A 72,089-nucleotide genomic window follows, 5' to 3' on the forward strand; every position below is an offset into this window, starting at 1 on the left:
TTTAGAAATTTCACTTCAGTGTTCCTTTTCCTTTCCATTGTTCCTTTTTCTCCGTCACATTTGCTCTGTAATTTATGCATATCTGAGTACAAAATAATTTATCCTGGACCCAAAAGTGTAAATTCTATGAACACTGGCTTTTGTTTAAATTGTTACTCTGAAAACCAGGTTTTCTTGATCTCAGACCAGTTCTATCTTTAAACACCTTATGCCTCCTTAGCCTGCTTCAGAGTTTCTTTAGTGCTGTTTACATGGCTAAATCATACTCTAAATAATTACCTAGCAAAGCTAAATCTTATGTATTGCTTCATTCTTCAGTTTAGGCCAGATGTTGCTTTGCTCTCTTCTATTGCTCTTAGCTATTCTCATGAGAAGTCAGCCTCCGGTGTGCATGAGCATAAGAGCACTTGGGGACCAGTTAAAATAGGGGCTTCCTCAGATGGTTTCTTCAAAAATAAGAAGTTCACACTCCCTGGGGCGGGGACTCCCTTTTCATTTTTTGTATATAGTGCCTCGCACAATGGGGGCCTTGATGCTTGACAAGGGACCTGTCGGTGCTACAGAAATACAAATGAATGGCAGGTAGTTTAAAAATCCAAAGCTTTGGCAGATGTCTGGTTAGAATTGGATTGTCAGTTCTGTGTATTGTAGCATATTCTGAGAAATCCCAATAAGCCAGTCTTTCTTTGGGTATCAGCATATCCTTGTGAATCCAGTGCCTTCTAGCATGTACATATGGAGAGAAGGGGGGAAAAAAACCCAGTTTTCAGGTGAACTATTAGTTTGCTCAGACATTTGTTTTTTTTTTAAAAAACAACCCTTCATAAACACTGTTTATTTTGACTATTTTTTTTTTCAGTTATGTGAACTTGGCCTTACTTATACTACAGCTCCCCCACACTGCTTGGGCAGCATAAAGGGCCTTCAGCATATAATTAAATGTCATTCCCACCTACTGTATGGCCCTTGTATACTGGCAGAGCAATGTAAAGATGCTTAAAAGTAACCACATACCAGTGTGTGTAAAGGCTTGTCTCCATGTGACAGGGTGTAGACCCACACAGGCACCAGAATTGACTGCACCTAAGGAGGGTCTGGGCAGGGGAAGGGGATGGGTTTAAAAGAGGAGGGAGAGAGAAGATAGTGAGCTCCCCCTTGTGGGAAGGGGCCTGGTAGAAGGTTGGAAGAGCAGAGAAGTAGATAGCCTGCTGCTGTGAGGATATTATACTTTAGGTGAGGGTCTCCTATGAAGGAGAATGATGGCCAGCTGAGCCCAATTCGGGCTGAAGGTTTAGTTGTTTTTATATTTCTGCTGGCTGTGTTAAAGCCAGGGGTAATCAATTATTTTTTGTCAATGTCCAAATGTCTTGGTCAAGTCTAATCAAGGTCCAGACTCCTGAGAAAATAATTTTAAAAACCCAATAACAACAATAATAAGTAAATAAAAAGCATCTGGCGGTCCGGATTTGGCCTGCAGTCTGCCTATTGACTACCCCTGTGTTCAAGGATGCTGTGGCCCCAGAAGGGATCAAATACTTGAATGTGTCTTGACCGGAAATCAGGCCATTCCTGTGGCCTGAATAGGCCACAAAACACAAGCCGGGAAACTGGGACACAGCTACTATCATCCCACATCCACCTACTTGAGAGTGTGATGCAGCAGCAACTCTGCTGCATTCCCCTAGAAAATATTACTGGCATAAAGCCCCAAAACTCTCCCAAGTATGGACATAGTTATATCCGTATAAAAGTGCTTACAACCAGCATTGCTTATCCTATACCAATACAAGGAACTCTTATTCCAATACATCTGCATGGCTTAACAATATAACTAAATCAGAAAAAAAGCATTCCTCTAACTGACAGTTATATCAGTATAAATTTAGTGTAGACTAGGTCTAGTAGTCAAGGTTGGGGACAATGGAAAAAGGATACTGTACATTAGATTGCCTCATGCAGTTTTAAATGGTTTTAGACTTTTGCGACCTCACATGCAAATTAATTTGGCACTATTTCTTGCTGGAACCAGTCCCTGAAAACCTAACTACTAGATAAATTGTAATCCCCTTGAATACAGTTTACCCTCTCAGGGGTGCTGGAACAATTTGTATGGTAAGGGTGCTGAGAGCCATTGAACCAAACTGTAAACCCTGTGTATGATGGAAACCACTCCAAGTTAAGAGGTGCTGCAGCACCCGCCACACCCATAGTTCCAGCCCCTGTGTACCCTCTCTACATCCTGATTCTGCCCCCATCAAAGTCAATAGACATTTTGCCAGTGACTTCAGTGGGAGCAGGATTGGGCCCTTAGCATTCTATAGTATAGTATATCTAAAGACTGGCTTATGGGGGTATTTAAGCGCTTTACAACAGTGAAACAGTCTTGGAAATAAAACCTGTGGCAATGGAAAGACTCCAACTGACCTTAATAGTCTCTGGATCAGATCTTTAATGCTGGCTGCTTATTGCAACTAATATGATACTGACAGCCCAATAGGGGCTTCTAATGAATTCTGTAAAGTGTCTGCTTCTATGGACAATAACTTTTCTGCCAATTTTATACTGGGCTTTTGTCTCTTTCTAAATAGACTGCAAAGGACAAGCAGCTGTAAAGGCAACTACCACAAAGCAACATTAAATGTGTGGTTTCAGAGTAACAGCCATGTTAGTCTGTATTCACAAAAAGAAAAGGAGTACTTGTGGCACCTTAGAGACTAACCAATGGGTCTGATAAGTGAATTGCAAAAACCTAATTAAGCACCTTTGATGTATTGTAATTGGTTCTCTGCTATGAATAAGCTTTTCTTGATTATATTTCAACCACATTGTTTGCTGAACAGGGGTGTTTTACAGAGAATAGAAGAATGCTGAGGTGGGTTTCTTCTTATGAAGCATTAGTATAAATGCAAGAGCTAGTTATGTGATTTCTGAGAGCATTTTTCTGAATGTTAAATCTAGACATATTTGTCTGCAATACAGAAGAAAGAGCAGATGGAAGCATACCATGCAGTTATGAAGAAGCCTTTTGTAGATGAAAACAGTAGCCCATACTATTGAATATATTTAATAAGTGGACCCCTGAAGCTTTGCTCTTAAATTGAAAAATCATGGATAGATGAAAATGAATTTTGGAAATCCCTAATCTTCTTCCCAAATATTCCTTCCCTCTCCCTGCATGAAGATGAAGCCTGGGTTCATGTGTGACACAATTAGCAAATTAATAACACATCACATTTATCTTTCCTGGGTGAGCTCATTAAACAACCCCCTACATTTGGCTTTAATAAGGCTTGATATATCTAGATCTTTAGGATAGGCTCACTGCCTTTTCTCTGCAATCTCGCAAGGACTTCTTCCCAGGAAAGGACTGCAGCCCTGCAGACTCAACCTGGAATTTGAAACTCAAGCTATTTTCTTTCCGGTTAATGCGTGCCCAGATTCTGCCCCGAGTTAAATGAGTACAGTGCCATTGCTTTCAGCAGGGTTGCACTAAAAGGTATACATGAGGACACCATTTGGTCCCTGCAATTGGAACTGAATGAACAATTTTGTTGAGCCAGACCACAATCCAGCTTTTAGTTGAGCCAGAGCACAATCCAGCTTTTAGTCTTGTGTTGGCTGTGCCACCTCTAACAGGTAATACATATTTCTATCCCAAACAGCAGAAATGTTTCTGACTCCACCTAAGGAGTAGATCCAAATAAAAAGGTGCCATTTTTACACAGCCTCTTCTCACAATAGAAGCACATTTTAAGGTTATTCTTCAAATGATAGCAAACAAGACCAAGGTCAGCACTTTGAAAAACTAGGTTATGCCTGGTCCAGTAAATCCCAAATATGATAAAAGCTTCAGATAAAATAGGCTCAGTTTGAAGGATTTATTGTACATCATTAAAGGACATGGCTGGTGTAACACAGCATGTTTGTAGCTTGCTTTAAAGTTGTTTTACTGATACAGGGAGTGAGGGGAAATTGCTACCACCACTGGGATTCAGACGGGTGCGGCGAACTGTTCAAAGGCAGACAGGTCTCTGCAATGATGTTGTTGTTTTATCCTTTTGCTGGGCACATGTGGTGTCAACCCATTTTAATGCTCCCAGAGCAGAGATGGAATCCATCATCAGGAACTAGCTGCTTCCAAGAACCAGCATCAGACAATGTCCTATAGTGGTGATAGGAGCCACTGGCTGTGGAGCCAAAGAACCCTGATAGACACATTCTTCATGGGATTGGACAAAGCTGGTCAGCTAGTGTGTCAAAATGTCAATGTTTCTGTTTTTCAATTAACATTTTACACAATTTCCAGTTTTGGCAAGAAAAGGGGGGACAAAATTTGACAAAAAATAATTGAAATGTTTTTCTACTCTTTTACCATCTATAGAGCTGGTTTAAGTATCTGAAATGTTAAAATGTCAGTGAGAACTTCGATCAAAATTTCAGTGGAAAAAAGATGGGGAGAACATTGTGCTTTTTTTCTTCTGATTATTTTTTTCTTCTTCTTTAACCACTCTGCTCACAACCCTGACACTGAGACCGATCTGACCAGATTCCATCCTAAATCTTTGGTGCGGTGACTAGCAACATTGTCCAACTGGCAAGAGAAGTCCAGACCTACCAAAGCTGGAAGAATCTGTCATCCTTCAGCCAAAGGTAAAAATTCCATCCTTACTCATAGACTTCAAGGCCAGAGGGGATCATTGTGCTCCTCTAATCTGACCTGCACATTGCGAACATAAACCCTCACGCACCCACTTCAGCAAGTGCCCCATGATGCAGAAGGAGAAAAATCCCCAGGGTTCCTGCCAATCTGACCCGGGGAAAATTCCCTCCTGACCCTAAATATCCTTGAATAAGGAGCAGTGGTAAAGCCTGCCCCAACTGGACCAAGTACAGATGCTATTCAATGATCTTCCATTATTCCTGTTCCTGAGCTGTGCTTGCTGGAAGATGGTCAAAGAAAGACATGGTCTGAAAGCAGTGAGGGCTGTCCTTCCATGGGTTTAGCATTTGGCCCCGGGGGGGCAGGAACGCGCAGTGACTGCTAGTCAAGAGTCCGTAGTGAGAAGTTTCTCCCAGGTAGGGGAAAAACGTTTTTGTTGCAGTCTTGGCTACACGTTGTCGTGCTTGCTCCTCAGTTTCGTTGCTTGCTCACGCGCAGCTAACCCGGTGCATCTAGCAAACACCATGCTGGCTCGGTGATCCACCCTACAGATTTCAGAGTAACAGCCGTGTTAGTCTGTATTCGCAAAAAGAAAAGGAGTACTTGTGGCACCCTACAGAAAGAGCCGGAAGCTGCACGTTTGTCTTGCTTTGCTCTTTCAGGCACGCTTCGCTTCTGCAGCTTGACAAGCTGTCACAGCAACGGATGGTGGCTTGTTTCCCTGCTGACGCCGCTTTTGAAAATCACCTTGCGCCAAGCTCATCGCTTGGAGCTCAATCTGCGCCTGCGCCCCGGCGAAAGAAACAGGCTGAGATGGATGACTCCTGTCAGCGTCTAAAGCAGCCCGCGGTCGCAGAAGAAACTCACGCTGGGGAGCGGGTAATTGCTGGATCTACTTGGATCCTGCCATACTCTGACATGTGTTCTGCCCCCCTGCTACGAAGTTGTACCCTCAACATGGAGAATCTGCCCCTAAATCTGAGTACGAGTGATTAATTTGCGGTGGGAGGGTTCAAAAACCAACCAACAAACCGAAAAAGTTGTCGGAGCCCGCGGGCTCCAGGTGCTGTCTGTACGTTTTGGTGCAGCTACTCCATCGCTTTGCAACCGGCGTCTAGATTGCTGAGTGCACTCCTAGCTGCTAAATCTGGTTTCTCCGTTTAGACAGTGAAAATGTTGCAGGATCATGATGAAAACGTGTCTTCATCGAGCAGAGTCCACAGAGCAGACCAGCGCTTTCCCAATGAGATTCGCCACTACAGCAGGCTGCAGGACAGACTCCTCCCCCCCCACCCCCCCGGACGGCAGAGCAGCTTCACTTGTGTTTTTTAGAGTGTATACTTTGGAGCCAACAATTGCCAGGGAGGAGCCAGATCCAGCCAGGGGCCGGGTCTGGGTTTTTTCAGTGTTAATGTGCGGGGATGTGTCAGGGTCTAGAATTGGGGAGGGAGGGAGGAAGCGAGACTGTCTTTATTTAGATATTAGAAGGGGAGGGCTCGGCACCGAAACGCTGCAGCATCCCGCTACTGGCTCTGGTTTGCTTTCGCAGCCCTCCTGCTCCGGGACGCGTGGGGGCGAGGCTGGAGTTCCCTGGCGCCGCAGCAGCGGCCTGACTTGATCCTCTGGTTCTGACTGTACAGTTTCAGGGCTTGGCCCCCACAAACCGGCAGGCTCCGGGTCGATCCAGCCTGACTTTTCGCCAAAGCTCCCCGCCTACGCCAGGTCCCCCTGCCGCACTGAGAAACTGACCCCTTGGGGTAAGGGTACCACCCTGAGGTGGGACCCAAGGGAACTGGTTGGCACCGCCTCCATTGTTTATCCTGGCTGCCTAGTGGAGGAGGAGGGCCCTTGATTTCACCAGGGAACAGGAGGGGGGATAGTGCTGGGAGCCGCAGGGAATGAGGAGTAGAGGCGAACGGTGCAGCAGGGGGAGCGACCGGCGGGGCTCGGGTGCAGCAGGATCCGCCGCTGCCGGGGCGTGGGCGCCTGGGCTGGCGCTTCCCTGGGTCAGGGGGTGGGGAGCGCGGCCCGGGGGAGCCGCTCCTCTGCCCCAGCGCCGGGGTCCGCTGGCCAGGCGGGGAGCATGGAGGAGGCAGGCGGCCGCCTGGACGCGCAGTACGAGCGCCTGGCGCTGGACACGGCGCTGAGCACCCTGCTGGCCGTGCTGCTGTACGTGGCGGTGAAGGTGAGCGTGGACAGGCTCCGCCACTGGAGGGCGAGGGTCTCGGTGCTGATCGTGGGGGCTGGCCCCGCGGGGCTGACGGCCGCGCTGGTCGCTGTCCGCTCGGGCAAGGTGCTGAAGCTGACGCTGCTGGACGAGCGCTGCCGGGCAGCCCTGCTCTGCAGACCCCAGCAGATCGCCCTGCAGCCGCGCAGCGTCCGGTTCCTGCTGGCCCTGGGGGTGGATTTCGATAACATGGAGGGCTGCTGGGACAACGAGCACTTCTTCACCCGCATCGGCGTCTTCCAGGAGCACCTGCTGAGCATCCTGGAGCAGCAGAAGTACAGGCAGGAGATCCGGATCCTGCTGGGCACCAAGGCAAGTCCCCGGCTCCCTGCAGTCCGCGCTGCAGCGCCGAGTTACACTGGCTCTGCCTGGGGACTAACTTCGGCTTGCCCCTTACGCCCCCTCCCCTCTGACTCCTTAGGAGGGGAGGGGGGCTAGGGCCCGACCCACTAGACTCACTGGGACCTGTTTTTGCCAATGGGGTGCAGGACTGCGCCTCTGAGGGCTAGTGAGTAAACTTGTCCCCGCCAGCTTCCCCCCGCCGCCCCAACTTCCTTCAGAAAGGGCCCGATCCTTCGATTTGGTCCCACTGAACTGGGTGAGGAGGGGGCCAGCACCTTACCGGACTGGGCCCACGGCTTGGGGGAGGGACCGCCCCTGGAGTTCTGTGTCCCAGTCGTTAGGAAGGAACTGTGCAGCAGCGCCCCCCCCCCCCCCCGCAGGAGGGAAGGGAGGGAGCATCACCAGGATGCCTCCCTTATTGGAGCAAAACACACGGAAAGAGGAAAAGGTAGAGAGGAAAGGTGTTCTGGGTGTGGAGTGCTACCTTCCTGTCTCTGAAGTGTGGGATGCCTTCTCTGGAAGAGATCGTTGGGAAATGGTTCTGGCTCCTGTGCACACTTTTTTTTTTTTTGGGGGGGGGGGGACAATGTTTTTTCTCAGAAGTTCACTTTGCAATGTTTTGAGCTTTTCATCATTTTATTTTCAAAAAAAAATGTTGGTTTCCAAATATTTTTTGGGGGGGGCGGGTTGCTTGGGTTTTTGGAGGACAGGTTTTTGACAATCACTCCCCCCATATATTTTGTTAAAAATTGACTTTCAATGGGAATTTCTACTTAGTTGAAACCCTTTTTCCATTTAAACATGATTACTGGAGTAGGTCAAAAGTTTTTATTTGTTAAGCTTCGCGGGGTACGGGCACCGGGTCCCCAGGAGGAGAAGGGGAAAGTATATATTGTTGTCAGGACAGGATTACAACTAGCTTGTTGACAAAAATAAACAAGCTTAAAAATTAATTTTTCAGGATTAACCTTTTTTAAAGTAGGACTTCTTCGATTTTGAATTACTGTAGTGTAACTGAGATCAGGGCCACCTTGTGCTAGGTGCTGTATATAATTAGAGTTTCTGCCCCAGTGAGCTTACAACTGAAACAGACAAAGGAAAGATGATATCCCCATTTTACAGATGAGGAACTGAGCTACAGAAAGATTAGTGAGTCGATGAGTGTCACACATGGAGTTTGTGACAGAGCAGGGAATAGAAACCTACATCTTGTGGGTCCCAGCCCACAGCCTTAGCCATCAGACAATCCTCAGAGCTAGCCCTGTAATGTTTAGCTAGAACTGCAGTTAATGGACAGTAACTGGCAATCTGAAACTTGTTCTGTATCTTCCTTTGTATGGTGAAAAATAGGTCAACATAATTTATTTTATTACAAGCAATCTTTATTTTTGCTATTATGTTGTTTTTAGATTCCAGGCAGCATATGTTTTCTTGATTCCAGTGTAATGAGTCAGATGACATTATGTTAAGGGTTACATTGACACACTGCCATTTCATATTTACTTCAGCATGTATGAAATTAAGTTAGTGTACATTACAGGATTAATTTAGCCAATAATGAGTTGTTGTTGTTGAACAGATCTATAAATCTAACATACTGTTAAACTAATTACCATCTTATATATTTAGTAGCGTAATCTGTCTCCGCCAGCTAAAGTAAACAGAGTGGAAAAATATAAAGATTGAAGGCACTAAACAAACTGTAGCCAGCATCTAATTAAGCAGGGAACAGATATACTGAAGGGTGACCTCAGAAGGTTCAGTTTGGATGCGAGCATAATTTAGAAAGACTGTCCAGGTTTAACAATGGAACTAGCTTTGGTTAAATGCATCCTACCCAATTGAGGATTAAGATATTCAGCTCCAGGGACCTCAGTTCAAACAAGCTTGATCTCCTCTCTTATCCCCTGTGGACAAATACAACTAAACACATGCACAACCCACCACATACATTAGCAGAATTCAAGCATTAAGACATCTGTGCTGAAAGTGAGTCCTAGACATGAAATAGCAGGGAGTGCTGATGGTCACAATTCTAATGCATTGACAGAGCTATGTGGGGAATGCTTGCATCGCACTAGCCTATCCAATATTTGCCTAAACTCTTATTAGTCCCTCACTAAGGCCTTGATCAAGCAGAGTATTGAAACATGTGAGTAGTACCGCTGCATTCAGTGGTTAGCTCTCGATTGGGGGACTACCCATGTAAACTTAAGCAATTGCCTTGCTGGATCAAGTCCTGTACATTTTTGATACCAACCTCATTGAAATCAATCCAGTCTTTGGATCTGCCCCAATATTCCACAATTCCTATTTTGGAGAAAAATATATCCTCCCCATTCTTGTTCAATTATATTGACGGAGATGCAAAATTGTGAGCCAGTTTCAAATCAGCAGGGGAAAGTGTTCATCTTGACATCATTAAACATTGTCATTGTCCCAGTGCATGAGAGGTTCCAGACTCCTGTCTGTCACATGGGTCATCAAATGATATAAAGATTGAGAAGTAGCTGTGCCACCAGCTAGCTAAGGGGAAGAGTATGTCTTCCCTTCCCAGCTGGCTAAGAAGTTGGACCGGTCTCTGGCCATTGGAACCTACTGTTCTGAGTGGCTTGTTTTTGTCTGGAATCTTTTGTTTAGAATCAATAAAAGAAAGCCCTGAAAAAAGTGATTTGAAACTGTCACTGAGGCTATTATTCATCTTCTCTGGATAGGGGCTCGTCCACTAGTCTACAAGGGGCTATTTTATTCTCCTTGTCCATTCAAGCCTTGACCTTTATTAGACTGTAAACAAGGGTGACAATTGTGAAAGTGGCTTTGTGATATCAACACCTATCCAGGAACTGGGCTTGAGAACAAAATTGCTATCGGATTATGCTAAATTCAGCTCAGTAATGACTAAATATGAATATAGCACATTACCAATCTCTCATCATCCAATCCAACTCATGATACATTATATAAACACATCTAATAATATTTTATGTTCACACAAGGCTTTTCACTCTGTGACCTTATGAAAACAGAGTACAGATTGAAAAGAAAATTGGTCCAATCCTGGCTGGTATAAATCCGTGTAGTTCCACTGAAGTCAGCAGAACTATGCACCAGCTGAGGCTTTGATCCAGTATTGCATACTCTTTAATTTTAGAGTATTAACTCTTTGTTAATTTGCATATTAACAAACAGGAAGACTCTCTCGGTATTGGCTGTTTGTTTGTCGGACATGGGATAATTTCCAGCTAATGGGGACAAATTAAAGCATGATTAATGTTCAATTTCTTGCAATATAACAGATGAGTTTGATTTCAAACATGACGTTTTCCAAATGATAGACCTTATCCTGTCTGGTACTGAGCAAATGCAACTCACATTGTAGTCAATGCCTCTCAGTCAGGTCCGAATGTGTTGCTAGAATTCACAATTTCTTTTGAAGACCTGGTTTAAGGAGTATCCCCAGCTGCCAGATGTGGTAGCCATCAAAGAGAGCATGACACTTATGTACTGAGGGGAGCAGGCACACTAAATCATTCTCCAACATCCCTAGTAGTTGATCTATAGAATGGAATAAGCAGCAGTGCCGAAGAAATTATTTTTTGTTCTGAACACCAAATGTACATGTATGATGCACATGTTTTAAAAAAGTATAAAGGGTAGCCTACAGGGAAAGGAGGCTGGGAAAGTAAATGCTTCCTTGGAGTACTTTCTTGATAAGAAGAATGAGGTAAGGCCTCCAAGTGTTTTGTTTTTATATGCCACAATAGACTGGCTCCAACCTACCTCAAGGACTCCTCCTTTCTTCACATCCTTCCTTTCTTTTCATCTAGCACTGAGTTCCTCAACCATTCTTCTGCACAGTGTGGCCTCTTTGGAACCAAGAGTCTTCTCTTGTACAATTCCTTTTGTCTCAAATAGCCTCCCAATATCATTGACTTCATCTCACTGAAACTCTCAGATTGGGGGGGGGAACCCCAACCTCTTGTCTCTTGTACATCTCTCCCTCTCCCTTGCTGTTACTACTTTGTGGAACTGTACTAATTACTCTTAGAGCCTTCTGGCATCTGTATGAAAAAAAAAAGGCATACATATCACTATTGTACCCATATAACAAACCCTGGCCTCAGACATACATGCAGGGAAGAACCCAGGCCCTTTAGCATCAAACACAAGTCTCTACCTCTTGAACAAAAGGAGAACACCTTTAGGTGTGAGGAAGAAACACCTGGGTTGGGAGGATGGTGTATTACATGTGCTCAGGTTTCAGAGTAACAGCCATGTTAGTCTGTATTCGCAAAAAGAAAAGGAGTACTTGTGGCACCTTAGAGACTAACCAATTTATTTGAGCATAAGCTTTCATGAGCTACAGCTCACTTTATCGGACAGTATGCATCCAATGAAGTGAGCTGTAGCTCACGAAAGCTTATGCTTAAATAAATTAGTTAGTCTCTAAGGTGCCACAAGTACTCCTTTTCTTTTTACATGTGCTCAGTTGGTTTTGGAAGCTAATTCCTATTGCTGGAAAACTTCTTCATGATGACATTCAGCACATAGACAAAATTTTAGCTAAGAAATTTTATAGTCTGAAATAGTCTGGCATGTATTTAGATTGATCTTGCACTCTTGGTCATTTTATACTATTAGTTTTTTGGAGAGGCAACATGGCAGTGATTACAGAACTGAAGTGGGATCCAAGAGACCTGTAGTCTATTCTTGGCTTTGCCAGTGACCTGCTATGTGATTTGGGGCAAGTCGCTTTCCCTCTTTGAGTCTCTTGCTGTGTTTGTGTAGTGGGTAGCACAATGGGGCCTCTAGGCATGTCCATAATACTATTGTTTCTAATAATATGTTTATAATGTTTTATCTTATGAGGGGGGTAGAGAAGTAGAAGGAAAAAAAGCAAACTTCCAGCCCTGATGCAAATTTATATGTATCATGCCTAAGGTTAAGATTTTGTCACGGTTATTTTTAGTAAAAAATCAGACAGGTTGCAGGCAATAAACAAAAATTCACCGAAGCCTGCAACCTGTCCATGAATTTTACTAAAAATAACAGTGGGGAGGAGGGAGGGCTGACTACAAGGGAGACAGAAGACTAACATCCCCACCCCCCTGAGGGGGGAGGGGCACCAGCACCTGCCACAGCTGTAGTGGTGGGGTCTAAAGCTGAAGAAGTCACGGAGGTTTGTTAAAATCACAAAATCTGTGACCTCCATGACTAAATCGTATCCTTAATTGTGCCTAGTGCTGCAAAGGTAGAAATTGAGTAAAATGTTGCTTCATAATTCAGAGCAGAAACAAAGCTAATGGGAAAATTTAAGGTTATATAAGCGATAACTGCATAGCAGCAGCAGTAGTGATAGGCAATAAATGTCTCCAACTCCGAAAAACCAAAGATACAGGCTCCAGCTTTACAATCTTCTGAGATGTTTGTTCATGGGTGACTGCCTCTGTTGCTCTAGAGTTGTGGGTTTTATTTGACCATTTTCATAGTTAACATAAATAGATCATTTTAAATGTGAGCTTTATGGTGAACAAAAGATCATATATGGCAAACACAAAGATAAGACCACTGGGTTAATAACTAAGAACAGTCAAGCAAACAAAGATTCTTTTGCTACTTTCATCTTATCTGATTTGAAATTATGTACAGAGATATATCGGATCTAACTAGTGAAAGCAAGTACCAGTACTATATAATTAAGCAACAGTTCAAGCCAAACTGGCATTTCCAGTTAAGTTTGTTTGCACCCTCACCAATAAAAAGCAAGGCCAAACCATGAGTGTGTCAGTGAACTAGATGTAAGTGGGTTTATTGTTCTGAAAACTCTAACATGAAATATACAATAATTATAAGATAGTGCTCCTTGTCATAAGCTTTACGCAAGCCAGAGTGCAAAATGGGGGTGGGAGGGTGGGAAGGAGGTAGACGGGGGAACCTAAACAAAATTAATAAAATCCCTGAAAACCCTACCAAAACAAGATACAACACTGCACATGCCCCCCCCCCCCCAAGGAGGGGATGAGAGGACAAACACATGATATATGTTCTTCATAAGAACGGCCATACTGGGTCAGACCAAAGGTCCAGTATACTGTCTTCCAACAGTGGCCAATGCCAGGTGCCCCAGAGGGAATGAACAGAACAGGTCATCATCAAGTGATCTGTCCCCTGTTGCCCATTCCCAGCTTCTGGCAAACAGAAGCTAGGGACACCATCCCTTCCCATCCTGGCTAATAGTCTTGAACCCTGTTTATAGTCTTGGCCTACACAACATCCTCTGGCAAAGAGTTCCACAGGTTGACTGCGTGTTGTGTGAAAAAAATACATCCTTTTGTTTGTTTTAAACATGCTGCCTATTATTGTGGCTTAATGTGCTACTGGAAGGTGATGACTGCAGTATAGGAACCTGCAGAGAATAGACTACTTATACAGATAGGTGGTCACCAGAATGAATAGGGGTTACACAATCTAGCCCTATGTGAACAGAAAGGTGTGATGCAGCAGTATAAGTATTAAATAATCAATGGGCTAAAATATAGAAGCAAAAGTAAAGTGGTTGAATATGTCCACTTTTGGGGTCAAATTTGTGTGGTGAACTCCAGGGATTCTGGAGTTATGCCAAGGCTGAATGTTTCCCCATTATATTGGGCACATTCCCCCATTTTATTCATGATTATGCATTAAAGTGTAAATCAGAATCAGTTCTGTAAGTTCTATTGGTGTAAATTGGTTATGTTGATTTTACACCAGCAGAGGATCTGGCTAAGAGGTCTGAAGGCCGGAAGTGATTGTTCTGATGAGCTAATCCGAACTCCTGCATAACCCAGGCTATTTTTACCTCCGTTCCGCGCTCTCTTGTGAATTTATAAATCTTTCAAAATTGTTTACGGTTTTTTTTGTCTTTCATTTCATAACATTCTAAATTTTTTTTCTGTTATTTGAAACTCTTAGCTTGTGCTTTAAAGAAATAACAGTTTCAACTGATAGGTACAATTGTTAATGCTATTAAATCGGATATTGCCACAGCTACCTTATATCGAAGTTTAGTCAGATATTTCATATATGAACATCAATACAGAATTGCTTAACAATTTCAGGTGAACTAGCACAGTGGGTGCTCAGAAATACTGGCAAAACTGTCAGACGCATTAATTCTATCATTTAGAGTTGTACTTTTCCATTTACAATATATGTTTGAGAATATTGTTTGGGAACAACTGTTGTGGCTGTGTTTGATCATTATGAAATTTGTTTGAAGGACAGCTCTAAAAACCCCTTAGGCCACAATACTGTGTTTTACTGTAATAGGTCGACATACAACATTCACGGTCAACTCTCCTTTTCTTTCAGTTCTCAGATGACTTTATAAGGAAGAGTTTAGCCTCTGAGTGGCCAAAAATAATTGTGATAGCAGATGGATCCTGTGGAGAATCAAGCTCAGTTCTCGGAATCAGTCCAGATTACATTGTGGAATCCTGTAATGCTTATGGAGCAAATGCAGCTATTGAGAGGCCTGATCAGAGGCAGGTAATGAGAAGAACACTCTTTGCTATCAGTTATTTACTCCCATCTGCTGTATGATGCTCTATACTATAGAAATAAATAGGGGATTTAAGGGCTTTTATGCTGCCATTTGACATTTCCTTACTTTCCTAGAGTTTGCTTGCAAAGTATTTTTCCCACTGAGTTAAATAGGTCACACTTTATATTCTGGGGTATATTTTAAAAGGCTTTTATAAAGGGTGAATAAATGATTGATAGATGTTCTAAACATGTTACAGACACATGAGAAGTATGTGTTGTAGATAGTTCTAAGTAGATTGGTAGAAGGTCTTACGGTTATAAGCAACTTACTGACCAGTTGGGCCCTGTAACAACTGAATAATCCTGTATTAAAACATGTATATTAATCATTCCTTACCTCCATCAATACCTTATGTAAGGTTATGAATGTTACATAACGGATAACATGTTTTTGCTATTATTTTGTTGCCTGAGTTCAAATTAATTTATTTTCAATATTAAGAAAAATAGACAACCCCAACAGCTTCATATTCAACTTTCTTGGCAAATACAGTAAGTAGGGCTGAACAAAATTACATAAAGGAACAGCTGATTAGAGAAAATGATTACCATGTGCAGTGGATCGTTTGACTGCTAGAATATTAAGGGAAGATGACAAGAATAGACACATTGCACACTATGCCAGTTGCCTTTTCCATGCATTGCTTATTAGTATTGCTGTGTTAATCCCGTCATCCTTTGAGAGGAAAGAAACAAGCCGTGGATGAATAGGAAGGGAAATGTCAAGCTTTATCAAGGCTCAGGAGATGGTGTTCATTATCCAGGGACAAAGACTCCGAGAAGAGAGCTCATAGGTAGGCTGAGCATAATTCAATTTTTTTATAATTGCAATAAATACCAATGTTTGTTTTTAAGCATTTTTAAAATTTCTATCTATATACATTTCACAGTTGTGGGAAATTTTGGTGAGCTCAAACAATCTGGGGAGTGATACCATTTTATTGACATCAAGAGTAAAAAAATAAAGCTTTATAACTATAAAAACACAAATTGTCAACCTCACGTGTCAAACAATACAAAGTACTGTAAACATCCTTAAATCAAACTTTAAGTTCTCAAGCAGCATTATTTTTACTCTGCCTATCTGTAAACTTCAATTATTATCGATGGAAATATTTTTTCAGCGGTTTGTGTGTTTGGTGAAATCGACATTTACCAACTAACAAAAATAGAATCCTTCCAAGCGCACTCATAAATCACAAGAACTTTAACCCTCACAGGCACTTTTTTTGTTGTTGTTCTTCCATAACCTTACAAATATTGCATGGGCCTGATTTTCAGATTGACTTTGAAGAGAATTTGCAGTGCTTAGCATCTCTGGAAATCAGGCTGCATGTGTGCAGAAATAACTAGCATTCTAAGCATACTACCAAAATGTCTCTGGGCTGCTCCCAATACTTCTGGAATGTTTTAGTACCAAAAAAGAAGCCAAGGAGGGACTCTAAGTTAACCTATTTGTTCGCATTAGGGTAGCATCTGCAAAGTGGTCCTCACACAAACTGCCCCAAAGAGCATACAGTTGTTTTTTTAAGTTAGTTGCGGTTAACTTGCGTGATTGATCGACAGCCCTAATTTAATCTTTAGGTAACAGATTCCTGTCTAATACAATTGGTAGTGACTGGAAGTCATTATTGTTTGTTACATCTGACTTGCTGGCTTGTGAAATGAGTTTTGGCCCAGATCTGCACTCATTTACACGCTCATTTAAGAACATGAGCAGTCCATTGACATCCTCTGCACTTCCTATTCTGCACCCCTGTCACCAACTCTAGACATCAGTAGAGAACCATAGACTGGAGGGAAGGATTTGGCCTCAAGCCTTTTTCCATCTTTCTTTTTGACGAGGAAGGGAGAGTTATGGTGATAATTCATGTGTAAGACAAGGGCTGAGAAGATATAGAAAAATACCTAGCGACGTGAGCAATGTCATGATGAGAAATAAAGAAGCGATTTTACCCAACATCAACAACTAGTGGACAGTTAGGATAAGAAAAAAAGTCTTTAGTAGTGAAGTATTTAAATAATTTTCCACAGGAGTAGAAAACAACCATATTTAAACTAGCAATAAGCAGTAAGAATCTCCATAGGGATTTATCTATAATGTTTCTATAGTGCTAGAGTGGGGCAGACCTTTATAGGGGTGTCCAGAAGAGCGTGGAACATACAGGGAGGCTCCACATCTGGATTTCTCCCCAGAGCCCCAAAGGGGCTGAAAGAAAGCCATGCCGTGGTCTCCAGTTCTCCTCTCACTAGCCCATGCCACACTGGATTTGGCCACACTGAGATGGCGCAGACTACATCAGCCTTTACTTACCCACCTTAACAAATACTCTACACTTGTGAGTAAAGGCTGAAGAATCTGGTGCTGTAGTAGCAAGCTGAAATATATGGAACAAAGACTGGCTATTTGACAAAACTGGCTCTGTCGAACTGTCTCAAGTGACGATAGTCTCAACACAAGCAGAACTTATTTTTTCTTTGCATTATTATGTGGGACAAATTGTGATGTATCTGGGTCCTGCAGATCAATGGATTTGTCTTTGAATGTGAAATTAATTTCCTGTACATGTATAGTGTAAGATGTGTATGTTTGTAATTTACGATTGACACAAGTCACGCAGGAATTTTGTGGTCTCTCTTCCTCTCCCCTCTCCCCCCAGCAAAAGTGCCTAGGCAGCTTCAAATAACTGTCTGCCTTATAAATTATAAACCTGTTCAGTTAATTAAAAGTTACAATTAACTTTGCATTTTATGTGATGTCCAGAGAGATTTTTCCTTTTCTGAGGCAGTTAATTTCTAATAACACACAAGGCCCACCCCTGCAGCATTACTGAAAAATTCTCTAATAATAATTTGCCCTTATGCATTCACAAAAGAATAAAGTATCATTATCCCCATTAACAGATGGGGAAACTGAGGCACAGAGGGGTTTAGTGGCCTGCACAAGATCACACAACAAGGCAATGTCAGAATCAAAAGTAGAATCAAGTTCCTTGATCTCATGACTGAACCAGTGCCCAGTCCACCGGACTATGCTGTGTTCCTGTGGAAAAGGCAGTTTGCTTTTAATGTTCTTAATGCAAGTTCATTGCGCTGAAAACACAATATACTAGTATCCCAGAGGTGTTCTTTTCTCACCCTTCAGCATGAAGAAAAACCATCTAGCACAACATTGGAAGGAAATGAAATGGCAATGCAAATGCATGGGGTAACTTTCTGAATTCTTCTTATCTGGAAACAAAACCTCACTCTCTAAATATTTGATTCATTGCAAGGCATCCTATGTGAGGGTCATCAGGTAGAATCTGTTAAATGAATACATTAGTTAGATTAGCCCTTAATTATATTCCACACGCCCCCCCCCTTTTCTTTTTTTTTGCACTTTATAGGTGCCAACTCCAGAGATCCGTGCTCACAGTCTATATTTTGATCTTTCTGCTTATGGAATGGATATATCTTCCACGGGTAAGGAATCTCTGAAGCCAGGATTTCATCTGAAAATCTATGGGACATTCCGTAATCGATACATGGCTTTGGCATGTCCAGCTTCTGATTCCAAAGTTGTTAGATTCCTACGGCATACTCTCAATTCCTCAGTGAGTATTCAGAACTATCGCTTTTCAAAGGCCAGGAAACTCTCTCTTTGAGAAGAGTATTATGTTACAATGTTTTTAAATTTGGTAACACCGAGCAAAATTATGCAGCCCTTTATTCAAGTAAAACTTTCATTTATGTCAACTGGCGTTTTGTTCAGTTGCAGAAAATTGGCCCAAATATATATGATTGGAGGCACACGTTCTTGGTTTGAGCCACTATGTAAAGAGTTGAGGTTCCAGTCGCATTGACTGGACACTCAGTTAAAGCGGCATCTTTCTCATGAGCAATATGGGAAACAATCTTTACCTGAAAAGAAAAGGAGTACTTGTGGCACCTTAGAGACTAACCAATTTATTTGAGCATAAGCTTTCGTGAGCTACAGCTCACTTCATCGGATGCATACCGTGGAAACTGCAGCAGACTTTATATACACACAGAGAATATGAAACAATACCTCCTCCCACCCCACGCTCCTGCTGGTAATAGCTTATCAAAAGTGATCATCAAGTTGGGCCATTTCCAGCACAAATCCAGGTTTTCTCACCCTCCACCCCCCCACACAAATTCACTCTCTTGCTGGTGATAGCCCATCCAAAGTGACAACTCTCTACACAATCTTTACCTGGGTACCTAAGGTATGTCTACACTACAGCTGGGAATGTGCCTCCTAGCCCAGGTAGACAGACACATGATAGCTCTGCTCTAGCATGCCAAAAATAGCAGTGTGAACATTGTGACATGGGCTAGCCACCTGAATAAGGACCCAGGGGAGCAGGCTGGCTTGTACTCTAAAGGCTAGCTTGCACCAACGCCTGCACCGCAGCGTCCATACTGCTAGCTCAAGTAGAGTTAGCGTGTCTGTCTACGTGGGCTGGGAGGCATGGTTCCAGCTGCAGTGTAGATATACCCTAAGTCAGCTAAGGTTCAGGATCCATCAGCGCTGCTTCTCTTTAAGGCCGTGAGAGACTGTCGCTCTTCAGAAATATTCAATGTTTTTTTGAGATTTTTGTGTGTATCTCCTTATGTCGGAGTGCTGGAAGCGAGCACTGGAGCCAGCATTGTGATCACTTCAGCATCAGTCAGCTCCCCAGGAAAAAGCTGGTTCGGGATATGCAAGCTAATTAGCAGAATAGACTGGGAGGGCCGATAAACCAATTAGCCCACCAGCTGTGGGGGATATAAAAGACACAGGAAGGAAGTGGGAGGAGTGAGGACCCAGGCTAGCTGTGTGGAGCGTTTTCAGACAGCTCAAGAAATGGAGATCTGTATTAGCCCTTTCCCACAGGGCCAAGGAAGAACCATAGAGAAGCACTAGAAATACTGCTGCACGGAACCGTCTTGGTGTTTGGTGATGGGAATGTAAATAAATAACACAAAGTTGTCACTGACTCCAGAAACCTTTCAAGCTCTGTCCAGTATGTGAGAATGGTGATGGAGCCTGCCCCATTACACTCCTAACAGCAGAGCTGGTGTGAATGCTGTCAGGGAAGTTTTTGTTGTTTCATCAAAGCTGAAATGGTTTGTGAAGATGCATCCATTCGGAGGAAGTTTTTGTTGGGAAGGTTTCTGAGGTCCACAGTGGAGTCTCTGGTCACTTCCACAGACACACCTTTTCAGCACAAAGCCTTTTAACACCCCCACCCCTCCACAAATTTTTTTTTCCATTTCTCATGAAAACAAAACAAACTTCAAAACCTCAAAAAGCTGTCCCAAAACTCAATTGTCATTCTTTGGCTAACTCTACCTATTAGCATTAATGAGGTTTATCCATGTGAATCCCACAGCAACTGATGGGAACATACATGTTAGGGGCAAGATTGAGCCATTTGGCTCAATCCTGAGTAAGGGGTGGTGAGAAGTTGTGTTGCAGAGTCACAATTCCTCCTGTTACGGCTTTGCTCTGGTGGTGGTGAGGGTAACTTACTACTATGCTCTTTTCCAGGGTGTAGCATATTCCTACTGCACTACCAGCTTATTTCTACTGCAGTCAGCCAGGTCTGCTGGCTAGTGCATTGGGGAAGATGGAGTCTTAGCTCTCCTGTTCCCATATCAGGTGCTTAACTCCTGCTCTCCTCCTTGTGCCCAGATCCCCAATCCAAGAAAGTCCTACATGAATATAATATGTGGGCTTCTTACTCACCCCCATAGCTGTGTAGGGTCAAGACTCAATCGAACTATTAATAAAGGAGGAAATCAAACTGAGCTCACAAAAATTCACACTTGTTATCAGAGTCCAGCATATACTGTGAAAAACATGCAGCAACCTGGCCTTTAGTCAGTGCTGAATTTGTAATGAAGAAATGCTGGGGCTCAAGCAATTATTTTACTTTTAAAATTGGCGCAGCAAGCCTTGATGCAAATTACTCACTGACATTAGCGAGTAGGAATGAGCTCTGTTTTTTTCCACTGTCATGTCTAACGTTTTTAAGCCTTTAGAACATGAAGTATTGCAGAAGAAGTCGGTGTGAGTACCATGCCTAGTGCAGGAACACAAGTGCGTGCTGAAGGTTTTATTAACAGGTTTTCAGAGATCATACCACCAGAGATCCAGTCAACATGAAGCTTTTACAAGTTTAAGCACAGATTTAAAATGCTGGACTCCATTCAACTAGGGAATGGAGGTTCCTGCGTATACATAAGTTGTGCCAAGAAAAGCAATTGAAATGTGAGTAATGAGGGCACATTGTTAACCACTATTCTTCAGAGATCTATTTTTCATGTTAAAAGGCTGGGTAAGTGCAGCCTTTTTTGGGTGTAGCTTTCCCCTTCAATCTCTCTTGAAAAACAAACTCCGGTTCAGATTCAGTGAGAGAAATTAAAGCATCAGTGCAAGCATCTTGTGGAACAAGGGCCAGATTTTCAAGAAAATCATTCCTAGAGCTGGGTGGAATTTTCAGCAAAAAATGTAGTCGGTGACACCAAATTATTTTGTGAATTAATGTTGACTTCACCAAATTGTTCTAGATTTAAAAAAAAAATCCAAACAATTGATTTAGATTTTGGTTCAAAATTTCTTATTAAATTTTATTAACAATCAAATTGTTTTAAAAATGGTCAAAATTAAAAGAAAACGGTGGGTGGCATTTTGGAATGGCAAGCAAACGAAAAATCTTGTTTGTCCAGCTCTACTTATGACCAGATTTTTTTCAAGTGCTCAGCACCCACAATCAAAGTTTCAAAAGCATGCAGTACCCAACACCTTGAGCCTCTCTGAAAATCCAGTCCTATGTGGACACATCGTTCAGTGAGAAGTTTGTAATCTGCTTTTCTGGCTCCTGTATTGTATCTGAAATTAAACACAATTTAACTTTAACATACATTTCCATAACTTCTTGTGGTCTCACTGGATCAGCTTAACACCCCATTAGCAGGCTAAGCAAATGCACCAACTTTTTAAATTTGTTGATGGTGATACAAAATTGATGGAGCATGCAATTGATCTAATATAACTAGCCTTTACTAACGTGTTTGATAGTGTCTCATTAAGCTTTATTTGAAACCAGTTCGAATTGTTTTTGAATCAGAATCAAAAACTGGCCAAAAGACCATAAACAAGAGGCAATAAACAACGAAGTAGCCGCCAGTGGAATGCTTCAGGGACAGGTGTTCAGACCAGTGCTATTAAATATTTTTATTCAAGTGGCAATTTAAGGTTAAGGCTGAGCCTCTGGGGTACATTTCCAGTTCTACAAGGGTGAAGCCCATTGACTTTAAAAGGACCTGGTTGATATCTTAAACAATACTTGACAATCTAGGGGCCTAAAATTAACCCATGCTGCTGTGCTTTTCCCCCCAGTTGCATGATTTAAGGATACTATGCTAATCTATCGAGGTTATAATATGACAACCAGCCACACGGTATCTGAGCACCATCTGAGGGTGGTTTGACCATGATTCGGTTACAAATGGCAATTGCATAAAGGTCTTCATGGTGTACTTTGTCTCAGAAGTTCAAGGGTGATATGAACAGCATGTCCCTTCTTTCAGTTTGTCACCTTTTATACAGACTTAGAGACATGTCTAAAATGCTCAACACCGTCACGTGTCCAAGCATCTGAACATTCTACACTCATTAAATAAAACTTGTTTTAAAGATGCTTTATCAAAGAGGTTGCTATGCTGTTATACAAGTGGGTGTTTGTAACACGTACATCCCCAGGGTCTTGTTAGTGAGAGAAAGAGGATTGCAGCCAGAAGACGTGATATGCATCACTCAGATGGCACAAGAAGCAGGAGGTTGGAGTCAGAGACAGAGTGGAGGAAAAGAGAGGCAAGGGGTTTTTGTTCAGCTTTTTTTTTTTTTTTTTTTATAAAAAAGCCCTACTTAATGTACAGTCTGCCTTTCAGCCAAAAGAACCTCTGTTGGGCATTTCACAGAAGGGCTTATGATCCTCCTCTATTTAACTTGCCCAAATTGCTTAACACAAAAGGCCTGATTCTGATCTCACTCTTAGTAGTGTAAATCAGGAACAAGGGTAAAGCCACCACTGAAGTAAATTTTCACCAGTATAAATGACATCCAGAATTGGGCCCAAGATTCTTCCAAACCAAATACAGTAGCTCCCCACTTAACGTTGTTTCGATCTTACGTCCCTGCTCCATTACAGAACATACTCATTTAAAGTTGTGCAATGCTCTGCTATAATGTCGTTTGGCTGCCTGCTTTGTTCACAGCTGGCAGCCCCCCTATCAGCTCCTCTATGTCCCGTCCCCCCTAGCGCCTCCCACCCACCAGTGGACCCCACGGATCAGTGCCTTCTTCCTGCCCGCAGTACTCAGCTGGTTTGCGGCGTGCAGGAGGCAGGGGAACGAGGGGGAGCCTGCACTCAGCGTCCTCACTCCTTCCCCCCCTCCTGCCCCGCAAACACTGCAAACCAGCTGATTGTTGTGGGCAGGGGGGAGGAGTGAAGTGGAGGTGGTGGGAAGAGGCAGGTTAAAGGTGTTAAAGGTGGGGACTTGGGGGAAGGAGTGGAGTGGGAGGGCCAAAGGTTGAGCCCCCTGCCCCCGGTGCTTGCACAATAGAGGAAGCTGCTGCTGCACAATGTGCTTCTCTTAGCCTATGGCACCTTTGGCCTCCTTGCCTGCCTCATTGTCTGCAGTGCCAGTGGGCTGCACCTGTGTGGGGTAAGGCGGGGGGCACCTCCCATGGCTTCACACTCAGCAATGATTGTAGTATTAAATTGTTTCTTTAAAATTGTTTAAAACTTATTACTGCAGTAAATTGCTTGTTTAAAATGTATATAATGCCTTTTTTGTTTGGCAATCTTTTTTCCCCCTGGAAGTTAACCCCCACATTTACATTAATTCTTATGGGGAAATTGGATTCGCTTAACATAGTTTTGCTTAAAGTCACATTTTTCAGGAACATAACTACAACATTAAGTGAGGAGTTACTGTATTTTGTTAGTGCAATCCATATTAAACGTACAGTATAGAGTGCAATCATTCTGAAAATGTACAGATTAGATTGGCTGATTTTTGTTCTTGGTGGTTTTGGTTTGGTTTGGTTTTTTCCCCTTTCTCTGCAGCATGGGGTACAGGTCACTTGCAGGTTTAAACTAGAGTAAATGGTGGATGGATTCTCTGTAACTTGAAGTCTTTAAATCATATTTTGAGGACTCAGTAACTCAGCCAAAGGTGAGGGGTCTATTACAGGAGTGGGTGGATGAGTTTCTATGGCCTGCAATGTGCAGGAAGTCAGACTAAATAATCATGATGGTCCCTTCTGGCCTTAAAGTCTGACTACTCTGAGTAGGCACAACTAATCCTTCTATGACAGGTTTCATAGTAACAGCTGTGTTAGTCTGTATTCGCAAAAAGAAAAGGAGTACTTGTGGCACCTTAGAGACTAACCAATTTATTTGAGCATGAGCTTTCGTGAGCTACAGCTCACTTCATCGGATGCATACCGTGGAAACTGCAGCAGACATTATATACACACAGAGATCATGAAACAATACCTCCTCCCACCCCACTGTCCTGCTGGTAATAGCTTATCTAAAGTGATCACCAAGTTGGGCCATTTCCAGCACAAATCCAGGTTTTCTCACCCTCCGCCCCCCCCACACACAAACTCACTCTCCTGCTGGTAGTAGCCCATCCAAAGTGACAACTCTCTTCACAATGTGTATGATAAACAAGGTGGGCCATTTCCTGCACAAATCCAGGTTCCCTCACCCCCCTCCAAAAACCACACACATAAACTCACTCTCCTGCTGGTAACAGCTTATCCAAAGTGACCACTCTCCCTACAATGTGCATGGTAATCTAGGTGAGCCATTTCCAGCACAAATCCAGGCTTTCTCACCCCCCCCCCCTTTTTTTTTCCCGGGGACGGACACACACACACACACACACAAACTTACTCTCCTGCTGGCAATAGCTCATCCAAACTGACCACTCTCCAAGTTTAAATCCAAGTTTAACCAGAACAGTCTGTGGGGGGGGGGGTAGGAAAAAACAAGGGGAAATAGGCTACCTTGCATAATGACTTAGCCACTCCCAGTCTCTATTTAAGCCTAAATTAATAGAATCCAATTTGCAAATGAATTCCAATTCAGCAGTTTCTCGCTGGAGTCTGGATTTGAAGTTTTTTTGTTTTAAGATAGCGACCTTCATGTCTGTGATTGCGTGACCAGAGAGATTGAAGTGTTCTCCGACTGGTTTATGAATGTTATAATTCTTGACATCTGATTTGTGTCCATTTATTCTTTTACGTAGAGACTGTCCAGTTTGACCAATGTAAATGGCAGAGGGGCATTGCTGGCACATGATGGCATATATCACATTGGTGGATGTGCAGGTGAACGAGCCTCTGATAGTGTGGCTGATGTTATTAGGCCCTGTGATGGTGTCCCCTGAATAGATATGTGGGCACAGTTGGCAACGGGCTTTGTTGCAAGGATAAGTTCCTGGGTTAGTGGTTCTGTTGTGTGGTATGTGGTTGTTGGTGAGTATTTGCTTCAGGTTGCGGGGTTGTCTGTAGGCAAGGACTGGCCTGTCTCCCAAGATTTGTGAGAGTGTTGGGTCATCCTTCAGGATAGGTTGTAGATCCTTAATAATGCGTTGGAGGGGTTTTAGTTGGGGGCTGAAGGTGACGGCTAGTGGCGTTCTGTTATTTTCTTTGTTAGGCCTGTCCTGTAGTAGGTGACTTCTGGGAACTCTTCTGGCTCTATCAATTTGTTTCTTCACTTCCGCAGGTGGGTATTGTAGTTGTAAGAAAGCTTGACAGAGATCTTGTAGGTGTTTGTCTCTGTCTGAGGGGTTGGAGCAAATGCGGTTGTATCGCAGAGCTTGGCTGAAGACGATGGATCGTGTGGTGTGGTCAGGGTGAAAGCTGGAGGCATGTAGGTAGGAATAGCGGTCAGTAGGTTTCCGGTATAGGGTGGTGTTTATGTGACCATTGTTTATTAGCACTGTAGTGTCCAGGAAGTGGATCTCTTGTGTGGACTGGACCAGGCTGAGGTTGATGGTGGGATGGAAGTTGTTGAAATCATGGTGGAATTCCTCAAGGGCTTCTTTTCCATGGGTCCAGATGATGAAGATGTCATCAATATAGTGCAAGTAGAGTAGGGGCTTTAGGGGACGAGAGCTGAGGAAGCGTTGTTCTAAATCAGCCATAAAAATGTTGGCATACTGTGGGGCCATGCGGGTACCCATAGCAGTGCCGCTGATCTGAAGGTATACGTTGTCCCCAAATGTGAAATAGTTATGGGTAAGGACAAAGTCACAAAGTTCAGCCACCAGGTTAGCCGTGACATTATCGGGGATAGTGTTCTTGACGGCTTGTAGTCCATCTTTGTGTGGAATGTTGGTGTAGAGGGCTTCTACATCCATAGTGGCCAGGATGGTGTTATCAGGAAGATCACCGATGGATTGAAGTTTCCTCAGGAAGTCAGTGGTGTCTCGAAGGTAGCTGGGAGTGCTGGTAGCGTAGGGCCTGAGGAGGGATTCTACATAGCCAGACAATCCTGCTGTCAGGGTGCCAATGCCTGAGATGATGGGGCGCCCAGGATTTCCAGGTTTATGGATCTTGGGTAGTAGATAGAATATCCCAGGTCAGGGTTCCAGGGGTGTGTCTGTGCGGATTTGATCTTGTGCTTTTTCAGGAAGTTTCTTGAGCAAATGCTGTAGTTGCTTTTGGAAAGTCTCAGTGGGATCATAGGGTAATGGCTTGTAGAAAGTGGTGTTGGAGAGCTGCCAAGCAGCCTCTTGTTCATATTCCGACCTATTCATGAAGACAACAGCACCTCCTTTGTCAGCCTTTTTGATTATGATGTCAGAGTTGTTTCTGAGGCTGTGGATGGCATTGCGTTCCGCATGGCTGAGGTTATGGGGCAAGTGATGCTGCTTTTACCAGCAGGAGAGTGAGTTTGTGTATGTATGGGGGTGGGGGGGTGAGAAAACCTGGATTTGTGCTGGAAATGGCCCACCTTGATTATCATGCACATTGTGAAGAGCGTTGTCACTTTGGATGGGCTATTACCAGCAGGAGAGTGAGTTTGTGTGTGGGGGGGGCGGAGGGTGAGAAAACCTGGATTTGTGCTGGAAATGGCCCAACTTGATGATCACTTTAGATAAGTTTTATTACCAGCAGGACAGTGGGGTGGGAGGAGGTATTGTTTCATGATCTCTGTGTGTATATAATGTCTGCTGCAGTTTCCACGGTATGCATCCGATGAAGTGAGCTGTAGCTCACGAAAGCTCATGCTCAAATAAATTGGTTAGTCTCTAAGGTGTCACAAGTACTCCTTTTCTTAATCCTTCTATGTTGCAGGATCCTACTTTACTGGTAGCAGCATTACTAGTTTCTGCAGTTCCAGCATATGTTACTGGAGAAAGGAAAGATATAACAGGTGGGTGAAGGGGCAGTAGAATGAGTATTGAAAATGCACACCACAATCCTCATTTGAAATGCCTTCCTCGCAGTTTTGTTCTTTGTTCTTTCCTGTTTCTGGGGCCCTAGGTTTTATGAGCTCTGTTACTGCATGACTTATCACAGCAGTCGGCCTTTGACAAAATACAGCACTGCCCTGTTTGATATAATATATACATTAGAAGTAGTTTTCTTCACAGCAGTTTAGCAAGGATTTTTCCTTCCCTCTTTCCCCATTCACAGTATGGCTATTTGAAATGCACAGGATAGGGTTTTATTTTTATTTTGCAGAAATATTGTGCTTTCCTTTTTGAAAATTTTTTCTATATCTAAATAATACCTTTTCTTCTGCATATCATCAGTGTTTAATAGCCATACTGGTGCGTCATCTTCATAAATAGTCTTGTGCTAGGTTCCTAACCTGCCAGGATCAAGGAAATGAGCATGTGGTTACTTAGTTACCACTTAAGTGGCAATGGTCTGTTGTGCTGAGTGAATCTTAGGATAGAATGAGCCTTTTCCGAGAAGAATGCTGGAGATTGTTCTTGACAGCAAACAACTGCTTTGCAAAATGTTAGGCAGATACAGTTGCGAAGAAGATAAGATTTTGCACCAGGAAGAGATTAGAATAAATTCTAAGCTAGTTACCTTTTGTAACTGAATAATATCTTTTATCTGAACACAATGAATATCTTATAAAAGGTGGAATTATTGTTAACGGTTGACAGGAAAAACAATTCTGCAGACCTACCATCATCTAAGTAGTCTCTTATCATTTTTTGTTTACTGAACTCTTAGAATTTTTTGAATAAAATCACTATGTTCTTTGAGTGACGCAAGCATCTGCTACAAAAAGGTCAACAGTTCATTTCTATCACTTATCAGTGTATAGTGGCTTGGTAAGTATTCAAAAACCAAACCAAACCTTGCATTTAGCCTCATAGCTATGAAGATACTTTGGATGTTTGATGGGAACACTGAGCCTTGGGATGGCTCTGGGGGATTAGATTGTTGCTTTGGTGGGTGTGCATGAAAACTCTGTAGGCATGGGGGAGGCAGTTACACCTTGTGTAAAATTAATTTGGCCAATATGATGTTATGGAGGTTAAACTATATGGAAGGAATGTGCATTTTCCCAGGACGTGTGGAGTGTCTATTGGGTAAAAGGGGTAAAAGAAATGCAAATAAAACATGGTACTTCATTAAAATCCTAATAGGGCTCCAAAAGGAGCCACAATAGGTTGTGCTTTCTTTTTCAGATCTCTGTGTGTTTTGGAGCAGGAGATGAAAGTAATCAGAACTCTGGTGGAAGTAAAATGCTTCCCTTTTAAGACAGTGTCTGAGCTGCTAACAGCTTTGGGTCCAGAAGCAAGCTAGTAAGCCTCTGTGTGTAAATGCAAATTACCTAGCTGATGGGCACAAAGGAGCTGCAAATAACGAATACATCTGGTCAGCAAACAAGCTACTAGAAGACTCAGATTATGGCCCTTCAGGAAAGGGAGGTGAAAAAAACAAGTCAAGCCTGAAAATAAGAGGGACAGGTTAACCTGAAGGGGTGTGGATGTGTGTGGGTGGGTGGGGGAGGGAGATGGGAATGGGGGTAAGAAAATTGGAATCATGTTTTGCTAAAGTGGGAAATGGGAACAGGGAATGAGGGTAAGGAAGTTGGAATCATGTTTGGCTAAGGGTAGGAATGGGAACAGGGACACAGGTGTAAGGCTCTGTGGTGTCAGAGCTGGGAAGGAGGATACTAAGGAAGGAAACTGGAATCATGCTTGCTGGAAGTTCACCCCAATAAACATCGAATTGTTTGCACCTTTGGACTTCGGGTATTGTTGCTCTCTGTTCATGCAAGAAGGACCAGGGAAGTAAATGGGTGAAGGAATAAGCCCCCTAACAATGTTTTGGGCTGAATACTGTGACTAGTTAGCTTATTGTTATAAGTTGTCTGTTTTGATACCACCATTTTCTAAGATAATTGCTTTTCTATGACAATTGTTAAAATACCAATGTTGATGATAGAACTATTAATTAACCATGAATTATGAGTATAGGAAGTCAGAGCTAATTTTAGCCTTAGAAATTACGTGTGTTTTTAATCTCATTTGAGTGGTACATATTGATAAGAGTGATACATACTAGTTTTCATAAACACTGGTCATATGACAATTTTGTCCATGCCCTGAAACACGTGAACCTTTAGGAATACAATTACTCTCTATTCTTTAATCTTCATATTTACTAAAAATCAGAATGCCAGGAAGTCTGACCATTTTGGCTTATTTACCATGGTGTAGAGTAATTATCTTTTGTTCAGTTTTTTTTAATAATGCTTCTTTATGGAGAAGACGAGGGTTTATAGACTTCAAGGAAGAAGTGTGTTTTAAGGAGACAAGGCTGGACGCTTGTCAGAACAGGCTCGGAAAGGAGTTCTGGGCATACTAGGACACATGAAAGAAGACACAAATGAGATTAGGAGAAGGAAACAATGAGATCAGTTAGGCATGCATCTTGGACGGAATGGCACATAAGGATGGGTATTACTCTGTGCCACTCTAAACTCTCTACTATAAAGCCAACCATGTGACCACATAGCTTCAATAGCTTAACAGGTAATGTTACCCACTGCATGAACACCCTTTCCTCTTCCCCCAAAATGAAACAATTTAAGCGCAGTTTCAATAATTTTAGCATTCTGGCACCAGAGATTCTTCTGGACATCTTAATTATCCAAGGAATTGGTGATCAGCAGTCCAGCAAGCAGCATCAATCTCTGTATGCAAATAATCCGGTATGTGAACAGGCTCTATTAAAAACTACCAGGGAAATAGTAAATTCTTGGCTAAAGCTTCCAGGTTCTCACGGGAAAGGACTGGGGTAATGAGGAAAGCTCCTGATTGACAGCTGAATCAGGAGCTGAGGTTCTGAACACACAAGCTTTATATACCCGCCTAATTTTCAAATGTGGCTAGTGACTATGGGTTCCTGAATTTTTGGATGCCCAAGTTAAGACATTTTGATTTTCAAAGGGCAGGTGGTCAGGCTGTTGTTCTGTGTTACACTGGCAGCAGCGGTCCCACAAACAGTACTGGGAAGAGTGCAATGCACTCCAGCTCTGTCCCCATCTTATTCTAGCCATGACCTTGGCCTCCCTCCCTCTGCCCTCTACATAGAGTAAAGGTTTCCCTTTAGGGCTGCTTTGTTTTGTTTGAGCTGTGCAAAGTGGCCAGACTAAGGGCCAAGACTGGAGCCTATGGCCTTCGATATACAGTGCTTCTGGAAAAGTTAAACAGCCAAAGAAAAGTACTGGTAATCTTATTAAAAAAATCACAGAGCCTTAGATCTTTAAAATTCCACTTGTCCTTTGTGCCCCTCCCCCCCCCCCCACAAAAAAAAAAGCCTTGGTTTCTTTATTTAAAGAACTTGGGGGTTGGCCAATGGAATTTATACTATAGAGGAAGTCCTCAGATAAGCAGTTTCACAATTAATATATATTACAGAGGCAACAAATCTGCAACAACCATCCTAAATCTCAAGTGAGCCCTTGAAAGAACAAAAGTTTTGTCTGCATTTAACCAGTAACTTCTGCTCTTTATCTATTGGCAAGGACAGACCATAAATCTCCAGATATGCATGTCTATTTACCATTCTGCATTGAGCTCAGATGGAGGACATTAACCAGGGAGTTGAGTAATTTATTCATTATGTTTGTCAAATTAAAAAAGTTAAGAATGAGTCTGTCTTACATTTAAGCATTTTTGAGTGCAGATTTTAGCTTTCTCTCTGTGAGCCAGTGTATCACTTTGGAAGGGAAACAATTAAACTAACCTAATCCAAATCCCAACCTACTTTTCAATCCTACTCTGCACTACCTACTGGGCTGTTGAAATCTGGAAAGTAGGTTGGTTCATCCCATCATAATAACTAAGGACAGGGACAAGGCAAGAAATTCTGACTCTGCTCCAGGATCAGATTACAGGGCTCCTTTTGTAGTCAATGGAAGCTGTGGGTAGTTAGCACATTACAGGATCAGTACTAGCATGCTTAAGAAAAACAAGTTAAGGAAATAAATTGGCTCCCTAAGGGAATTACTTTTATGCCCTTTTCTTGATTTTTAGATAAATGCAGACAATTCACTGTACTTTAATAAAATATATTTGTTTTCTTAGTGATAGGTATGTTGAAAGCAAACATGCTCTACACTTAAAGATAAATGCAAAATCATACCCCCTGTGCCTGGTATCTGCTACTCATTCATAATCTTTCTATTGGTTTGTACATAATTGACGTTTGGGTTGTTGCCTGATTTTCATCTGGTTCTGTGTGTGTGAAGGCAGGGGGCTAGATTCACAAAGAAACTTGGGCATGGTTACTGGGAGCATCACCATGCCTAGAAAATCACTGGGATTCACACAGCCTGGGTAAGGTGCCTAAGCTCCTCTCATTATCCAATTCATGGGGAGAGATTCACAAGAGCCACCATGCTATGCTGCTCCAAACCTATGCTAGCCAATGGGAGATGCCAAGGTGAGGTGTTGGTGCTAAGCTCTGCCTCACCTCTCAGAGATAGGTGCCTATATGTCTGGATACAGGGAGGCCTCTCCCTCTGCTTGGGGTTCTCAAAGCTACCCACCCTCTCTTGGTGTTAGGCACCTATGCTATTTTAGCAAGAAGCTTGGGGACAGAATAAGCTCCCTCATTATTCTTAGCCTGCAGGCTAAGATACCCACTTGGGATGTGGGAGACTGCTGGTTCAGATCCCCCACTCCACTAGGGAGGGGAAAGGGATTTGAACTGGGATCTGCCATCTCTCAAGTGAGTGCTCTAACCAGTGGCCTGTGGGATATTCTGATGAGGTAGTACCTCTTCTGTTGCAGCCATTCCACTGTGGATAAAATCATAATAAATTCTCTGAGCCAGAGGGAGCTCACAAGCTTGAGAATAATGCTGTGACCTAGTGCTTTGAGCACTCAAGGGGGAGATCCAGGATCTAGTCCCTCTGCTTCAATTCATTTTTAATTATTTAACGAAACTTAAGCCAGAGAGGGGAAAACTTCAAAAAGTAATGAGAAACTGACAACTGGGCAAGGAGAAGGAATGGAAGACCTCATCCAACCTGAAATACAGCTGCTGTTCATTTTCCAGCTGTAGTGCTGCCAAACAAAATACATTTCATGTTCTCTTGCTGAGGGGGAGGGGAACCAACCAAGCAAAATAAGTACCACAAATCCAGGTGTTCTACTTCTCTTCAATGCACGTAATATTTGTAGGTCCCTTTTAACTTTATTGGAGAATTTTTCACTTTTTCTTCTAATTACAATGAAGGAGTAGGGGGTTTCTGCTTTGTTTTGTTTAAATGAAGTGCAGTGTTTTCCTGCCCCACTCCATGCCTCCACAAAGCTGGTCTGCAGGTTTGATGATGCAGCTAAAAATCTAAAATCCTCCCCCTTTATCGGTCGCATGGAAATTAGGATACTGCAATAGCTTGAAAATGAGGCAGCCAGTTAAAAGACCAGCCCAGATAATGAGGGTACTGTTAACAGCTCACAATTTTCTAGTACTGTAATCACATTCATCTAGAAAATTATTAACAGAGCTCTCTGATACCCATAATGTTATCTCAAAAGTATTTGAAAGGAGAAGGTTCTACTGTGTTAACCCATTTTAAAAATAAATGTAATGTTGCTGTCACAGGGCAGGGCTCCCTCTCCCTGGATTCCTTGCTGCACACAGTCCTTACGCACGCCTCCGGCAAGTTCAACACCATGTTCTTTATTTCCATTGTGCTATCTGAGGCCTGGTCTACACTAAAGAGTTAGGTCAACGTAAGCTGCCTTTTGTCGACCTAACTCTGTAAGCATCTACACTAAAATGTAGCTCTCCCCTCCCCATGTAATTTGCCCACTACACTGACTTAACTCCACCTCTGCAAGAGGCATAGTGCTTAGGTCGGTCCAGTTAGGTCAACGCGGTATCAGTGCAGACACTTTGTTGCTTACATCACCTGTTGCTGCCTTTCAGAAGCCATTCCACGATGCTCCACACTGACAGTTAAATCAGCGCAAGAGCTCCTGGTGAGGATGCAGGCCACCGTAGTGTGGATATGCAAAAGCAATTTTATTATTGTGGTGGCTGTATGTCAACATAACTTAGGTTGAGTCTTTTGTAGTGTAGACTTGCCCCAAGTCCTTGATCCCCAGGCTTTTACCTTCTCTTAGACATGGGGGATGGTGAGGGACTCTTACCTGCCTGAGATCCTCAGTTTCTCTGGCCCTCCTTAAGCTGAATCATCTTGTTGTTTGGTTAATCATCTGGTCCTTAAACAATTATCTCCTCAGTTTGTCCTAGTGGTGACACTTGCCAAGTGCAGAGAGTGGTGAGTGAGCCTTAGGCTAGACTGTTCTCAGTGGTAGAAGAGGACAGGACAAGGAGTAATGGTCTCAAGTTGCAGTGGGGGAGGTTTAGGTTGGATATTAGGAAAAACTTTTTCACTAGGAGGGTGGTGAAACACTGGAATGCGTTACCTAGGGAGGTGGTGGAATCTCCTTCCTTAGAGGTTTTTAAGGTCAGGCTTGACAAAGCCCTGGCTGGGATGATTTAGTTGGGGATTGGCCCTGCTTTGAGCAGGGGGTTGGACTAGATGACCTCCTGAGGTCCCTTCCAACCCTGATATCCTATGATTCTATACACACTCTGTCACAATTGCACAGTCCAGGTTTAAGGAGCTTGGGTATAAATGACCCTTACTAAGGATAAGACTCCCAGCATTTATCCACTGGCAGATGCTATGATGAAGTGAACTGGGGAGCTCATCTTTGGGTACCTCTACACTACAAGAAACGAAACAAAAAAAAAACCCCGTAGCAGTGAGTTTCAGAGCCTGGGTCTACAGACTGAGTCTCATGTCACGATGCTAAAAATAGCCATGTAGATGCTGTGCTCAGGCTGGCATGCAGGCTTGGAAGCCCACCATACTTCCCAGGCTTTAGAACCCAAGTTTCGGCTTGCGATGGAACGTCTACCTGGCTATTTTTAGTGCTGAACTGTGACCCCAAGTCCGTAGGCCCGAGCTCTGAGATTCACTACTGGAGGTTGGTGGTTGTTTTTTCCAGTGTGGCTATATCCTTTGTGAAGGGACCACAGTTAAGTCGGACAATAAGGTAGTTGACTCTTTATAGCCAGGCTGAATAACAGAAGAAAGAAAAGGGAAGAATCATGAGGTTCAAGAGGGGGGAAGGGATGTCTGGTTTCCCACGGCAAGTGAGTGAGTTTGAAGTTACTAAATAACTATGCAAAAATGCAGCTTCAAGAAACATCAGGCACTCTAACAGGTTGATATACTTCACTGCTACACACTAGCTGGAACAATAATCCATTAGGAAATCAATAAACCCCCAAAAACAAGATAGAACCTAAAGTTGAGGTGAAGCCCAAAGAGAAAAGTTAGCAGTCTTTTCCCCCCATTACATGGAAAATCAGCTATATTTCTTGGTGGAGGAGACAGGGACTTTTATTAGTAAAAATATCAGCTGAAATGGCCAATTCCTTTCATTTTACAGAAATCCACTAAAAATATAAATTTTCTCTATGGTTTTGCCAGTTCTGTGAGCAAACTATAGACATTTCTATCCAATAGGAAAAAGGACCATCTCCCTAGCCGTAAAGAATCCCTATCATTCTGACAGCTGCTTAGCAAAACAAGTGTGATTCAGAACTTGAGGGAAACTGAGTGCTGACTGGCTGATTTAGAGCCAGGAACTCTGGAGTTATATTATCAACTCTGCTGTGGACTTGCTGCATAGCCTTGGCCATGTCACTTAATCCCAGCATCTCAGCTGTCGCAAAATGGGATTCATGGCCTTGAACCAAATCACTTGAGCACATGCTTTAACAGACTTGAAAGGAACTTAAGCGCATTCTTAAGTGCTTTGCTGAAGCACACCCATGACTTGTATTCTATAGGAGTGGTGTTAGGATTGGTTAGGGCTGCACCCTTCAACTTTGACAAACATAAGTAAGGTTTACTTATGGGAGTAGTGTCTCATTGACTTCAATGGAACTATTAATATGAATAAGGATTACTTTACATGAATAAGGGTTTATAGGGTTGGGACTTACCCTGCTCCTACTGAAATCCATGACAAAACTAGTGTTGGTATTACTGATAAAGGATCAGGCCCAGCTATTGATGGAAAGTGCTATGTAAGTGTAAAGCATTGTGATGCGATTTTCTGGTGTTAGTATTCCTTTTTTTCCCCCCTGTAGTCAACAACAACAGTTCTGTAGCTTCCTTGCCTTTTGTGTTCTAGTCATGGCTTCATTTTGCTTATAAAATTATGGCCTATTTTCTTGCTATTCATTTTTTCCTGAGTCATAATTTTTGTGCTAAGAAATTGGTTTGTTTAGAAAAGCCAGCTGATGATCACCCGTTTGTGTGTGTTGGAGGTTGGGGTGGAGGGGGGAAAGCCTCTTACAAGTGAATTGATTCTTTTGATTCAAGTGTGTACATGTAACTGAAGATAATTCAGTTTCAGGGGAAAGTGCAGTGATATTATTCCATATCACGAGATTTCCTGGATTTCCCCACACCCACACTCATTTTAGTAATAACCATATATTGCCATGCAACCTGTGGGAACCTGGATTTAGCATCCGATATTTGCAAAAAGTAAGCAAAGCTTCTTCTGATATCCAATTCCTTACATAGCAAATGGTTTAAACAAGCAAGCCCAAATCAAATCATTGTTTGAACACAGGACATAGAACATTCTTTGAACACAGCATTTTGCTTTCTTTTAAGAGACACATTTAGATCTTAGAAGTAAAAGAACAGTGTCATGCATGGGGGTTGTTTGTATGGTTATCAGTGTAAAGAAACTAAGGATAGCATTGACCAGGAGTGAAGATTGCTGCTAGTGATGGCTCTTTGATGAAGAAAGAGTGCTTGTGATTAATAGTCATAAACAATTGAAATGATTTTATTACTTATGCTCCATCTCCTTGATTTCTTCTCTGTAACTAACTAATTAACTAATTCTCTAACCCCAGTTTTAAAGCCTTCACAGTGAAAGCTTCATTTGTTTTCATTTTTGTAGTTAATATTCAACTCCATCCTCCTTTCTAAAGGGGCTGGTAATCACATTCCTGTTCCATTTTTAGTAGTTTATTATTACTGCATGTTTATTACAGGAGTGCCTAAAGGCCTAATCAGAACCCATTGTGCTAAAAGTTGTACAGAAGCAAAAATGATGCAGTCCCTTCCCTGAGGAACCTCAGGGGACCCCAACCTGCAAACTCTTCCCCATGTTCTTAACTTTTTTGAAGTCATTTGGACTATTCATGTGTAAGGCTAAGATTTTGTCATGGTTATTTTTAGTAAAAGTCATGGATGGGTCTTGGGCAATAAACAAAAATCGATGGAAGCCATAACCTATAATTCTGTGACTATTGCTGCTGCGACTCTGTTTTCCCCTGCCACCGTGGTGGCTGGGAACTGTCAGGTTCCCCCTCTGCCCTCGGCAGCTGGGAGCTGCAGGGTGACCAAGTTTCCCAAAGAGAAAACGGGACACCCCCAGCCGTTCACCGGAGGCGTTCCCCTCCCTCTGTGCAAGGCTATCACCCGTTGTTGGAACCCTGAGGAACCTTGCAGAGGGCTGCCTGTCCCTGGAACTCTGCAAGGTCCCTGCTGGCTGCCAGCGCCAGAATCCTGGTGCCCCTGGGGCTGAAGCAGAGAATGTCAGGGAGGTCTCTGGAAGTCACTGATTCTGTGACTTCCATGACCTCCAGAGGTAGCCTTATTCATGTGTAAAATTAAGCATGTGCATAAGTTTTTGCTGCATTCAGGGAGGGGGCCCTAAGAGACATCACTAATTTTCTTCAGCTCACTCTTCACTCCCATCTTTTTGCTTGCCAAGTGCAAGATGTTAATCTCTCTCTTAGCCTATGATCACCCAACGTTGTGTGTCTGTGTAGATGCAGAACTGCCTAATATGCATGCACAGATGTTTGTTGGCGCAAATGTGGGGTTTGCAATTAAGATTGTTACCTTTCACTAGTCACTGTTTCATTTAGATAATGAAGAACATATTCCACCAATCTTTCAATGCCTACAAGATGGATATTGAACCCAGGGTGAATGAATTGACTCTACATCATGTCCAGTGTAGTAGAAGACTCTTTGAGATCATGCTTTCTCATAGGAGAGTTACAGCAGCCTTCATTGAGGGGGACAATGTAGTGGTCACTGTGGAAGGAGAAGCTGCCAGAGTGCTGAATTTTGACACTGGTGAGTTGGAAATTACATTACAGATTTGTAGGCATAACACCACAATAGAAGAGAGAAAGGAGAAAAACATCCTGTGTACACAAAATGAGACAATTTACCAGTATTATTCAATGTCCGTGATTGAGCAATCTGGGTGCTCCTATGAAGTAGAATTATACGGACTTTAGAACAGTCACACGGTATCTCAGTTAGCTGAAGTAACAAGCCAATCAAGGTCAGATAGTTTCCCACAAGGTAATAGTGAGGGTAATTAACCATTGGAACAGTTTCCCAAGGGTTGGGGTGGATTCTCTAATCACTGGCAGTTTTACAATCAGGATTGGGTATCTTTCTAAAAGATATGCTCAAACAGGAGTTAATTCAGGGAAATTTTATAGCCTGTGATATATATACAGGAGAGGGGACTAGATTATCACAGTAGTCCCTTCTGGGCTTCTGATCTAGGAAGCTATGAAAAAATCACTGTTGCTCCTCCCCAGCCTTGACCTGTGGCGTAGCTACGGGGGCAGCGGCCGTTCCCGCACTGAGCACAAGTGAATGTCTTGGCGCCTTTTAAATTTTCCCCAGTTGAGGGAACGGGGGGGAAAGCGATCCAAAAAAATCAATAGGCACCACCTGCTGTGGCACTTTTACTCACCTGGTGGCGCCCCGGGTCGTCTTCGGCGCCTCTGCAGCGGGACCTTCACTCGCTCTGGGTCTTCGGCGGCGGGACCTGCGGTGCTGCCGAAGACACCCGGAGCGAGTGAGGGCCTGCTGGGTGAGTAAAAGCACCACAGTGGGTGGTGCCGCCTTTTTTTTTTTTTTTTTGGATCGCTCCCCGTTCCCTCCACCTGGCTACGCGGCTGCTTGGAGTCTGTTATAACTAGAGCAACAGAGAATCAGTTAAGAAGTGATCCAGCTGTATCTTCAGTTGGTTTTCCATATGACTGCGATTCCAACCATGCAGGATTCCGTGTATGTTGTGTTAACAGATTGATCATGCAAACTATGTACAAGATTGCTTCTGGTTAGAAATATGAAAATTGAAACAGACTTATCAGTAAGGTCCATTTGAATCCTAGTTCAGCGTCAGTATTTGAGATTGTTTGTTTGTCTTTGTATGCAAAAGATACAAACTAAAATTAATTTATTGGACATCCTAGCATTCCTACAACTAAATTTGAATAAAAACTAAGGGATCTAGAAAGCTTAAATGGATCTTGCAACAACATTGAATGATCTTAAACTGGAATTAAATTAAACAATGATGTAGTAAACTTGTTTTATGGCCTACATGTAGCCTCAAACAAGCTAGCTCTGTCTTTAGCTCTGCTATAGAAGTAAGTGTGAATGATTACAAATGGGCAAGAGTCAGATATTACTACAAATTTTCACTCCTTTCCCAGTGGCTTTAAAATATAGCCCCATGTACAATGCACTGTGTAGTCTAATCTTGAGGCATGAATCATGGAGGCAAGATCTGTATCTTTATAAATATAGTATGACTGCTGCTGATAGTTGATCATTTGAGATCAGCGGAGAATTTACCATATCTCTAAATTGTGAATTCTGACAAATAGACATACCCTCTATCAAAGGGGCAAATAAACTCTTTGCCATATCATTGGCAGTGGCAGAATAGCTACTTGGCCCCCCTACTGGGCCTGGGCCCCCCATCAATTGGGAGCCCCCCGGCTGCCGCTGCCTGGCAAATGGGGCAGGGAAAGCCCCCAGGTTCCCCAACCCTGTCCCCAGTAGAAGCCACAGACATCTCTTCCATCCGCCAGTCTCTGACAGACAATACAGGTCCCAATCCAGTAAAATACATAAACACCTACTTAAATATCTTCTCAACTTTAAGCACTTTGCTGGATCAAGGTTGCCAACAGAGTATATATAATCAAGTTTAAATCAATATTTCTAGTGGTGAAACCTATAAGATGCTTGATTTTGATTGCTTAAAGCAAAGGAGATCAACAACTCTACTTCATGTGCTAATTGGCAAATATTTCACTGTGACCTTAATCACCATTTCTAAATGCCTTTTTATTTTATCCACTTTCTGGCAGGCTGTGGAGTTAATCTTGGACTGAGAGGCTTGGAATCCTTGGAAGAATTAATTTACAGGGTTGCTACAGCAGTGGATCAGAATGATATCTTTGAAGCACTGTCTGCCAAAATACGACACTCCAAGCAAGTGTCAGAGGATTTTAAGCAGAACGGATTATTTACCACAGTTTTTGAATAAACAGGTGGAAGGAATGCAATGCAGCACTGTAAAGATCTGGGCCTATTTATAGGACAAACAAAATGAATGGTAACTCTGCATAACTCTGACTGCAAAAAAAATTCAGGACCTCAAATTCAGCACAGTTGTCTAAAACTTAAAAAGGTTGAGCAGGCCCCTTTAGGATCCAAAGTCACTTTTTTCCCCCACAATGGGGGAATTGTTGTTCTTTTTGGTGATCCTACAGTCCTTGTTCCATGGAGTAGTCTTAGTGACTTCACTGGGATGCTCATGTGATACGGGCTGCAGGGTCAGGCCCTTAATAGGGAAAAAAAAATTTGTGGCCTCAGCTTGTCCTCTGAGTTTGTGGTCCAACTCCTGTTGAAATTATTGGAAAACCTCCCACTGATTCCAGTGATGCAAGCCCCAATTCTGCAATGTGATGCACATGGGCAGATCCTTGGGCCCACGTGGAGCCCCACTGAAGTCATGCCTTAAACTCAGATGTCTGGTTGAGGACTCATGTATGTATTTCCTACTCTGGGGTAATACAAATGAGATGGGAGTAATACTGGTAGATTGGGGAATAAATGTGGATGAGGTAGCAAAGGGTTTGCTGCTCTCTTGATAGATGGTGTGTCCCCCACTTGTCAGAATTTGCAGTTTAAGGGTAGGTTTTCCCAGCTGCTCTAAGAGAATCAAGTAGTAGTGGCCAAAACATCATTGTAAAGACTGCAACTGTTTCCTTCAGGTGTAAATTCTGTTGTCATGGTTCTAGTTAGAGCTGGTCAAAAAATGGAAAATAAAATGGTGAAAGGTGTCAGTTTGATGTAATTTTTGTTCTATAGGTTTTGTAAGGGAAAACCTTTTTTGTCTGAAAATGTTCACAGAAATTTTCAAGAAAAAAACTTTCAGTTTTGAATATTTTTTTGGGGGGGGGGGTCCTTCCTATTTTGGGGGGAGGTTTGGTGTTTTTCTCCCTCTCTCCCACCCCCTTTTATCTCTTTTCCATTTTACCACTCAGAAAGGGTTTGTTTTAAAGGTTAAACCAGTGTGTACTGTATCAACTTGAATTAGGAAACAAGTATTTGAGATTTCTACTTACTACTGCAAGAGGCAAACTGGTGTAAACCTACAGTCAGTGGAATCTTAGGAAAGTTCTTGTACACATAACTAAATATTCACTAAATGTATCCTCAATTTTCAGAAACCCACCTTCATTAAATCACAGTTTTAAGGTGAAATTATTTATTGTATCAGGCTTGCGTTTGTCAAAAGGGCAAATAACTGCTATGGTATTTCTACCATATATAATATAAATCTAAACTCTTGACATTCTTGTTTTAAGGCAGAATTTAAAAAGTCAAAAATATATTTCATAGTGTGTGTGTGTACACACAATTTTAAAAAAAATTAGTTTGAAACAAGAATTTCAATAATTTGGCCTGGATCCATAAATGGACTTAAGCGTTGCAATGCCTAACTTCTAGCTGCCTTGAAAATCACTGAAATCTACAAATCCTGAGATAGGGGCCTAGGCACCCTATACCATGCAGAGGGAGAGACAGGCACCGAAGAATGGGATCTATAAAAGCTGGCATGCTAGACAAGACACCAGGTAAGGTAGCCAATATTAGATGCCAAACAGAGGGAGTTTCCTAAGCCTCACTGCTCTTAGGGAGATAGGCACCTGACTCCAGAGGTTCCTGACTGTGTATCTTAAGTGCACATAGCCCATAACTCCCACAAGTCCATACTTAGGTACCTGAGTGACACATGCGTCACTCCGCACAAAACATATGTGAGGCCTCTTCATCCACCTGGCTACCTTTTTGCCCAGAGTTAGGGAGCTCACTTCGGATGTGGGAGACCTCGTTCGATTCCCCCCTCTTCCTGATGGAGAAGGGATTTGAACAGGGGTTTCTCATTTCCCAAGTGAGTTTCCTAATTACTCGACTATGGGATATTCTGATGTGGGCTGCTTTCAGTCCTGTTAAAGCTGTTTCATTATGTACTAAATATGCAGCGAGCCAGAGACAGAGACTGAGAATGACTTTATAGTCCAAGTGAGCAGGAGTTTTGTAGGTCAACCTAAGTCTGTGCTTTATGGATCTAGATCTTTGTAAAGATTTAAACAATAAATGTATATAACTTGGAAAACAAACATTTCTAGTAAGAAATATGATTTTCATTGGAGTTAGAGCAGAATTTGGTCCATAAAATATTTTTCTTCTTTGAAATGCTCTACTCTTTTAGAGGAACATTCTATATAAATACTGTAATTGAGTACAATATTCATCTACCATAATGTACTATGGACTAAATTATCTTTCTATACCCCATTATACAACAGTAGCATTTACATGATTTGCTCATTCATACCCCATCTATATTTTGGGAGGGATTACATTAATTTAGGTACAGAACACATCTCTTCAAAATTTAGGTACAGAACACATCTCTTTTTTTTCCTTGAGAAGATGGACTTTAATTCTCTGATCAAGGCAGATTATTCTGTTTTTGTTTTTTGACTTCTGTTTACATCCACACTTCTGGATGCACAATTCACCTGATTTTGTGAAGAAATATAAAGCATTAAAATGTATTGTATATGGTAAATGCTTTTTATGGAAAAAAACCCCACAGAATTGATGTACTGAAGTGGATAGGCAGAGGAGGCTTGTTCTCTCTTCCCATCTCTTGCTGGTTAGGTGCATGACTGTGGGCAAGTCACTTAACTTCCATGCCTCTGTTTCCTCTTTGGCAAAATGGGAACAATGATTTACTCACCTTTATTAAGTGCTTTGAGACGTATGGGTGAAAAAGTGCTATATTAATGGTAAGTATTATTCCATGAAGTGGTAAATTAATCATTTTTTGTCTTAGCTGCATGACGTGTATTTTAAAAAGCATAGTAGTTAAATTAAACGTGCATATTTTTTCCTTACAGTATCACTTTGTGATGAGTCATATGTGGCCTGCAAAATTTCAGGATTTTTTTAAAGGGCTGCTTCATTGTGATTACCTAGACATTTTCTAGCTCCATATTATCGTGGCTTTTCATTTTAATAAAATGTGAGGGACTTGAAGGTTAAACGTATGAAGTTTCATAAAAGCTGGTTTTGTAATTGCTGCAAAGAAGTACTTGTATTTGGTGACTTGTCCAAACAAAGGTAAGAGAAGAGAGATTATCTTGGTGATTTTAAAGAGTAGTTGTCTGCGATGTGTGTGGGCAGGGAGGTTGTAAAAAACATTGCTATATGTATATTTATTTATTACTATTTTCAAAACTAAAATAGTACAGGTGTGTATGCAGTTTTGGTACACAGGGTGGAGATGACTGATGACAGAAGGACTTTATTACATTAGGGTAACTCAGCTCAGTGTTTTGGGGCTTATGGGTTTACACACTGAATCTTCACTAATGCTGAGATGACTGAATGTTGTAAATGAATCTGTGCTTTAGGTTGGGATTTTGTGATGTGCCTAAGTGAGTTAGGTGCTTCAGAAAAACTCACCCCTAAGTCACTGAGTGTTGGGATAAGAACATACCTAAAGTATACTAAATCTGAAAGGATGCAAACCTAATGACACCCCAAAATCATCAGAAGATTTTTGTTTAAATCCCAGCCCGATCTTGTTTTGTGCCTGCAAACAGTAGCACCCAGAATAAACTGTCGGTGTAAATGGCAGAATTTCCATTTCTAAGTTTCTGATTGTACCCATAAATGAGACAGCTAGACAGTGAACTGTTAATCATTTTTCACCTGCAGTTATTTCTGGGTGAAAAGTAGGAAGCAGTGGTTCAAAAGTGTGTTTTGAGTGTGGCTAGAGAGCTGGACTGGAACTCAGGTCTTCTCCTTGCTCTGCTTCTAGCCTGCTGGGTTACCTTGAGCAAGTCACTTCAGCCCATATCATCAAAGCTAGTTAGGTGCCTAACTTCCATTTGAGGATCTGGACCTTCACCCGTTTGCCTCAGTTTACCCATCTGTAAAAGGGGGATAATGATACTGATTGCCTTTAAAAAGTGCTTTGAGTTCTACTTATGGAAAGAGCTGGGTGTTAGCATTTGTAACTTACCATGATAAATATAAATATTACTACTCCTGAAGCAGTAATATTGGATACATGGATATTTCACAGAAAACACTGTAAACCCTGAGGGATGCCATAAAGGTATCTCATATGGACACGAGGGCAGGGATTTTAAGACAAAACTCTTTGTATTTTATCTTTCATACTGAACATGTCACATGAAAGATAGTGGTTATTTACAGTGCACGTGTACATATACACACGTCTACTTTTAAACTTGCTGTCATTCTGTGTGTGATCTGAAGTGTATTTATACACATACTTTAATATAATCCGTTGTGATACTGTCTAATTGAAAATGTCCATTTGTATCATTGTTGCTACCACTGTTTTACAATTGCAGGACATTTTTTACAAAATGTAGAATGGAAGGTTTCAACGAAAGTTAGTCTATCAAGTATGATTATTCTGGTTAAATTCATGCATCACTGTATCTAACGTTATGAATATTGGTTCTGTATCTGTATCTCAAATGTGTTTGTTCCTGGGGTAACACCTCGTCTCGCCAGCCCATTGTGAATAACTATTCAAGCTTGAAGAAAAGGAGGATTTGTGGCACCTTAGAGACTAACAAATTTATTTGAGCATAAGATGAAGTGAGCTGTAGCTCACGAAAGCTTATGCTCAAATAAATGTTAGTCTCTAAGGTGCCACAAGTCCTCCTTTTCTTTTTGCGGATACAGATGAACAGGGCTGCTACTCTGAAACCTATTCAAGCTTGATGGGCCATTAAGAAGAATCAACGCTTCAGATATCCATAGGAAGAGGCTGTCTCAGCAAGAATATGGGTGAGTCATCACACCATGTAAGGACATGTGATATGCTCAGGTGTCCTGGACTCCATCTTGGGTCAGTAACTTTTCACAAACAAAGGCTGTGAGCTTTGTTTGAGCCAGTAAATTTCCAGGCATGTGGCAAAGGGTATAAAAGATGCCTGAGATCTCCATTTTGCCTCTTTGCTGCCCTCATTCTCTGGACTATGGATTTACAACTAAAAATCTTTTGGAAGATACCAGAGAAATTTTACAAGCTGCAGTTTATTCCATTGCTGCAACAAACCTGATATAAAGACTTTGCAATTATTTGTATGTATATGATTTATTAACTCTCTTCTTTTAATAACTAAAACCTAAAGTTTTATTAATAAAAGATTGGCAGCAGTGTGATTATTAGGTAAGATCTAAGTTATATGTTGACCTGGCTATGTGGCTGATCTCTTGAGATTAGAAGGACCCTGTATTTGATTAAATTGGTTTTCGGTAACCACTCATCATAGAGTCCACTGTCTGGATGGTGAGACAAGGGCTGGAATGCCTAAGCCGACTGCATCTTTGACTTCCTCATCACACTGGTTTACTTTTGTAACTGGTTTGCTATAATCTAATGATAGAATAACCCCCCATGTGGGGTTGGTCCACCCTATTTCTCAACAGATTGTCCTGAATCTGTTATTCCTGGCTGTGACCCACTGAGGCACGGTGACACCCTTTGACGCTGAAGGACTCTTTACTAGGAGTTTAAATCTAGCATACTGCTAGTATATCTTAGGATACATAGATACTTAGGTTGGATATCTTAGATGCTTGGAAGAGGGCTGGCTGACAACTCATTTCCATATTCCCATTAAACTTGCATCATGAAACTTCAGCTGTTGATTGTTGGGAGGAGGTGGTGAGGAGAGGGGAAAACACCTTCAAACTAACTGCTTTCTGCCAGCAGTCACCAATAAGTTACTAGCTTTATGAATTTCAAAACTTGGAGCTACAATCTTGAAACAAGTGACCTCTTTAGCTACTAGGTTGATCTGGAACGCTCTTCTATTATAGATCACTTGTGCAGGCACTTCCCAGGGCTGGCAGGTCAGAGGTGAGCATGTCACTGAAGTGCCCCTTCCCTTTTGGATGCCTGCACCTAGCAGGGAGGTTGTTGCCGTGCTTTTTAGTACTCCCAGCCCTGCTACTGTAAGTTCTCTGCTGTGAAAATTGGCCCATCCATAGCCAACACCTCTTTTGACTGATTGACATGAGAAACTGCTTCAATGTCACCTCTCAAAGGGACCTTCAAAGTGATGGAAGGGCAGGCCAGGAAATAATTCAAGTCTTGCAGGCAGACAGGTATGTGTATGCAATTACTGGGGAGCAGGTGAACTGTATAGCTCCAATAGTGCATATTCAGCTTTATTTCTTTGTCTACAGTGCCATCTGCTGAAATCTCCAATAATTACATTTACAGCCCAGCCGTGTATACACACAAATGGAGACAGACACACTCACTTTGTTACAGGAGGCAAATCCTATATTCCAAGTACTCCAGACTCTTATCAGCATTTACCAGCCCAAAACCCTGGGTTCTAACCCCACTGATGACACATGCCATTATAAATGTTCACAGGCAGCAGGCCTGATTACAATATAGTTATTAGGATTTCAGATTCTACAGATATGGAAAAGGGACCAATGGAGACTACTCATTTAGGTGGTCTGAAGACACTGAAGAGAGGGGATTTTCCCGGAAGCAAGTTATGGTATATTGACACCACACCAGGCTGAGCACCACCTAAGCTATGAGTAAGGTATATATCCTAGTTCTTCAGTCCTTCAAAGGGAGGTTTTGGCAAGCTGTAATCTGTGGTCATAAAGTTCTCAAATGTTTGAATCCTTTAGCAAAGCATGTGCTTGTGTTGTCTTAGATTATTTTCTTGCCACAATGAAGTTAAATTTTCCTTTATAATGAAACTTGCTTTTTGTGGTGTTCCTTTCACCTGAGGCCTATTTTTTGCTTTCACAAAGAAAGATATGGTCTTGTGTTTAAAGCACAAGACTGGGAATCTGACTTTTACTCCTAGTTCCACCACAGACTTGCTGTGTGGCCTCAGGCTCGTCACTTAACCTTGCTGTGATTCAGTGCCTCAACACCCCAGTGAGGGATAATACATCTCATGGGTGTGGTGTAACTTAATATAAACCAGTATTAAGCATTTTGATAGTTTCTGATAAAAGCTGCTATAGAATTATAAAGTATTATTCTAAAAAATCCCAGAGAAAGAAATATAGAGACTTTTTCTTGTCTAACAACAAGCAGTAACTATGGGGTGGTACCAACTAACAGTATCACTACTGTGGTCTAATAACTTGAGCCCCTGACAAGTTATTGTGTCTCTTGGTCACTTCCGATATAAGCATGTTGCTTGGATGTGTTTACCCTCAGCTAGTAGGTGGCTTCTACAGTGATCACTAGACCATGACCACATATAGTCATGATTTTACTCTCCATGATTCAAAGATGAATGACTGGCTGGAGAATTAATACAAAGGGGCACCATAGTCATCATCAGCAAATAGCCATACATCACTACAGTCATCCTGCTGCCCAGTCTTGGGAAATGGGCCATGCAGTGGCCATGCTGAGTGCTCCTAAGTGCCAGTAAAGTGAAGGCAAAGGCTGAGACTTATCCAAGTGTCATTTTGGATGCAGTTCTTTTCTCTGAGGAAATGACAAGTGGTGTATTTCTAGCCCAGTAAGGGAAAAGTAATGCAATGTTCACAGCCAGAGAAACTAAAGAGGGCTTTTTTTAGTTTTTTCCTAAAACTTTTGTGATTTTTCCTTCGAACCAAAAAGGGATTAAATAAATCATCAGGTCGGGTAAATCTGGGGCACCCGCTAGTGTACAAAAGTTAGCAAGCTCAGTCATCCTCATATATGTTGTCAAGGTTCCTTCCCCACTCTGAACTCTAGGGTACAGATGTGGGGACCTGCATGAAAGACCCCCTAAGCTTATTCTTACCAGCTTAGGTTAAAAGCTGCCACCACCAAAGTGTTACACAAAGAATAGGGAAAGAGCCCACTTGGAAACATCTTTCCTCCCCAAAATCCCCCCCAGCCCTACACCCCCTTTTCTGGGGAAGGCTTGATAAAAATCCTCACCAATTTGCATAGGTGAATACAGAACCAAACCCTTCGATCTTAAAAACAATGAAAAAGCAATCGGGTTCTTAAAAGAAGAATTTTAATTAAAGTAAAAATCACCTCTGTAAAATCAGGATGGTAAATAGCTTACAGGGTAATCCAATTCAAAACATAGAGAATCCCTCTAGGCAAAACCTTAAGTTACAAAAAGACACAAAACCAGGAATATACATTCCATTCAGCACAGTTTATTTTGTCAGCCATTTAAACAAAACAGAATCTAATGCATATTCAACTAGATTGCTTATTAACCTTTTACAGGAGTTCTGACCTGCATTCCTGCTCTGGTCCTGGCAAAAACATCACACAGACCGAGAGGACCCTTTGTTCCCCCCCTCCAGCTTTGAAAGTATCTTGCCTCCTCATTGGTCATTTTGGTCAGGTACCAGCAAAGTTGTTTTAGCTTCTTAACCCTTTACAGGTGAAAGGGTTTTTCCTCTGGCCAGGAGGGATTTAAAAGGTGCTTACCCTTCCCTTTATATTTATTGCAGATGTATTTATTGAAAAGCAATGAAAAATGATCAGCTGCCAACAGGGGCAATTTAGAAACTATCTTGTTTGATTATTTAATACAGTGGGTCTTGGTCTTCTCCAATCGTGCCAACCACCAATGTACAACCAACTAGAATCCCCTAAAGGATAAAACTGACTTAAAAGCAGGATTTTTTTAAGTGCTGCAATTGATTTTTTTGCTTTTGGGTTTTTTAACCTTTAGGAAAAAGAAAAGGAGTACTTGTAGCACCTTAGAGACTAAAATTTATTTGAGCATCCGATGAAGTGAGCTGTAGCTCACGAAAGCTTATGCTTAAATAAATTTATTGGTCTGGAAGGTGCCACAAGTCCTCCTTTTCTTTTTACAAATACAGACTAACAGGGCTGCTACTCTGAAACTTAACCTTTAGGCTCCACTTACTTCACGCTTTTCTCCGCACCCAGGAGCGTAGACACCTGCTCTTTCAATAATGAAGGCGGAGAGTCTCAGGCGCCATCACGATTCCAGCATGAGCTCGCCCTTTCGGACAAACGCTGAGCCGCCCTGGAGGTACCAGCCTGAGAGCTGCACCCGCACTCGGGCAGACTGCGAACCCAGCCACAGCGCCAGGGGGAGGTAGGCTGAGAACCGCAGGACGCCCGCTGGGACAGCAACGGGGAGCGTCTCTATTCGCAGGAGTCGGGCTCCCTGCGCCCGCCGCACACGCTGCACCTGTCCGGCGGCGACTGTCGCGCCCCTCTTCTCCGGACTACATTTCCCAGGGGGGCACTGGGCTCCCCTCACCACGCGATTGGCGGAGCTCACCGGAAGGGGCGGAGCCGTGAGGGGAACGGGCCGGTGGCGGTTGCTCTGGGGCTGGCTGGAGCCCTTCGGCCCAATGGCTGCTCTGAAGTATGCGGGGCTGGAGGACACGGACAGCGAGGAGGAGCTGCCTCCCGGCTGGGAGGAGCGGACCACCAAGGACGGCTGGGTTTACTACGCTAAGTAAGGGGGCACCCGCCGCGCCGGGACCCTGCTGACCCCACTTCTCTCCTGCCCTGGGGATGGGTGGGGGGCACGGAGCTGCCCCACCCCCTCCCCCTCCTGCCCTGGGGATGGGTGGGGGGCACGGAGCTGCCCCACCCCCTCCCCCTCCTGCCCTGGGGATGGGTGGGGGGCATGGCTCTTACCCCTTCCCAGCCCGTCCTTGCTGCCCTTCCTGCGCGGGGCACAGTAGCTGCCTTCTGTATCTATCCTTGCTGTCTCTCCTAGGTGTGGGCGGGGGCAGAGAGCTGCTGCTTCCCTACACAGAATGACACTAGTGTAAACTTGGGGGAGGGGTAGAGAGGGTGACAGAGCCCTATATGGGAGGGAGGGTCATGAGAACAGGACTTAATTAAGTCACCTGTTTCAGTGCATGTCAGTTTCCCAATCTGATACTTACCAAATGGGGTGTTGTGATGTTAGATCTACTAATATGTGTGAAGTGCAGTAAGGTACTACCGTAATGGGCAGGGGGATGACAAATAAACACCTTGGATACAGAGAAGGGAAGGGGGCAGGAATGCCCTACGCATCAGGGGAGACCGGGATAGGGGGAATGGGATATATGCTGCTTTATATGTGGGGATGCATAAGTACAATACTAAGTACACATAGGTGGAGCTGTCATTTCTGGGTAAGTGGTTAATGATACAGCTCTGCGTAAAAGGGATAAAACTCCAGTGGGAGTTGGTTGTGTTTGGGGGCAGTATTGCTGTATATTTTTTGGGTGGAGGATATAACTTTCATATATTTTGGGATATTTGTGTACATATGTGAGAGCAATAGTGTCTTACATAAAGCATCATGGTGCTCTCAATTTTGTCTGGTACGGGAGGAGAAGAGAAACAGGTGCTATAATAATCTGCCTATGTGTAGCTATTGAAAGTGATAAACAGGGGTGTAGCTCAGTCAGGATGTTGAGGTTTGCCAGAGTTTTGGTCGGGTGATTCATTGGCCGATAGCTGCCACCCTGTGCCATTATGAAAATGTTAAGCCTAGACATTGCCATATTCTGGGCATTTGGCAAGAGAGGATGCACTACAGGGCTGACTTGTGAGAAGAATTTCCCTGCTTTTCTATTAAAGCTCCCTTAACTGGATTGGCTGTGGAGTCAATCTGTATTGAAGTCTGAATGATGCCTCCAGTTATAAGGCTAGCATGATCTCCCTTTGTGGAAGGAAAAACATGTAGTAGCAGTGTTTTCTCCTACGTACTGTCAGATGACTTCTCTTCTCCCTACTTCTGCACCCCAAATGCACTTCCTAGCTTGTCCAGCATGAGAGGAGTATAAAAAAAGTAATTCTTCTCCACAAACTAAATTATTCAGTCTAGATTTTAAGTGTTCCTTTATTCCCACTGACTTCAGTGAGCCCAGCTTTTGGTAATCATTACTAGCATGTCTTTAAGTAAGATCTTATGCATGTGATCTTTGTCAGACATAAGTGTGCTGGCAAAAGCCCCTAGTGTAGAGTGACAAAACTTCACTTTTGCTGGCATAGCTTATTTCTCTTTGGGGGCTGTATTTCGCTATACCAAGCCTAAGTACAGTTTTGCTGGTATAAGCTGTGGGGGAGTGCTTTTCTGGTGTAGGATACTGGTGGCTATACTGGCAAAGCACTCCTAGTATAGATCTGGCCTGTGTGTTTGTGTATAATACACACACACTATTTTTTTTCAAAAAGAACAGGAGTACTTGTGGCACCCTAGAGACTAACCAATTTATTTGAACATAAACTTTAGTGAGCTACAGCCCACTTCATCGGATGCATCGATGAAGTGAGCTGTAGCTCACAAAAGCTATGCCCAAATAAATTTGTTAGTCTCTAAGGTGCCACAAGTACTCCTGTTCTTTTTGCGGACACAGACTAACACGGCTGCTACTCTGAAACCTATTTTTTCTCAGTAATTAAAACAATGTACTAAACCACCAGAGAAGTACCTTATGCAAAAGAATTCACTTAGTGGGTCAGACTGTTAGCTGCTGTTGGGTTAGCTCCATTTAAGTTATTGGAGCTGTGCATATTTACACCAGCTGAAAATCTGACCCAATACATGCAAATATAGCCGATTTTTTTTAAAGAAAATGTTTGATTTGTAATGATTATAATTTGGTCTCTGATATTTATATGGCAATGTTTTTGTTTTAAATAATCTGTTAACTTCCTAATTAAACGTTACACTTCCCATGTATAGGAAGTAAGGTCTAAAGGCTCTGCATCCTCACAGTTCTCCTTGCGTACTCAGGGCCTTATTTATTCCCAGTTCTTCCTATCCGTTTACTTCGCTGACAGTGGCTTTAACATATACCTGTATTTTTTCCCTTTACCAAAAATATCTAACTTATACTGCATGTGTTTTGATGAAGTATTTTAGTAACTTACCAGTATGCATTGTAAACTAATATTATTCCTCTGCATACATGGGTGTCAGAAATTATGTTGATCCTATCCTTGATTTTTGTAGGAATGCGATCACATTTTCAATATTTCTAGTATGCACACACACTGGTAGAGAGTGAGGAGCAGTGGAATGGGGCCCCTTTTTTCTCCTGTGGTTTTAGAAAGTATCCTCTTTCTTCTTTCCCACTGAGATGCACAAGTATCAGTATCAGTATTAATCCAGCTGCTGGAGTGTTTCATTTTAGGTAAACATGTCTAGTCCATCCTACTCTTTTCTTCTGCTCAGGTGGTGTTTGCAGAGCCCCCAGAACAATGGGTTAACACCTCACTGAGATGCAGGTCAAGTCATGTCTCACAGAGCCGTTGTTTCTAGCTGCCTGCAGACTTGGGCAGACACCACTGCAGCAATTGTTCTTGGGGCATGCTTTCAAGCTTTTCTGCCCAGATGTGGGGGCTAGAAATGTACTTTCTCTTTTAGATGAAGAGATTCTGATTCAATAACAGGCTGGTGTTGTAAGCATGGGTCTATAATCTATATTCTTTAATTTGTTTATACTGCTTGTTTACCCGAGTCGAAGTGTAGAAAGCTATGTGGTATGGTTAGATCTGTTCAAATGAATATTTTTCAGGTGAATAATAGCTCTAGATGGGAGATGATGTCATGATCTGCCTTATTAAATGAACCAATTAATGAATAAATCAGTGATTTGCTGGCCTATAATTAAGTACTGTTTCTCCCTTTGGGCTCACTGGTAAATTTCTTTTAAGACTTGCTAAGACTTCCACTTGCTAAGGTGGAAGTTCCAATTCTTTTACGCCACATCTTATTTATGGAAATAACTTGGGCAAAACTTTGAAAGGGATTTTTGTGACTTCAAACTTTTCTATAATGTATTCCCATTGAAATCCTGGTTCATGGTTACATGTTTCATGATCTTCCCCCTTAAAGCCAATGGCCTTTTGTATGCAATCTATTAATGTTGCTCTTTAATCATCCAGAGGGATTGTTTGCTCCCTGCCAGCCTGAGAAATGAGACTTGGATCCAAACTTGTGTTTGAATTGTAGTGGCTTCTGTTCTGTGTGACTAGGTTTTTCTCAAAATCCTGGCACCATAGAATCTAGTTACCTAAGGCAGCACTCATGAAACTTCTTTTAAATAGGGAAGAGATATTATTAATAAGTAGGGGGAATATATTTCTTTCCTCAAGAGGTTTATACCACAGAAAGATGTAATCGGAATGCAGCAGGAACACTGCTATGGTGATATATTATATTGAAGGTAAATAATAGAAATGTATCTTTAAGCTTCTGTTTAATTGTCCTTTTAATTATTTTTTTTTAAACAGTCATCTTGAAGAGAAAACCCAGTGGGAGCATCCTAAATCTGGAAAGAGAAAACGCATTGCAGGAGGTTTGTGTTGCGCTTTTGTAACGCAGTAAGTTACAAGTAATGATCAGAATGGATGGAGGATCTAGATGGCCGATTTGTGCTGTGTTTGGCCCGAGTCTTGTCAGCCATTTTATAAAAGTAAAGCCCCGTTGTTTCACCAAAGCCCAACATGTTTGTCAGTTTGCATGACTTTATTTCTACATAAAGGCAAAGAATAGGCAGAAGTGCAAAGGTCTTCTGTTTACTGTCCTTGTAATGGATGCAGAGGCTCATGGCAAGATTCGTAAATTGTGTTACGACCCCTTTCCACCACTTGGGTGACACAAAGGGTTCTTATTTCGGCTGTAAATGCCAGCAGAGAATTCCACTTGTGTAGGGGAATTCCCTGCCAGTGCCTCATTGTTCCATGTCCCACACACCTGAGCTAGGTATGTGTCAAGGAAGGAGTAGGCAGGAAGAGAGCATGGCAGAACTTTAGACCACCACAGTAATCTGCTACTGGGAAAATGCCCATTTAAGGATCTTCTGTTAGTGGCTCAGGTGAGAGTGCTCTGAGAATTAGGGAACCCAAACTGGCTCCCTGACACCTCCCTTCCCTTGCGGTGAGCCGAGCTCCAGCACTGGAGAGAATAAAATCTCGTTTACTAGCGTGATCTCATCTTGCTTACCAAAAAGATTGTTGGTTGGGGAAAGCTTCAATAAACGTGGAGGATAAATAAAAACAGTGCATTTTAAAGGAGGCAATGTTATACATACAGAAAAACAGTCCTGCATTAAGACTAGATGATGTATGATATTAACATTTTCAGTAGATTAATGTTAAAGGGATATTAGTAACTTTTTGGTTGGGGCGGGAGGATAAGAGCATTATACATAGGCATGCCAAGGTGGGACTCCATCACTAAATTTGAATTTTTTTATTTTATCTTTTATTGTGTCAGTAAAATATTTAAAGCCATTAAAGAAAGGGATAGGTTGTTAATGTGCTGCCTATGTCTCATGTTTCATACATTGTCAATAATGTGCACATACCTCATGTTAGAATGTTTTCCAGTATATTTGAACCACCACCCTGATGAATTACAGGTAATATTTTCAGCCAAGTTTAGCTTCTTTGAAATAGCAGCAAAATTCCTTGATTTAAACATTTTTAGGAAAATATTCTGTTATACTTTTTATCATTTCTTTCCTTTTAACATATCATACCCCTATAATAGTATTGTCTGCCACACACTGGGGCTTATTCCCATGTTCTGATATGTAATGTGCATTATATACAATATTGCAGAATCCAGTATTTTGATAGCTGCTATACTTGATCATGCATTCACACCAGCTCTGCCCAAGATGCATGGGACATGTGCGACATATTATAAGGCAGGATCAAACCCTGTGGGTTTGTACTGCAAGAAAAGTCATTTGTGAAAGGACTACTAGCCTACTGCAAACATCTCCATATCCTTGTTAGTAATTACCACATGCCACATCATATTGTTTATTCTAGATCTCCTGCATATTATACCTTTCATCTGAGAACCTTTCCTTTGTTTTGATGGTTTGTGAGCAGTTCTTGTTTTTAAACTTAGCTTCAGTATTCAAGTCAAGCTGGTAGGAGTATTAGGGATGGAAATGCTTGTATATATTTTCCACATTCAGCAATGCCAGAAGTTCAAACTTCCTGTAGAAAATGCTTTGAGATATATTTTCTGTATTCTAGATCTGCCATATGGGTGGGAGCAAGAAACAGATGAAAATGGACAAGTCTACTTTGTGGAGTAAGTACTTGAAAATGTAGATCATGAATGAATAGGAGGGCTGATGACCCATATGAGATTTGGACCACTCTAGTGAGTTGCAATGCTATGATTCTTTGAGTTAAATACACAGAAACCAGTAAGCAAAAACTTAATATTTAAACGTTTAGGCATGTAATAAATCTCCCCCTCCTCCCCCACACACCATGTTAGTAAATTGTTTCACGTAAACACAAGTATAAACTTGCAGTGCAGAATTGAGAGTGACTTAAACTTAATTCTATAACAGAATAATTGTGATATTTAATTAATTATCAATAGATTTCCAGCATCTTCTCCTAGCTAAACAAAAGGTGGAAAGAATCTAGAAACAAATTATTGGTAAAATGAATTGAGGAATAATGGAGTAATTCAAAAGATAACTCCATATGAAGATAGGGTTCCCAAAGAGAACACCCAATGATATGTTAATATCCTCTGTTGTAAAGTCAGGAGAGAGAGAATTGTGAATTCTTCATACAACAAATTGTGACTCTGGTAGACTAAAATTCCTGTCTCTTCAAAGTGTGGGTAGGTGAGGCTGTCTCTTCTTAACCAGAAAAGTAATTTAAGAAATACAATAGGAACTTGATTTTGTGATCCCAGCTCAAAAAGATAATTACATGGATCAGTTTTTGTAAAGCAAAACCCGTTTCACACTTTCTATATGTGACTCTGCTTATATGGACCGCCAAGCTTCCACGATTGGTTGGTCTGTTTTTACAATATGGTAGTGCTCAGAATGTGTTGGATGCTGTGAAAAACAGAAGGAACAATTCCTGCCCTGGGGAGCTTACAATCTAAAAGATATGGGGGGGGAGGGCGGGGAAGAAAGAGAGGTAGAACAAGGGGCAACATCAGGAGGGGTGAGTTCATAGGAGCAGGGACAGGAAAGAGAGGAAGGAAGGATCATAAGGAGTACTGAGTCTGGCTTTGAATAGATATTGATAGAGAGGAGAAGGGAGGTTGTTTCAGAAAACAATGAATCAGTAGAGAGGGAAGAATATTTACAGTCCAAACTGTAGAATCTGCTCACACAAGGGGAGCACAGGTGTTGTGAAGATCATTGATCAGAATGAGTTGAGAATTTTTTTGTTAGAATGATCTTCTGACAGAAAATGCAGTTACTGCAAAAACAGAAATTTTCCATGGAGTGGGTGGGGACAATCTTTTTTTTTTTTTTTTGGCCAGACTTTCATTTTTTTTCCATTGGGGAGGGAAATCTAAATGAAGTATTTCATTTAGGGTCAGTTCATCCCAAAATAGAATATTTTTTGTTGAAGATTTTTTTGAATTGAATTCTGAATCAGTTAAATAAACATCAAATTGCATTTCTCTTTCAGCAGATTGCTTTCTGGGAGTAATAGTTCAAGCCCCGGTCTCTCTTGTGCGCTGGGCTGGGCTGAGCTCAGCTCAGCTCCGCTCCCTGGAGGACTGCATATTCCAGAATCCAATGTAGATTTCCTTCTGACCAAGTTCTGCTTGATTCACCGTGGGAATGTGGCCTGGCTAGGGAGCCTGGCACAGAGGGGAGAATGGGGGCCTCAGGCTTCTGAAATGCAACTCTCAAGAGTCAAAGCGTTACAATAGGAAAATGCAGTTTAATGTTAAAGTGACTCAAAATGAAACATTTTTGTTCACTTCAATTTCAGGAATGTTGAAATGTTTCCGTTAAAAATGTCAAAATGAAACATTTAATCTCTTCTGAATTAAAATTGTTGTGGGAATTTCTCTTTTTGGGGGAAAAATGTGGACATTTCAGTTGAAATGCTGGAATTTCTTTGGGACAGAAATTCTGAATTTCACTTGGCTCAAGGAAAGGCTCTGACCAAGAATGAAGTTGCTGCTTCTTTTCCTCCTCCAGCTTATTTGGCTGGGGAATGCTGGTGGGTGCTGCTACAGTTTGAGTCCAGAGGTATAGTCCTTTGAAGCATTGGCAAAGTTTTCATTAATTGTCAGACACATAGAGGAACATAATTTTTTGTGCGAAAGTCAACATGGTTCTGTAAAGGGAGATCGTGTCTTACTAATCTATTAGAGTTCTTTGAGGGGGTCAACAAACATGTGGAGAAGGGGGATTCAGTGAACATAGTGTACTTAGATTTCCAGAAAGCCTTTGACAAGGTCCCTCGCCAAAGGGTCTTATGTAAATTAAGTTGTCATGGGATAAGAGGGAAGATCCTTTCATGGATTGAGAACTGGTTAATAAATGGTAAATTTTCAGAATGGAGAAGGGTAACTAGTGGTGTTCCCCAACGATCAGTCCTAGGACCAGTCCTATTCAACTTATTCATAAATGATCTGGAGAAAGGGGTAAACAGTGAGGTGGCAAAGTTTGCAGATGATACTAAACTGCTCAAGATACTTAAGACCAAAGCAGACTGTGAAGAACTTCAAAAAGATCTCACAAAACTAAGTGATTGGGGAACAAAATGGCAGATAAAATTTAATGTTGATAAATGTAAAGTAATGCACATTGGAAAAAATAACCCCAACTACACATACAATATGATGGGGGCTAATTTAGCTACAACTAATCAGGAGAAAGATCTTGGAGTCATCGTGGAGTGTTCTCTGGAGACATCCACTCACTGTGCAGTGGCAGTCAAAAAAGCAAACGGGATGTTAGGAATCCTTAAAAAAGAGAGAATAAGATGGAGAATATCTTATTGCCCTTATATAAATCCATGGTACGCCCACATCTTGAATACTGCGTACAGATGTGGTCCCCTCATCTCAAAAAATATATACTGGCATTAGAAAAGGTTCAGAAAAGGGCAACTAAAATGATTAGGGGTTTGGAACGGGTCCCATATGAGGCGAGATTAAAGAGGCTAGAACTTTTCAGCTTGGAAAAGAGGAGACTAAGGGGGGATATGATAGATTTATATAAAGTCATGAGTGGTGTGGAGAAAGTGAATAAGGAAAAGTTATTTACTTGTTCCCATAATATAAGAACTAAGGGCCACCAAATGAAATTAATGGGTAACAGGTTTAAAACAAATAAAAGGAAGTTCTTCACTCAGAGCACAGTCAATCTGTGGAACTCCTTGCCTGAGGAGGTTGTGAAGGCTATGACTATAACCAGGTTTAAAAGAGAACTGGATAAGTTCATGGAGGTTAAGTCCATTAATGGCTTTTAGCCAGGATGGGTAAGGAATGGTATCCCTAGCCTCTGTTTGTCAGAGGGTGGAGATGGATGGCATAATTTTTTTGACCTAGCTTCTGCCTCTCGGAGAGCTGGATTACTTAAGGTGATGCAAGAACCGTTCCTGTTTTGTGGCAGTAGTGTCTATGCTGAACACTATTGCAGCAGAGCTGCAGCAGTGTTTCAAGTGTAGACAAGCCATAACTTGTAAAGGTCTTGACTGAAGTTAAAAAGGAGAGAACAAGTCACATGTTCTCTTAGTAACATTCTTGGTATTAATAAGACCTGCTTTTGGCAACACTTCAGTGTTTCCCTAGTGCTTGCAACCTTACTGCACGGCATCGAAGAAACAAAAATTGTTTGAAATCTTGTTTTTGATTTTTTACAGCCATATAAACAAAAGGACTACATACCTTGATCCCAGACTGGCATTTACCGTTGAAGATAATCCAATGAAGTCTACTACTAGACAGAGATATGATGGAAACAGTACTGCAATGGAAATCCTTCAGGGTCGTGATCTGAGTGAAAAAGTGGTTATAATCACTGGAGCGAATTCAGGAATAGGTAGGTCATTGTGAGACTTAAGTGAATAAAATATTATATTTCATCTACTTGCAAGTAGTTTTGACCTAACATTGGTTCGGTATATTTAAAAATGTACGTTCACCCTTTAATTCTGGATTGAATTCACATCCGTTATTATTAAGATTAAGTTGCTTGGAGAATTAGTTCCCCCATATCATCCTGATCAGTCATCTTCTACAGTAGTTTGTTGTATGGTGGCATTGGAATAGGTGTAGATAGTGTATAGTTAAGGTATTTTTTTTAAATTACCAATCAGGTTTTTTTGCCAATAATAATTTTTGATGGAAGTTTAAGAAGGGCTTAATTACTTTTCTCTCAGAAGGGGATCCCATACTCCTCAGTCATTTCTCCCCCTCCCCTAGCCACTACCTTGGTTTGAGTCGTTGATTTGTAGTAAAAGTAAATTGTACAGGATCTCTCTTCTGTTTAATTTTTTTGGAGGAGCCGAAGTTGCTGAGACCCAGTTAGATGGGGACTAGGTATTAAACTTGATTCTCTCTCAGGCCAGTGTAGATAATCCATTGAGCCCTCCAAAGTTTTATTTAAAATTTAAATTGCTGTTCGTCCTTTTTTGTGGTCTACATTTAGAGTTGTAGAACCATCACAACTGCAGTGGAAATATCCTTATGCAAGGTTATAGTTATTCTTAAAACAGAAGCAGATTAAATCAAAAAAATATTTCAAAGATTGCACCCTGGGGACCCATGGCCAGCTTGCAACTCTCTTGAACAATGAAAGGATTTTTGGACCAAGTGTCAGTCTGAATTTCCTTGGTGCAGTTCATCCTAAAATCATTTGAAAGGGAACATTCTCTGAAATAGTATTTTCAGGCTACAACAGGCTCTAAACTTTTCTTATTGTCAGCACGTGTCTTGGTTAAACCTGTTTTGGGGAGATTTTATATCGTTGACTGAATAACTTTAAATTTATGTAAACATTACCAGAGTTTGGCATACTACTCTAAACTGGCATTACTGTGAATGCAGCAAATTTGCTTTTATAATTAACTAAATTTGTTTAATCAAATGTGCACATTTAAAAGTATGTAAAATTTGGGATGTAAATGAATCAAAGCTTCTCCTGCCCCGCCTTTAGAGTTTTTTAATTTGAGTCAATTGCTAAGAATCTGAAACTGTGTAGCTCAGAAATAACCTAGCTCTTCTCTCTTTTAACCTGGTTCAAGGTTATCATGTGAACCTCTTGAGTGAAACGGTGTTCCATGCTTGTATAGCGATACTGTAGTTAAAGGGTTTGACACCTCATCCAGATCTGTGATGCTTGTGAAAGGTAACTGTTATCTTGAGAGGATGTCTGGATTTGTATTGTGGTTTCTCCTCCTTTTCCCCACCCAATTTGCAGTTCTGGGTGGTCATAGCTAAATTACATGCACCTTGGGACTAAGTGCTTGCTACCAATGGCTGCTATATAATGTTAACCTATCAAGCTAACAGGAAACTACTTTAGAACCCAGTTTATCCGACACTCCATTTTCTGGTTCTCCGTATTAACTGAACAACCAGCACGCACAGGGCCAGAAGTGGGTGATCTCTCCTTTGGCTGCTAGATGGCGCTGCAGTCTTGGATTTGTCCATTCTCTGCATTATCCGAATTTTTGATTATCCGATCTGGCCCTGGTCCCGATTAGATGGATACATGGGTTCTGCTGCATATTAAGAGGAGAACAGGAGCATAAGTGGGTGTATGAGACTAGGCAGGAAGTATTGCTGTTTGAAAATCTGAGTATTTTGTTTTGCCGTTTGCTCATTTTTATTTTGAGCATTTTCCTCATCTTGGGAAATAGCCAAATAAATAAGACTCCCTGTCCGACTGGAACATTTGTAGTATTAATTACACAAGTGCGTCTGAAAAGGCTGCACAGAATAATTGGCATTCAGGACTCTCTTACTCTCATAGAGCAGACACTCAGTAACTCGATTGTACCTGGATGATTAAGATCCCATGGGTGACCTGATCCTTAACCACTCCTCTGTTTATTTTAAAGCCTCTGCAGCGGTCAGGACAATGCAACAAACGTGTGGCATTAGTGGAGTGAACTAAACATTGGGCATGTGCTGCTTCAAATTGTGAGGATGTAAGGTTCAGAAAACCCCAAGTCCAGATGTTTTTCTCAGTTGAACTTATATCACATGTGAAGACATGGCCTATGAGCCTCAAACTTCTTGGGTGCCGTAATGTCTTTGACATCACTGCTGGTTCCATCTCTGCATCCAGCACCAGTTACCAACTGCCAGAGAGCAAGATGTTTCAAGGGTGAGGCAGTTGGGACTTGGGTACAGGGCGATCACATAGAGTCCTGTGCTGTTTGGGCACCCTGAGTTGTCCTGATTTTGTGAGGCCTAAGTGTGAGGCTTGCTTTCTCCTTCACTGCTTAGTTTGAAGGGGAGCTCTTGTACTTTGCTTCCATAGAGCGTGGCTGCTAATGTTCTTGTCCAGGCCTTTGGATGTACCTTGTAAGTCTTGAAGATCTGTTGAGATGGGGCTATCTAGAATATTGAGATAGGACTAGAAATCATTAAACACTGAATTCTAGTCCCAGTTCAGCCACTGTATGCGGTGTGGCCTTGGGTTAGTAACTTGTCCTCCATATGCATCAGGGATAGTACTTCCCTACCTCGGAGGAGTGTTCTGAGGATTAATTAGTTAGTGGTTGTATAATGCTCTGAAAATCAAGTACTCTGTTCTGTGTTTTTTAGTGTGATTGGATGTTCTCGAGGAAAATGCTGCTGTGTTCCACTAGCTAAAAATTGATTAAAAGAAAATCTTGTTCAGCCTGGGCAGTTTGAAATTTTATAAGGTCAGAAGCACAAGAAGTTTTTTTAAAAAAAAAATCAAATATTAAGGCTTCTTGTTTTCAAAATCAGTTTGCAACTTACTTTAAAGACTGATTTGACAGTCTCTGTAAATGTTTCTGCATATCCTGGGTGGGAACTTAGTTTCTTTCAATATGACCGGAAGTTAGCTCCAAAAGGCCAAACATATATTTTAATCACATTACATTGTTTCTTTTTGCTCAAAAATATCTTTTTAACTTCGAAGTTAATGAATTGAGCAAAAAAGATGGAGTTCAAACAAATCTGAGAGCTCATTTAAAAAAAACCCAAACAACCCAGAATAAAAACCTTCTTTCATTCACCAACACACATCAGTTGACTATGCTAAAGGTAAAAAACCCAAACTGTTCTTGGGCTGATGTTCCTAATAATTTATCAATAGGTATAACACATGGAATCTTATGCAGGTTACTAATTACTAGAATTTTATTGTGTAATCTTCCTGATTTAGTAAATGCATGTGAAAAAAATCACTTCCAAAGTGTATGTCACTGAAGGGCAAGGGAGGAAAAAACAGAGATACAGTGTGTAAAAACAAAATGACTTCTGGGGTCTTAAGCATATTGAACATACAACTTCTGTGTTCTGACTGTCATGGGAGCATTCAAGAAGGTCAGATAATTCAGGGAATTGTCACTATAATTCATAATCTCCAGGGAATGCAATCCTTTTCTGGACAAGAATTTTAGATTATCTAGGTTTGAAAAACTTGATTATAGTATCCCAATAAAAGCTGGAACTCCAGCTGAGGGTGTGCATGGGTGACAAACCATTCTGGTGAAATCATAATTCCATTGAAGTCCATGAGAGCTTTACCATTGACTTCAAAGGGACCAAGATTTCACCTTTAGTCTAGGTTTATGTACAGTTGGGTCCCAAAAGCTAAGCAACTAAATCTGTGTGAGGGCAATTAAATAAGTTGCCTGTTTTTCACAGGGACAAAGTTTCTAGGAGTCGTAGGTGCCGTTCACCTGTGAAAGTTGAGCCACTTGTTTAGTTACCCAAGTATTGATTTTTGTGCTCAACCTTAGGATCTCATGTTGGCAAATATTGGGTGAAATCTTGGCTCTATCAAAGTCTTTGGCAAAACTACCATTGATTTTAAAAGGACAAGGATTTCACTTATTGTCTTTGACCGCTGTGCTCATCTGTAAAATGGGAAAAATTATATCTACTACAGAAGTCTCTTGTGAAGATTACAGAACACTTGTGTCATTTTTAAAGTGATGTTCCGTATTTTACTTGATGTAAACTGATGTACAGTTCAACAGCTTATGGCTGTACTACTAACTGTAGAAGTGGTGGTATATTTTCTGCAACTCTTTCTGTATACCCAACTCTCAAATTATTTCTCCCTCCCATCAGATATTTCCTTTAACTTCTATCTTCTTATTTAAAGCTAACAATTAATCCATTGCAGGTTCCACTATGAGGAAAACTTGTTAACAAGAATATGGAATTCAAGTTCAGATTTCTTGGTTTTATCTAATGGCTGCTTTCCCATTTCTTTATTTTTTTTGGTACTTAGTCTTAAAAAAAGTTACCACAAAACATATTAAAGAAATAGTTTTTTTCCCCCCAGAGGTGTGTTTAGGATATACAATGAATAAATGAAAATATGTAAAACTTATGGTGAAAAGAATTTACTAAATATATCCACTAGTCACTTGAAAAGTTAAGAGTCAGCTTTTCTAAAATACTTAGATTTTATCAGGGAGTGAATACTTACTAACTTCTTTAAAATCAAAGCTGGTGTTTGTGTTGTGAGGATGGTAAATATCAAACTTTTTCTTTCTTTAATTTTACAGATCTCTTCTTGTCATGTGATAAACATTCTTTAGATCTTGATTAATTTTAATCAGGATTACATTTTCATCTTCTAAATATTGGGTCAGAAAAATGTTAATTATCTGTGTGCTGCAACACTATATTATGATTAATTTTAACTTCAGCCATGAATGGTCTTGTTATATTAACCATCTATTTTCAGATACAGACCCTGTTCATGCAGAGACTTCTTCACACACAAAGTAGTTCTTTTAAAGTCAATGAGACTACTTTCAATACATGATTAATGCATAGTTAAGTATTTGCAGGACTGGAACCCTAGTTTGGTTACAAAGAAAGAGTCCTTTAGTTTGTATCGTACATACAAATAAAAATAAGTCTTTAATTTTTTTTCCACAAGAGGGCTGTATTGTCCTTTGAAAATATTAAACAAAAGAGAGCTTTTATATTTTTCTCCTCCTCTGTGGTTTTTTGTTAAATACTTCTGAATTTTTGTAATTATCAGCGCTTAAGTTCAAAGTGTGAGAAGTATGTTAGCTGTTTCGTTGCGTTCTAGTCTATAAGAAGATACAATATTTTCAACTTTGTTTGCAGTCAGTTCTGCCAAATTACACAATGTCCATATTTTTAGTAGTATTTGTTTTTAATATCAGGGAGACAATGGTGTGGTTTATATATTTCTGGGAAGCTGAATTACACAAATATTACTATACATTTTAAGGCTTATCTCAGGCTACAATAAATGCCTTGAAACTACATGTACTTCTGCTTCATTTTTTTTTTAACAGTACACATTGGTTACCTAATCTATTGTGAATATTAGACTATGTAAGAACAGTAAAATATAAATGACACAGTACTATTTATGCTGTTTTACTGGCATATTGTAGAGGGACAAAATGTGTATCTTTTTGTGCTGGTGCAGACTTCAGAAAACATTTTTTTTAAAAAGCCGTCTTATATGAGCGTGTTCTTTTCATCACAAAGTTTCATTTTTTTCTCTTTACAAAACCATTATGCACAGAATCTTTTTGTATTCAAAGAATGAGAAATAGTCCTATTTTGGTTATATCAAGGTCATAAGCAATCTATTAATTACATATCTTAGGGGATGCCCAGATCAAACGCAGGGGTGACCTCAGAAAATTAAAAGCATTCTTGGCTTTGTGTAGCTTACTTCTTTTAACCAAATACTGAAAAAATTCCAAAAACTCTTGTGCTGAACATGACTGTCAGTGCTGCATTTTCTTAACTCTTGAGTTACAAAGTCTTTTTTCAGTCCATAAACTTAGTTGATCTGCAAACATTTCCACTATTTCAAAACCAGTGACTGTGTATTAACACTTTTGTGAAATAGAATATTATTTTGTATTGCAGACCCCTAGAGACCCCAGTCAGGAGTGACGTCCTATTCTACTAGGCACTGTAAATGCATATGAGAGCTTTCATTTTCCACAGACTTGTAGTGTAAAAAGTCAATGCAAAGCTGCAGTATTCAAAAGTTTTGTAACATCATACTGATGCCTAGAATGAGGATATGTTCTTTTAATATAGCAAAATTAAGCATCTGCTGTATAGTTTATTAATCTGTTTTGGATAACTGGCCCTTGGATTTATAGAGGCTTTATAAAGATGTGTATTTCCCTTCTCTTTCACCCTTGTCTGAATTACCTGTGGTTATAGGTGGGCTCTACCTTGTGCACTGGGGCTTGACTCGCATGTCATTACTAGAACTCTAGCCTGAGACAGCTGTTAATAAAGATTAAATAGAGGGCTTAATTAGTTCCTAGTTTTGTAGTATAGTACTTAAATTTTAAATTCCAGAAGTCTGTCTTGGATTACCATTTTTAACTATAATTTAAGTCTCAAGAGAAGAGGACATGCTTCATTAAGGCTTGTTTATATAAACAAAAAAATACACTGAGCAACCTGCATTGCTCATCTTAACTACAAAAATATAGGTAGCAGCTCTATCACTTTAGTCTTTCTTAAATTGATTTATACTGTACCCATTGCTGACTCTTCTGTTGCTTAAACAAACAAGTAGTATCTGTGCATCATGCTATGGAATTGGGGAATAAATTGTCAGTACTATTCGCTAAAAAAATTAGCTGCTATATACCTTCCTAATGGAATGTATATGGAATGAAGTGTATTCTCAGTAACAAATGCTACAGCTAGGGTTTGTTTCCAAATGACATTTGTGTGTTCCTAAATACATCTCAGTGTTGTAAAACTTTACTCACCCCAAGAAAGTAAGTAAGTATCTATTAATTTGCATACTGTCACCATGATCATAGAATCATAGAATATCAGGGTTGGAAGGGACCTCAGGAGGTCATCTAGTCCAACCCCCTGCTCAAAGCAGGACCAATCCCCAATTAAATCATCCCAGCCAGGGCTTTGTCAAGCCTGACCTTAAAAACTTCTAAGGAAGGAGATTCTACCACCTCCCTAGATAACGCATTCCAGTGTTTCACCACCCTCCTAGTGAAAAAGTTTTTCCTAATATCCAACCTAAACCTCCCCCACTGCAACTTGAGACCATTACTCCTTGTCCTGTCCTCTTCTACCACTGAGAATAGTCTAGAACCATCCTCTCTGGAACCACCTCTCAGGTAGTTGAAAGCAGCTATCAAATCCCCCCTCATTCTTCTCTTCTGCAGACTAAACAATCCCAGTTCCCTCAGCCTCTCCTCATAAGTCATGTGTTCCAGACCCCTAATCATTTTTGTTGCCCTTCGCTGGACTCTCTCCAATTTATCCACATTTATGATAATGTATGGGTGATGAGACTTTGTTCATAGATGGTCGTGATGTTTAGGTGATTGTATTTATCATGCACCTTTGACTGTCTTACTTGCTCTCAGCCCACTAATCCATCTCACCTGGGACTTTGACATTTCAAACCCATGATCAGTATAGAACATCTGCCATTTTTTTTTGAAAATCAGTCTGCTCTCCAAAAATCACTCTTTTCAACTCGCTCTTTGCCCAGAAAATTAAAAATCATTTGCAGTGGGCTAGTCACATTCAGCTTTGGATCCATGACATATTTCAGGTTTGGGACCTTCAGGGGAATATGTGAACTTCAGAGCTTTGGAAACTCAGGAATATCTCTCCGGTCCAGTTAAACGCATTGTTATGGTGTATCTATCCCACACAGGTGATGAAAGGGCTGACTGGAACTAGAAAGCTCAATTAAGGTACCTGGAAATTGGGTTTGCCTCTCTCCCTCCCCCACCCCTCCCCCCAAGATGAGTCCCAGCAGTGGAAGGAGCTGAGCATAAAGAGAGGGAGCCCAGAGCAGAAGATAGGTCTCAAGCAAATGCTGGAGGAAAGGGCAGTTTTCTGCAGTAGTCCCTGGTGCAGGAACAAACACCCCAGAGAAGAAGGGCCAGAAGAGTGCCCTGGGGCCACTATACTGGTTAAGGGATCAGGAATTGGGAGAGAATCCAGAAGCCAAGGGTGGATGGACGTTGTTTATGTTGGTCCTTTGTTTGGGCCATTTGAACCCTAGTAGGGGATTCTGGGGCTGAGAGCCCTCCACTGTGAAGGAGGATTAAGACATGAAGAGCCTCGGTTCACCAAAGGCAGCAGAGCAAGAACTTTGTGAGGTACGGTCTTGACCTTAATTGTTTGATTTGAGGTGGTGTTAGTTGAAGAGTGTTGGAAAAGTACAGTATTATTCAAGAGCCCTGGAAAGGGGATGCCTGCAATGCTATCACAAGCCAGACAGACAAAGACACACACAATGCTTACATTTAGTCCTAGGAGGTCCCAAAGCTTACCATCAAAGCATAGTTTTAGACAGAAAGTCAGTGTATGTAACAATGTCTATTCTCTCTCTGTATCTAAAGCTTGTACATTTGGACAAAAGCTGAGGGCCCTGCTTTAGTGATACGATGTTTGTGTGCCAGTCCATCTAGTCACATGACACTGCAGGGTTGAAGCCAATGGCAGTTTGTTTTACAGGTGGAATGATATGTCGTATAATCCCAGTAAAAATTCTAAAGTCAAGAATCTTACATTTTCTCTCTAGGGTGTGAGAATTTACCATCATCATAAGTATCAGAATGACTTTAAAGTACCTGGGTTTGTGACAGGCTCCACAACTTGGAACAAATGATCCAGAATCTGCCTTCAAGGAGCTTCATGTAAGGGTAGACGTGTAGCATTCATCCTCTTTGCAGTTCTTAAGACACTTAGATAATAAAGCAGTTCTGATCACTTAAAAAACTTTCTAAACTGCTTATGGAGAGGCTTTTGGGTCTCCAGTACTTGCCAGTTAGCTCCTTCACCGAAAAGCTTTCCTATATAGGTGGAAAATGACATAAACTCTCCTGTACGAAACATATACACTTTATATTTGGGGTATGCCCTGATGCTCTTGAATATCACAAGAATCCTTAATCCTTCTTGGATCTGTAGGCAGAAAGCAAATAAGAATTAAAATAACCACAGAGATGTCCCTTTTGATTACTTCTTTTTTACCTAAATCAGAGGTTGAATAATGTGTTCTGAATCTCCCAGAAAGATCACTTAGTGCATATAGGGAAACATGCCAGACATGGGAGTCTGCTCAGGCTTTTGGCAGAGGGCACAATGCTCTTATTATGAAGGGATGGTGATTTGTGTGTGTGTGTATTTATATGTATATGTGTGTGTATATGTATATGTTCATGAATGATGATGTAGTTGAGCCCTAACTAGACAGTACAAATAACAGTATCTTTAGTCAAATCCAGATCATATGGGAGGAATAAAACAGACCCAATAAATATCAATGAGGACTATAATGTTAATTATATTAGTCTGATTCTTTAAGTATGTTCACTGTCTCACTATATTACAAAGCTCTTGGTGGTCTCAGCCCACACAGACCCTTGTCTGAGTTTGTTAGTAAGGAATTGCTCACCTCTGCTTTGGAGCTAGAGGACACATTTTTCTTCCCCTCTAGAAACGTGCATACATTTCTGTCTGAACACAGACATTGGTTTATTTTCTAATTTATGTCTTTATCCTTTCTGTTTGTCTCCAGATGAAATAATAGTTAAAATGATTATATGAACCGACATACAACTTCTATAAATGATTCACTAGACATGCTGTCCTGGTCTAGACTCCTTTCCTGATTTGTTGCAAAGCTTCTGAGTCTATTTCACAGTTGGGTGTATGATTTTTTTTTTTTTTTTACCCATCCTTCTTTCAAGCAGATAGTACTTTAAGTCGGGGGAGGAGAAGAGGGGGAAATAAGATTTTGAAACCAACGTGAACCACTCAGGCTTGGTTGTTCAGTTGTACTGAAAAATAAGAGCATTTTATTTAAGAAGGATCTTTTTATATGGAACTTCTCTTTTTGTTTTTGGTCTGCTTTGTGCTGTTGCTATTATCTAATGCACACCAGTAGTACTAATGCAACCTTTCATGCAGCAGAGCTCTTTAGATGCAGATTAGCTGATTAAATGTATTGTTTTTTTTTTAAACTTGCTTTAATGAAATGCAAACATCAAGAAAACTTGCTTGCATATTGCTTGTACTACTTGCAGTGCCTCTTGGGGTATGTCCTCACTGCATAGTTAACCTGGGCTTCTTCCTTTGTGTTTTAGCCCCCTACCATCCTCACAGAAAACCCTCTAATCTGGTTTTGGGTGTGTTTGAAGACTGGGCTAATTTACCCATCTGGGGTATAGGTTAGAACCCAGACTCCAGTTTAACTCTATATGGAATCCTCCCACTTTGCAGTGAGCATGCAGACAAAGTTACTTGAATGCAGATGATCCTCCAGTGTCCTTCCCACAATTCCCCCGAAGGATGGACAAGGTCTCCCACAATTGACTAGGAAAGAGTCCCAGAGCATCTCAGCACAAAGAACCCTGGGATATGCCCTCAGAGACACTTGGGTGAGTCTAGAAACCAGGAGGACATGGTAACACAGATAGGGCTTCGGTGTGAGGATGCTCGCATCCAGTGTAGGCCAATCCAGGTGTTTAGACCTGGGTGTTTATCACCCAGAATAACTGCGTAGTGAAGACTTAGGGCTTGTCTGCACCTGAAATGCTACAACTGCTTCACTGTAGTGCTTCAATGTAGACACTATGTATGCTGATGGGAGGGTCCTGAGAGGCGGTACCTAGGTTGACAGAAGAATTCTTCCATCGACCTACCGCTGTATATGCTGGCTTAATTATGTTGCTCGGTGGTATGGATTTTATATCCGAGTGATATAGCTAGGTTAACTTCTTAGTGCAGACCAGGCATAAGTCCTTCCCTCCTCAGAGGAGGAAAAAGGAGATCGGGGAGTTAGGGCCTAATTCAGCACAGCCCTCGAGGGAGGCAGCACTCGCCTATTCCGCAGGCCCTGCAGTAAAGGCCCTGCAGAGTCCAGAGGAGGGAGTGTGGCTCTACACTGTTCCATCCATTGAAAGATGCCTTGTTCCCTGATTGCCGAGTCTTTCTCCAGCTCCTTTCTCCCTCTGAGATCAGCCTAGGGTAAACTACATGTTTTGTAGCTTGGATCAAACAACTGGGGAGTGTTCAGGCCTTTACAAATGTGAGAAACTATATTGCCAGTTAACTCAATCTGTTCAGTGGAGTTTTTACCACCTCAAGTTAATTTTATTGTATTGGGGTGAAGGAAGGAGGGAGACTTTGATCAATACATGGATCTTGTGCCTTCACCTGGAATTGTTTACTGTATATCTAGTTGTGGTGGCTAACTCTTGTAGCCTTTTTGATTGGCTTTGTGGGTTGATCAGTGCTGCCATGAAGAACTGGGGATAGGGAGGATAATAGTGGGTATTGTTTGTTTCTGCAGGTTTGGGCTTTTAGTCCTTTTGTGATCAAGAGACTTTCAGATGTAAGCCTGCAGATAGTGGCTTTGTCTACACTGGACTGGTTCAGTTCACTACACTGGTTCAGGGGTCTGAAAAAACCACACCCCCGAATGACAAAAGTTTTGCCGCTGAAAAGCGCCGGTGTGAACAGTGGTTTGTCGGCAGGAGAGTGTCTACTATCCATGATCAGATCATTTTCTAATCAAGACCTGGCTATTTTGGAGATGATTGCAGGAGTGTGCATACAAAATATGAGAGACATGCACACGCAAAGGTCAAGAAGTCTGGGTCTGTGTCCCGGTAAGCGTAAACCAGTCTTTATCTTTCATGTAATTACTCCATTTCTCAATCTCTCTCTGCCTACTAGATAATGCTTCATTGCTATGGAAGCAGAGATGTAAGCAGTGAGAAAGACCTAATATGTCATCAAATTAATTCTTCTAATAATGCAGCCGTGTTTGCCACTTTGTCTGTAGGTGTTCTGAGAATTCTAGTTTTAAATTTCCTAAAAAATGGGGGTTTCTTCCACTTCTGTGGAAAGAGACTGTTGCACAGCTTCATACATTTCGCTTTTGGGGATGCAGCCTGAAGGAGGCCTTGTTTAGTTTCATAGCATTACTTGGCTCCAACAGAATTTATTTATTCTGTAGGGCAAGGACTGACTCCAACGCTGCAGCTCTTAAGCTTTGTACCAGTTGAGGACATGTCCTGCATGTCATTTAAGATGCATAGTAGTAGCGTGCTTCTCTAGGAGAACTTGAGAGGCCCACAGTGTGTGGGCATGTGGTTGTTCAGGGCACTTTGGGGCAGTGGCCAGGAAAAAGGATAAATTTTGTGGGTAATGGCTTCAAGACAGAATGCGGAGCGTGTGAAGTTCTAAGTTCCACAGATCTGAGATCCCTGTTCTGATAACTCTTACGAAGTTGAAAATTACCATTCATAGGTCAAAGTGTATTTCTAATGACTGAAAATAGTGAGCTGAAAACTGGCTTTTTAAAACTGATTTAATCATATAAAGTGTTAGTTACAAAGGTAAGGACCCTTTTTTGTTTTAAAATATGATTAAACTGCATCATCCTTTTAAATGAAATTTTGTTGCCTAAGATTTAGCTTACGTTAAAGGATTTTTTTTGAATGTATCATTTTTTTCTTTATGTAGCTTAATTTATTTGAATACTAAGCATTCCTTTATTTTACGTATGCCTCTTACGTTGTGATTGTTATAGTCCATAACAGTTAATGAGTAAATTGCATTAGTCAGAAAAGTTCTTTTATAAGGTAGACTGGAAATAGTATCGGATTTTCATATTGCTTTTCTCATGTCCGTCTTGATGAATCTATTTATTACTTCTGTAATGAGTTGTACACATGGTTGGTTAGCCAAGTTATTGAACTTTATCAACCTTGGCTGAAATTCACAATGCATGCCAAACTTCTTGTAACATGTAAGAAATTACATCTTGGCTAAAAGGTTCAATAATGATTACTCTTGTAATGGAATCTTTTCACAAAGAATGGGATTTAACTGTATGCCTCTGCCTTTTTTAATTCATTCTAATACTGAAATAACATGCCTGTAGATCAAATTAATTTATTTATGATACACAATCACATTTCAGAATGTGTTTAATTATCTGTTACGAAAGGGTTAAAAAGACTTGTCTATGTGCCTTGGAGGAACTGGATCTTTCTTGTCAAATGTCTTTCAAAATATTTGACTTGGAAAGGTTTTTCTGCTTATAATAAATGTTAATATAATAACAATACCTTTCATGGGATGTGGAGATAGAAAAGATCTTTTTGATGAATCAATCCATCTCTCTACCAGAGCAGGATTTATTTCCTACTGTGTCTTATCTATACACATTCTGAAAGTCAATAGCACTGCAGCATCAGGGTTGACTGAGTGACCTTAGCTGTGCATTTTAGAATTGGTTAGGA

The 72,089-nt window shown here is 41.5% G+C and overlaps 2 protein-coding genes across 6 annotated transcripts in view; both read left to right on the forward strand.

Annotated features, from left to right (window-relative positions):
- The first annotated feature begins 6,002 nt into the window (after positions 1 to 6,002).
- Positions 6,003 to 40,596, forward strand: LOC125620842 (uncharacterized). Of its 2 annotated transcripts, XM_048817036.2 has the most exons (5): positions 6,006 to 7,199; positions 14,580 to 14,756; positions 18,203 to 18,409; positions 37,357 to 37,570; positions 39,619 to 40,596. In XM_048817036.2, the coding sequence occupies exons 1-5, from the start codon at positions 6,744 to 6,746 to the stop codon at positions 39,795 to 39,797; spliced, it is 1,233 nt and encodes a 410-aa protein (XP_048672993.1). In that variant the 5' UTR covers positions 6,006 to 6,743; the 3' UTR covers positions 39,798 to 40,596. The 2 variants fall into 2 exon arrangements, with proteins under 2 accessions (XP_048672994.1, XP_048672993.1); XM_048817037.2 differs by lacking the exon at positions 18,203 to 18,409 and having other exon boundaries at positions 6,003 to 7,199.
- Positions 40,597 to 49,122: 8,526 nt separating this feature from the next.
- Positions 49,123 to 72,089, forward strand: part of WWOX (WW domain containing oxidoreductase) — a 687,014-nt gene continuing 664,047 nt past the window's right edge. For 2 of the 4 annotated variants that reach the window (XM_048817032.2, XM_075118433.1), the window contains exons 1-4: positions 49,124 to 49,314; positions 53,100 to 53,164; positions 54,861 to 54,918; positions 58,473 to 58,651. In XM_048817032.2, coding sequence (XP_048672989.1) covers positions 49,208 to 49,314; positions 53,100 to 53,164; positions 54,861 to 54,918; positions 58,473 to 58,651 — 409 coding nt within the window. In that variant the 5' untranslated portion in view covers positions 49,124 to 49,207. Of the gene's footprint in view, positions 49,315 to 53,099; positions 53,165 to 54,860; positions 54,919 to 58,472; positions 58,652 to 72,089 lie in introns of all 4 variants that reach the window. The other 2 variants (XM_048817033.2, XM_048817035.2) reach the window with 2 other exon arrangements.

Source organism: Caretta caretta, chromosome 12, assembly GCF_965140235.1.
Source record: "Caretta caretta isolate rCarCar2 chromosome 12, rCarCar1.hap1, whole genome shotgun sequence".
Taxonomy (NCBI): Eukaryota; Metazoa; Chordata; order Testudines; family Cheloniidae; genus Caretta; species Caretta caretta.

Coding starts and splice junctions, on each gene's coding strand:
- LOC125620842 (XM_048817036.2), top strand. CDS start 6,744: ATGGAGGAGGCAGGCGGCCGCCTGGACGCGCAGTACGAGCGCCTGGCG. Junction 18,410..37,356: donor GGCATACTCTCAATTCCTCA/GTGAGTATTCAG, acceptor TGTTTCATTTAG/ATAATGAAGAACATATTCCA. Junction 37,571..39,618: donor AGTGCTGAATTTTGACACTG/GTGAGTTGGAAA, acceptor ACTTTCTGGCAG/GCTGTGGAGTTAATCTTGGA.